Source organism: Cyprinodon tularosa, unplaced genomic scaffold (assembly GCF_016077235.1).
Source record: "Cyprinodon tularosa strain WSP-4 unplaced genomic scaffold, ASM1607723v1 ctg355, whole genome shotgun sequence".
Taxonomy (NCBI): Eukaryota; Metazoa; Chordata; class Actinopteri; order Cyprinodontiformes; family Cyprinodontidae; genus Cyprinodon; species Cyprinodon tularosa.
The window spans coordinates 36,024-107,130 of record NW_024039069.1 but is presented as its reverse complement, the minus strand read 5'-3'; the positions used below and the strand labels follow the sequence as shown (position 1 = coordinate 107,130).

The following is a 71,107-nucleotide window of genomic DNA, read 5'->3' as shown; positions in this document are numbered from 1 at the left end:
TTCAATATTACAAGCTTTCCATCTTCTTCAGCCCCTATCAATATTTGCTGCTAAAATATGTCTAAAAAACATTTCTGTCTGGTTTGAAATTTGCAAATTTGAAATAATTAGCTGTTACTGCACTCTGTAACCTTACAAAACCATACGTAAAAAAAAAAAAAAAAAAAAAAAAAAAAAAAAAAAGCAAACTATGAATGGAAAACATTTAAAAGTCAAATAAAATAAAATTTGGAAATATTAATTTTTTATTTGACAGGGACAATTAGCATTGCTGCAAATGCACCAGAAATAGCTAAGAGGCTATATTTCATCTGTTTTCTTTGAGCAGATATTAAAATTGTCTACCTAAAAACACAACAGCAAGAATTTACAGTGAACAATACAAATATGAAAATAAATAAAACACATATAGCTAGACTCAGCTCTAAAAGAACATTGAGTAGCAACAAACACCCCCATCACTCTCCACTGAATTATTAGTAGTGATGGCAGATCAACTTTCTGGAACATGAAGAAACACCAGAAGACTTAATGGATAATAATGGAATAATGGATCATGCTACTATACCAGTACAAACTTAAACTGACAGGAGATCTCTAGAATAAAGGGAGAGCTCAGATTTAAAGTCTGATTATGAGAACAGACAGAAGGATGACTGAGTTATTAGAGTGGAATGGTGGAAACCAATCATCACATGCTTTCATGATACTGAGCGACGACTGTATTTAGTGCAAATAATCCATTAGCATTGCACAGCTAAAATATATGTTTATGTTAAAGTTATCTAATTGACTGACAATCAATTGTAGCTTAATTGTTTATTGCAATAAAATTTGGCTGCTTGAAAAAGATTTTCTTGAAGTGATGTAATGTTACTACGTTCCTGTTCCGGAGGGAGGCATGCTAAAGCAGAAAAGTGAATCAATCGAGGGTCTGGTCTGGGGTTATCTGCAGTTCATGCAGAATGGACTTTATATTGTTCTCTTAAGTTATCACCTAAATAGCACACATTAGACCGTGCTGCACGACACGGAAGCTTTAACTTCATGCTGTCCTCAAACGGTGGGAATGTTATAAGACAGGGCATTATGCTAAAACAATTGTAACATGATAGAAGGAGACATGCTAGAGTGATTAGGAAGTTTGTGAAGGTTTTTGTTTTTTAATGCACTTCATGGTGTCAAATTTAAACTTTCCTCTGAGCTCAACCAAAACAACCTGTTTAAAAGTGCAAGTAACAGCTCAAATTCTCTCCCAATATTTGCTTGGATTACATTAAAAAGGGAATTACCAGTCACTCCACTAAAGAAAGTAACAAATACTCTGACCCTATGCCAGACAAACATACCCGGAGTTTTAATGATAGTTTTACATCTCTGTAAATTGTAAATCATAAATATTCATATATCTAATTAATCTTTTTTTATTCAGCAATAGGTTCCTTTTTGTTATATTTTATAAATAACTTTAAATCAATATTTAATATAGTTGGCACAACAAATGGGTAAAATATGATGATGTACTAATTTTTCAAAGCTCAGTGTTTTATATAAAAAAAAATTAGCTCTTGATGATATAAAAAGCTTTCCCTCAATACAAGAAAAAAGTGTTTTTACCACCACCATTAGTTATCAGTTAATTGTTTGTCAAACAATAAGATCAACCAACTTTAGATTATTTTATTAATTAAGAGCATCCCTTGCATCCCTAGTCTATGTTCAGTTTTAAGTCATTTGTCATAACAAATATCCAATTGGATGTATGGTCAGTTCACGCTGTTCACTGTTTGGATTTAGAGAACACAATCTGTTTTAAATGCTAAAAGTATATATTTATGTTCACCTGCGCTCATAGCTGCATGAGTCAAGCCCCTGTGTGCTGGAGGTATTCCCAGGTTATTCCCTGTGGTGTTCGTCCTCTCTTCATTTGCTTTCTTTCATGAATAAAATCAGTCAGAGCGGCTCCTGGGAGAAGCTTCTTCCTCTGGTTTGCAGCCAGTTGACTGATATCAGAGGCTGTACTGACCCACACCCTTTCCCCCTGTCAGGACACAAAGCAGCATTATCTTTTAGAGGAAAGAAACTGAGACCTTCACAATGGTGAATTCACATTCTGGTGCTCTCCACATTTTGATTTCACTTTTGCTCTCTAGTCATTGACATCACTATTTTTAGCTTTTTCTTTCTAAAGTATGAATTTCTACTTATTGCTCCTTTCTTGGCCAATGCACAAGCGATCTCCTAACTATGGATGATCTTTACCCTTCGGTAAATTGAAGACTGAAACCCAAGTATTTTAGGCAGTCTGAAGGGTTGATTTGAAAAAAATGTAATGTGTTTGACAAGCCATGTTCAACCAGATGAAATTTCCACTCGCTGCTGAATCTTCTTTCATGGGACGTTCCTCGAGGCCCTTTCTCTATTGACGGCTAAAAGAGACAAAGTTAAATTAATAGATATATTAGGGAATACATAGATATAACTTTACCAAAAGCAAATACATTATTAATTAAATGATGTTGACTTAATTAAGCAAATGTCCAATTGCATGATTACATGTCCCTTTTAAATTATTGAGTTAAAGCTGAAGTCTGTAAGTTTTTAAAAATCAGTTTTTTGTCATATTGGCTAAAACTGTCCCTATGCCCAGACAGCAGTACATGTGATATGTAACCTGTGAAAAAAACTGCTTCAATTGGTCCCGCATACTGCCTGTATTTCAATCTGGAAAGAATAATTTGGGACGAGTCAAAACAACCAATCACAGCCAGAGGAGTGTCTGATGGAGTGTCAATCACAGCTCACACACGTTGAATCAAGCCCCACCCCCACCCCTCTCACCGCTTAACCTGCCGCTGCCGCCCGGCTGCCGCAGTCAGGAGGACGCGCGTGGAAGTCATGGCGGAGCGACAGCCACCAGCGAAAGAGAAACTGCCCTTACTGCCCCTGCCGACAACTGCTTACACGGCAAACTTCGGTATAACCAGCATCTTATATCTAGCTGCTTGGAGGTGAGTGTTATCGCTCTTACCGGTTCACACTCCATGCCGGTTACGCTGCTTGGACACTTCTGGTCCCATGCGGTAGCCGCGCAGATGCTGTGAGAGGGGTGGAGCTTGGAGGTGGGGCATGAGTGAAGAAGAGAGGGTGGGGGAGTGGCGTGAAACCTGTTTTTCCTTAAATTTTCAGTCGAAGTCTGCTCTCTTCTCAATGTTACAGACTGCAGCTTTAAATATTTCAATTTCCTTGACTTTAAAAAACTAATTTAAATATGCATACAATTATTAAAGTCTGTACCTATTTATGTATTTACTTATTTCTATTTGACTATTTGGTTCTGAAAAATCTCTAATAAATGTTAGTCATTAGCCCGACCTAGCATTGCATCTGTCTAAAGTGTGTGGCATGATGGACCACAGTGAGCTTTGTTGTGAGTTTATTAGGAATATTTCAGACCAAACAAGGGATATAAAGAGTTGCTCACAGTGGTAAATTTGTGGTAAATAAGTTGCAACAAGTTATTAAAATGATGTCAGTATTTTACTGCATAAATATTGACCTTGTATCCTGTGTAAAGCAGCTAATCAGATTCTCAGTATAAACTCATCCCAATCCCTCCCAATGAGTTTAATATGTCAATTTCACTGTTTAAATATTGAGCTAAAATTTAATATTTAGAATATTAAAATGAATGTACCACTAAAATACATTTAATTTCTTAATCTACCTATATAAAGGTCAAATCAGTTTTTGCATGGCTAATTTAATTGCCCATATTTAATTACATTTAATTATTTTTGATAACGGGTTATTTGGAAAATAAATAAATGCAACTTTCAATTATTAAATGGAAAATGTATTAATGTTACATTGGCTAAGGGGAATAAAAAACATGTAGACTATAGTATCTAAGGCACCCTTCCAGAATAAAATCTTGTTGATTTTGCAGATTATTTCCTCATCTGTCAGGTGTTATGATTTCTCAGGCGGAGCAAGGTTCCTAAACTTTGGTGTCCTGCCCCTTTAAGATGTGTCTTCACTTCCACTCACCTGAATAAAACGACTGAATTACCTCCTCAGTATGTCGTCAACTTCTTAGGAGTCCTGCTGTTGACTTTAATTGACTCAGGTGTGTTAAAGCAGAGGCATAAAAAGGGGCAGGACACCAGACTTTGGGGGCAGGAATTGAGGAACGCTGCTGCAGACAATCACATCAACATAGCAATGGAAGCCTTGGCTCTTTTGATTGACTTCTTAGGCAGCAGGTTTTTAGAGGTCCTACTGAGAAATTATGATTAACACTCAGTTTAGACAGTCTAGGGCAGGGGTCTGCAACCCGCTGCTCCGGAGCCGCATGCGGCTCATTATGTTTTCCAATGCTGTAAAAATGTCTATAATAAATAAACTTCAACAATAAATGTAAACATTTCATTCAAAGAAAATTTGGGTCATAGGCATAGAGATCAGTGGTCATAGCCTGCAACATACGTTTCAGCGCGGCGCTGTGCTAGGCAAACAAAGCTGGTGAGGGAGGATGTGGAATTTCGTGGTTAGAGAGAACTGCTCTGATGGATGTCAGTTCCTGTTTGGTTCCTCATGACTCAATCTACTTCTCCCAACAGAAACACCTCCACAACAAAATCTAAAGCAGCGCATGGTGACTTTCTCATGACGAAAGCTTTCACTGCTCCTCCCTCATATCATAATACTATATGACATGTGCTCCCGGATAAACATTTAATCATGAATGCTTATTATACATTTAGCCCATATATTACTTTTTTATAGTGGGCTAAAACACTTAGAGCCTGTGATGTACTATGAGGCTTGGATAAGACTTTTACATTTTTGCAGCTCCAGAAAGATATGGCAATATGGCTTCTTGCAAAGTTTGGGTTGCCGACCCCTGGTCTAGGGAAATCAATGGCGTAAATATCTGTAAGCAGAGACTGCAGTTGCTTAGGGGCCCCCGACCTCGTAGGGGCCCCGTCACTGACTCCTGGTAGGCCCTCTACGCAATTGTACACTAGGACATCTCTTTGCAGAAGTAATGGTGCGAATAATTATTCTTAAACCGACCTGATATTGCTTTGACTGACCGGACCGTATTTATACTCCAACACAATCCAGATTTCAACATGATGGTGAGCCGAGACCAATAACAAACCAGACAGTGGTACTTTTCATTACTATGTTAACTGTGTATACAGTAGTTCATTAGACGGTTGTTAAAAAATACACTTGAAACCTCAAAAAACATCTTAAAAGAACAATGTATTTGAGTATTTTATTTTATCCCTACGACTTGGAATTATGGGTAATCCAGAGCGTAGATTAAAACCATAACCTTTATGTACAATGTGTTAATAACGAAGGATACCAAGCGGTCCTTAAGCGGATTCCAGAAAAGAAAAAGGAAAGAAGAGCTGCTGGAAGAGCGGAAAAAACTTCCCAAAATAAACACGTTCTTTCAAAGAACCGAAGAGGGAGAGGTGGACGTTGCTGCTACAATGAGTGATGGGGTGTTGTACTTCGTATGAGGCCCACCCAGATAACGTTGCTTCAGAGCCTATTGTCGTGTCGTTACACCATTGAGGGAAATCATCTTTAAGCTCTGGATAAGGGTGACTCAAGCATTAGAGAAGGAATTCACAAGGAACTGGTGTCAGTTCTCACTGCTGTAGTTCCTCGGAGCGTGATCATTTCAGAGGGAGCTGGCTGACAATTCAGCTTATTTATAGTCATTCAAGCCCCATTAGATATATAAACTAGCTTTAAAGAACTCATCTAGACTATTCCTGGGCATCTAGCAAAAAAAAAGAAAAAATTGCTGGGTTTTCTTATCAAAATTCTGTGGTTTATATTAAAAACTATCCTTTAAATGAATAAAACATTTGTGTAAACAATTTTAAATGACCTCCTTTCTCAGTTTAATCATTGCAAGTTGGTCCAGAGTAAAATTTCCACATTCTGTGACTCACATGCATCTGTTACTCTAAGCTAATGGCTAAAGTTAGATGGAATATCTCCAAGATAACAAACAACAGGTTTCACCAAGCCAACCTACTGGACATACTGAGAAATGCTGCTCAGGGTGAGTCTCAAAGTAGGAAATGGTGCTGATTAAGCCAGTGTTTACTGTACAAATCTGTGGGTCATTTGTCTAGGGCAATGAAGGCAACAGTTCACGTATGAATCAGGCTGAGATTCATTCCCGCTGTCACTAAATCAAGATTCCCTGCCAGTGGAAGCGAATGTTTCCCTTGACTGATTCCCTTACTTGCCTAGTGTGTCACAAATCTGTTCTGTTTAACAGTTTGTTTGTTTTTAGGGTGGCTGGTTGCTTGAGTCCTCCTGCTCTACTGCTATGATAATTAGAGTGAGCAGATGCACCTGCAACTCTCACAACTGCCCCCATTGCTCACAGCTGTTATCATCCCTATTTATACCTGCCTTGTTCTGCCAGTCTTCCAGAATATCTCCTCCTAGCCTGCATGAGAATCATTCCATTGTCAGTGTGTACCGCCAGCTTTGACACGTTCCTCTGCTTGTCCAGCCTCACTCAGCTAGCACTCCAATATAAGGTAAGATCACAGTCTTGAGGAACATTGGAGGGCGGTTAAAGTTCTATGATTATCACACTTAATGTCACTAATGCTATGCTCATTACCTGAGAAGGAACAGAAAAAAAGCAGTTAAGGCTTTGTAAGTAGCACACAAACGTGTCTAAAGCCATGCTTGTTGCCTATTTTAACTGTATAATCAAAATTGAAGTAACATAAACTGATTGACTGCGATGGATTGGCGACCTGTCCAGGGTTTACTCCGCCTCTTGCCCATAGACTGCTGGAGATAGGTACCAGCGCCCCTCACGACCCCAATTGGAACAAGCGTATCAGATAATGGATGGATGGATAAACTGAATGATTCAGTAAATGGCCAATACCCTGCTGCTGCCCTCCCCAGTTTTCCCTTGATTTACAAATTAATGTCACCTTCAGTACCTCAGTGTTTCCAGTCTGCTTGATGATAACATGCCACCTAATATTCTAGTGACAGATCCATTGTCCATCTGAATTCAGCTCCTCCCATATAAAATACATTTACGTTTAACAAAGCAAGATAACATTCTACTTTTTACTGTAAAAGAGAAAAATGATTGTGAGTCAAAGTTCAGACCTGAGCATGGCTAAAATATTGTGTTGAGACATTCAGAAAGCTGAGCAGAATCCTCATAGGGCAGAAAGACCAATGGAAGGGAGCATGGATGAAGATTTCTCCACAAAAAAGTTATTGCTATTAATTACAGAGTTAAAAGCAAACACAGATTAAATTGAACTATTTTCTCCAACCTGCTGCTGTGTTATCCATCAAGCACGCATTTGGGCAATAAACTGTTCAGTTATGTTAGAAACTTCTAATGACTGCAATGATACAGTTAAATCATTCAGGTATGGACGAAAAGCTCCCATTTGACCTCCATTATAGCTAAAAAGGAGAGTAGACCATGGGTCCACCCATCACACACCTATGTTATTGCTTTAGCATACTTGTGTAATCATGTGTGTTGTGCCCTAACAGAGTCTATGCCATCCATCCCCCTGAGCCCCTCCTGGAGCGTACACCCAACATTCTTGTCGCTCACTCCAACAAAGTGTCCTCCCTCAGCGCCCAGCAGTCCATCAGAGAAGAACAGCTCCCAGTCCCAGCTGCTGCCGCTGCCATTATGGCAACTGGAGATGATCTCCTGGGACGGCGATCCAAAAAACACAGGCTCGTTTGTGGTGTTGATGATGCATTTGCCTTTCTGTGTTCAGATCGACGTGCTGCACAAACAGAGCGTTGGCTGCTTTGGTTGGCAGAGATGCGGGTCGGTAATTAGACTTTTCTCGCCAAGCAGTCAGTCCCATGGTAATTAGAGTTGGAGCAGAGGATTGTGGGAGTTAAAAGAATAATAATGAATAATCATCTTCTGCAGATTGAGAGCAGAAAACCGGACAGGTATCTGATACCAAACAGAACAAAGAGATGAGTTCTGTTCAGCAGATGGAAACATGACCTAAAGGTCTCGAAAAATCCTCAAAATAATTCTTAAGAAACCGATAGCTGTTACCTATCAGCTGGGTCTAACTACCAGAAAGATCAAATAATGTGTCAGACATCAGCTTCTAGAGAGGAAGCACAGTAAGATTTTTTTTATTTATTTTTTTTTATAAGGATCTGTAAAAACTCTCAACGTTCTTGGTAAAATACTCAGAGTGGTGGCAGAACAACAGTTTATGATCCGGTTCTGTTGTACAGAACCACCAAACCTGGAACGGTCCTGAGGTTTTCAGGGTATCATGGTCTTTTGGAAATGCTCCAGACACACCTGATGCACAGAGCCCTGATAGCATGGAATGTGAAAACAGTGAGAAACCAACAAATGATTTCCAACAGAGGTTTAGTGTTTCATCCATTAAATTAGGAAATTTTCAGTTTTGGTTAAATAGCTAAAACAGCTGCTAGCAGTTAGCCTTTCCACATGGGAAAAGAGAGGAGAACTTCACTGCAAATTGTTTTATAAAGTTAACTTTAAGTGCTTCATAAAGATCTCATTATTAGCCTCTTGACTCGCATAGCAAAAAAAAAAAAAAGTAAATGAATTACTTAAATTTTTTGACTGCAGGGCAAGTTTGTTTGAAAAAAAAATGTCTGAATCTTCTGAACAGTCATGATGGAACTATTGCACTACTGAAACAGTTGCAGTGGAACAGTGGTACTGGAACGATTTCAGTAGAACAAACACACTTGAGCAGTTACAGTAGAACAGTTGTACTCATACAGTTACAGTGGAACAGTGGTACTGGAACAATTTCAGTGGAACAAACACATTGGAACAGTTACAGTAGAACAGTCGTACTGAAACACTTACAGTAGAAACAAACACAGTGGAACAGTTTCAGTGGAAGAGTAGCATTGGAACGGTCGCAGTTGTAGTACTGTCTACTTAGAAGAGTCAGAGTGTAACTGTCGTAGAGTAAAAATTGTATTCCAACAGCCACAATAGAAAAGTTACAGTGAAACAGTCAGACAATGAACAGCCACATTTGAAGTTGCAGTAGGACAGCTACATTGCTCATTAACCATTATTAATTATGTTTAAAGATTTCTAAGGGCAAGCTTGTTTCTGGGATTATACCTTTAGAACAAGAGAAGTGTTCAGAATGTTAATAAATAAATAAAAAGTAAGGGGAAAAAACACTTAACTGATAACACCAAGAGTTAATAAGTGATTTGATTTGAAAACCAGAGAGGCAAAGCTATATCAATCTGAATTAATTCAGTAAGCCAACAGAGTAGTTGATCCAAAAGTATCCCCTTAATAGCAGGCCTTTCCTCTTTGACAAAGTTTGTAATTAAGAGTGGCTAAGACTATCCTAAGCTGTCTCTATACTGTAGTTAGATAACCTACTGTATATAATAATAATAATCTGAAGTTAAAATAATCTATAGTTAGTTAGAAATGAAGAAGCCTCTTGGATGAGAGATGAAACATCTAAAAAAAAAAACTCCATGTCCAGTTGTCTAAACTGAACTTTTCAAGCTGAACTATGACCTGGATAACTGAGAATTTTCATAGATACAAATCAAATTCATTATTTGTGCTCACAAAATTGGCTATTAAAGATCATTTTATAGTGATTAAAGGTCCTAATTGTCATGTTTGGCTTGACGTGTTTGGCCCACATGCTGAACACACTCGGAAACAGGCAGATCTTTGAGGGTTTTATTGAAAAAACAGAACGAAAGGGGATTCTGCAACCGCAGACCGAAGCTCAGCACAGGGAGCCAGAACCAAGGAACGTCTCAGAGCGGGGAAAGCCGAACCGGGGAGAAGGCGGGTTTGACTCAAAGCTGGCCAGGAGGAGGAGAAGGCGATCGTCCAGGTGACCAGAGAGCTGAAGCCAGAGAGGGTCCGAGCAGCAGCGGGGAGATCCAGGCAACCAGAACAGCGGGGGAAACCTGAAGGAGGTCCGTGAGGGTGGGGGGACCAGTGAGGGGAACCGACACGGAAGGAACCGGGGGAACCACTCAGAGGAGTCCACCATGAGAGGGATCAGAACACGAGGGGGCACCTGGGAGACACAGAGGTAAGACAGGTTACACAAAGCTTGAGAAGGCTAGAGACCGTGGTAGTTTTAGCATACCACTACGGTAACACTCAGGCGTCCTTCCGCTGTCTGAACGCAGTTCTTATAGAGCACCCCGGTGCTGCAGAAACAACCTGCTGGTGTGCGAGCACCAATCAGTCAACCAGGAACACCTGTGGAGAAGGCAGAGGCAGCAGAGTCCTGACACCACCCCCCCCTCAAGGGTCGCCTCCAGGCGACACAAAGGAGGATGTCGAGGGACGGGAGGAGAGGAAAGAGTCAATAAGGGACTGGTCAGGGATGGAGGAACCAGGGAGCCAGGACCGATCCTCGGGACCGCGACCAACCCAATCCACGAGGTATTGGAAACCCCTACCTCGTGGACGGGACGCCACGATACGTTGGATCTGGCATCCATGGTGGTCCAGGGTGGGCGGAGGAGGGTCGGCCGGAGGGCACAAGGGACTGGAGGAGACAGGCTTAATCTGAGACACGTGGAAGGTGGGGTGCACACGGGAGTGAGACGGGAGACGAAGACGGACTGAGGTGGGACTGACAATGGAGATAATTTCATAGGGGCCAGTGAAACGTGGGGACAACTTGCGGGAGGTAGCTCGGGAGGGAAGGTCTCGGGTGGATAACCAGACTCGCTGACCGGGGAGGTAAGTGGGGGCTGGGACCCGCCTCCGGTCAGCAAACCTGCGATTCTGTTCAGCAGTGTCTTGGAGAGCCTGTATGGTCTGGGTCCAAAAGTGTTTGCAACGGTTGATGTGGTCCTGGACGGAAGGCACAGCGATCAGCCTATTGTTGTCGGGTAGAAGTGGGGGCTGATAACCCAGGGAGATCTCGAAGGGGGAGTGACCGGTAGCAGTGGAGACGTGACTGTTATGGGCATACTCAATCCAGGGGAGGTACTTGTTCCAGTCCGTGGGGTTCTTGGAGGTGAGGCAACGGAGGGCGGTCTCCAGCTCCTGGTTCATCCACTCTGTCTGACCGTTGGTCTGCGGGTGGTAGCCGGAGGTTAGAGTGTACCGGGCACCAAGGGCCACAGCAAACTCCTTCCACACCCGCGAGATGAATTGGGGACCACGGTCAGACAGAATCTCTTGTGGGATACCATGGAGGCGGAAAACATGTTTCACCAGGAGCTGGGCCGTGAGGAAAGCAGAGGGGAGTTTCCGGAAGGGAATGAGGTGGCAGGCCTTGGAGAACCGATCGACAACTGTGAGGATTACTGTCATACCTTGTGAGGAAGGGAGACCGGTGATGAAATCCAGGGCTATATGGGACCAGGGACGTTCAGGGATGGGCAGGGGCTGGAGGAGGCCAGATGGTGGTCTGTTGGAGGGTTTATTTTGAGCACAAACAGGACAAGAGAGAACGAACTGTTTGATGTCCTGGGACATAGTGGGCCACCAGAAACTGCGGGCGAGGAGCGTTCGGGTGCGATGGATGCCAGGCAGTGCGGAAAACTTCTCGGCATGAGCCCATTGGATAACATGGGATCTGACTGAGGAGGGCACATAGGTGCGATTTGGAGGACCGGTTCCGGGGTCAGGGTCGGATGGGAGTGCTTGGGTAATGAGGTCCTGTACCTCCCACTGGAGAGCGCCGAGCACACAGGAGGGCGGCAGGATAGCGACCGGTTCCTTCAAGGAGTCGGGGGGAGAGTAGAGATGGGACAAGGCGTCAGGCTTCAGGTTCTTAGAACCAGGGCGGTATGAGATTGTCAGGTTGAACCGGGAGAAGAAGAGGGACCAGCGGGCCTGCCGGGGGTTTAGCCGCTTAGCTGTCTGGATGTAAGCCAAGTTCTTATGGTCGGTCCAAATAAAAACTGGTTGCTCAGACCCCTCTAGCCAGTGACGCCACTCCTCCAAAGCGAGCTTTATGGCTAACAGCTCCCTCCGACGTCATAGTTTCTTTCGGCAGGAGTCAGACGCCTGGAGAAGAAGGCGCACGGATGAAGCTTCTGATCCTGATCCGATACTTGGGACAAAACAGCTCCCACACCAGTGTCTGAGGCATCGATCTCAACAATGAATTGCTTCAGTGGGTCAGGGTAGATCAGGATGGGCGCCTGGGAGAAACGGGACTTGAGATCGGCGAACGCCGAGTCGGCCTTGGAGTTCCAGGAGGGGACCTGGAACTTCGAGGGGACCGATTAAACACTAGAGAACACTGAAATAAGAACCCTCCACAATCTCCAGCCTCACCGGAATATTTCTCAGGAGTTGGGGAGGAGTACTCGGGGACGTCCGGTGACGTCATGACTGACGCGGCCTCGGGGGAGGGGTCAGGGGACGAGGAAGCTGCGGCTGCAGACTAGCATTAAACATGCTAACCAGCTGGCTCATCTGGGCAGCTAAACCCTGTAACTGATCCTGTAAACCAAAAACAGAAGCTTCTAAACCTCGAATCTGATCCTGTTGAGCTGTTACGGCGTTTCCGAGTGTACTCGCTGGGTCTGACTGGCCTGAGTGTTCTTCTGTCATGTTTGGCTTGACGTGTTTGGCCCACATGCTGAACACACTCGGAAACAGGCAGATCTTTGAGGGTTTTATTGGAAAAAACAGAACGAAAGGGGATTCTGCAACCGCAGACTGAAGATCAGCACAGGGAGCCGGAACCAAGGAACGTCTCAGAGCGGGGAAAGCCGAACTGGGGAGAAGGCGGGTTTGACTCAAAGCTGGCCAGGAGGAGGAGAAGGCGATGGTCCAGGTGACCAGAGAGCTGAAGCCAGAGAGGGTCCGAGCAGCACCGGGGAGATCCAGGCAACCAGAACAGCGGGGGAAACCTGAAGGAGGTCCGTGAGAGTGGGGGGACCAGTGAGGGGAACCGACTCGGAAGGAACCGGGGGAACCACTCAGAGGAGTCCACCATGAGAGGGATCGGAACACGAGGGGGCACCTGGGAGACACAGAGGTAAGACAGGTTACACAAAGCTTGAGAAGGCTAGAGACCGTGGTAGTTTTAGCATACCACTACGGTAACACTCAGGCGTCCTTCCGCTGTCTGAACGCAGTTCTTATAGAGCACCCCGGTGCTGCAGAAACAACCTGCTGGTGTGCGAGCACCAATCAGTCAACCAGAAACACCTGTGGAGAAGGCAGAGGCAGCAGAGTCCTGACACTAATATGCTTTTTAAAAAAAAAAGCATATTTGTACTTGTTTTATCAGTTTGCACATTAGGAAACCCCCCTAAAAGTTTCAGCCTGTGCACCTAAAAAAAATTCTAAACCCTTTTAAACTACTCTCAGGATATAAACACAGGGAATAGACCATATTGATCAGATTTTATATACTGCGCAAACCATTCGTAGTGGTAAAACGACTACCGGTATCTATGAAAAGCATGAAGAGTTTTTAAGTTCAGCTGAAAGCAGCAACTGTTTGAGTTGAGTTTAGGGGTAAATCCCTGCATACCCAGGATTTTTTGTTTAAGCAAGCTGAAAGCTTTCCCAAATCAAATTATCCCATGAAACAACTCTGATCTAAAGCGGTTTCCTGATCGGACAGGAAGAGACACAAGATAAGACACAAAAAAAGCATCAGAAATTGCATGTCCTTTACTGCAGGGGCCTTTATCTTTTGAAGAGCAAATGCTCATAATGCTCCACTCCATTAGATGCAGTTTTAATAAAGATTCATACATTTATGAGCATTACCATTTTCACCAGAGTCAATAATTAATCTCAATAAAATTTCAGATATAGATATGACAAGAAATGATAAGTTCTTTGTGCTGTACTTGGTTTTCATGTTAAAGGAAAACTGTCAGAATTTTGGCATTAACTGTTAACACAAAGCTCAAATGCCCATCAGATCTATGACAAGTGTCAGTCTTTCCTTTGGCAGAGAGGAGAGTTTCCCCACCTGACATGTGGGATTTGATACAGGGATTTGACTCCAGACTGGGTTTGATATCTATTCAATAACTGAGCTTTGCAGACAGAAAATATCCAAAAGATTTGTATGTATTGAGCATTGTGGAGTAATTCAATTGTCTACCCCACATACACAAAGAAAAAACAAATCCATCAGTGAAGTCATTGACGGCAACAATTTAGTTGGAATCACATTTTGAGATATCAAGCAATAACTGTTCATATATTTTTGTGTCTGCAAGCATAATTAGAAACAGAGATTGCATCACATTGACTGCTCTTTTACTAAGTGAAAGGGTGTGCCACTTCAACATTCAGTTGAACCAAAGTAGGTTAGGCTATTTTCACAATGCAGTTTTGATGCTCAAATTTTTCCTGAAATCTTTTTTTCTTCATGGTTGTTAAGACCACAACCATCAGCCACCGTCAGACCCTAGCCTCATGTGCCAAAGGACAGTTGAGACGCCACACAGCAAGGCCAGAGTATAACAAATGTTGCGCCCTAAAAACAGATTGGCCAACACAACCAAAAAATTGGTTAGATTTACGAATCTGATTGGTCGTTATGTTTCCAACCAATCTTTTGGTTAGAACAACCAACCTAATTTGGTAGTGTTTTCAATCAATCTATATTGGTAAAAAGGCAACTAATACAAATTGGTCACTTTAACCAAAATACTGAAATACACTGAAATTCAGAGTATGAACCAACAACCCTTGGCTTGCAGGGAAAACTGCAGCATCAAAGCCCACTGTCACCGCTATGATTTCTGGGAATTTAATACTAGTCTTACAATCAAGGTTCACGCCAAGGTTTGCATCCTGTACGTGTACCAAATATGAGAGTGGCACAATTTGGAATTAAAACGTCCGGAATTGGACTGCCATTCTGACTGCCATGAAAATGTTGAACATGTTTCACACATTGGCAAAAATGTCATATTTTGGTCTCATTTGGCTGTAGTGAGAATGTAGCCCAATACTAAAACTGTGTTTCTGGTCCTTTTTGGAATAAACCAGGTTTATTTTCAGTTCAGAACCAGCTGTTTGGGTTTTATTCACCTGGACAAAAACAATATTTTGAGTGGAGTATAGAAGCTGCTCATTTGGCAGCGGACAACGTTTCTGTTTCTCTGCTCGTATTATCGAATTATTGCCTGCAGGTTCTTCCAGCAGATCACACAGAATCTGATGGACTCAGTGATGAATCACGAATTTTGCAGATGTCTATGAAATATTCTTTCTGTCTCAGGTTATTTACCTTTATTCTAATGCCTGTAGTGACCCACAGTTTTCTGTGTTTCATCTCTGCTTGTAAAACCCATCACACAGACCTCCTACTGGGCCCTGAAGGCAGCAGCAGGTCTTTCTTCATCATCACCTTAGAGCTGCAGGTCCATCAGGAGTCAGCGGGCAGATGGCCGAAAGCCCCTGTGGGGAACCGGCTGGTGCGGTTACTCCCCCTTTGAGACTGACGGGTGTTTCCTGCTCTGAGTGCAGAGGTGAGAATGATGCTGAAGTTGAGCCGAGGCTCATCTCTGCATTCGTCAAAGGCTCACCGTTAATGGGAGGAACAGGTGAAGGAGGCAGGGAGGTGAGGTCCAAAGGGGAGGGAGGTGAGAGATGTTAGTGAGGGTGATAAATATGAAAACAACAGGAGGCCCTTTCCTCTGCACCTGAAGGCAGCAGAACACGTCAGTGGTGAAGGTTTTCCACCAGAACTCACTTTCTGCTGTTGGATGAACACCAACTGCACAGTCGAAGCTTTTGGAGAGGGAACAACCCCCAACATTCGTTTCTCAAATTAATACAAATTCCTGACTGACCTCTGTGTCAAAATCCCAGAATCAGAATAACCTCATTTATTTGAAAGTAAATAAATACAGTAGGAATGTTTTCCTAGAATATACTGAATCAGAGAAGTTTTACTTCATCTTTTTGCTTTTGTTGTCCCACTTCTGGGTGGCTAATATAGCACAGACTGGTATCCCTAAACTTCCAGTCCTCCAGTTTCCAAGTAGGTTTTGGAAGGAAAATCTCAAATTTTAGAGCATAAAAAATAGAAAAGCTAAAAGAATGAATACAAGCTCTGAACTCCTCTGGGTTGAGTTTTAAACCTCCAGAAGATCAAAAATTACCTTCACTTCCCTCCAGGAGCTCCTCTCCATCATCACGTCTCCCACCGTGCCTTACCTGATACAACATTACTGATGCATTATGGGATGTGAGAAGAAGGCGAGGGGATGCAGAGCTTCGTCAATATTGGATGAAACATGAGAGGACCAAAGTTGGTCGTCAGGAGAGGAAAAGGTCATCAATATTAGATCAGATCTCCACGCCGCCTAACTTTCTCTCTTTGTTTCAGGGAAATTTAGGAAAGTTTTATTCTCCTGCTGTGTCTGTTCTCAAACTAAGCAACATAAGACTTAGAGTGCATTCCAACGTTTTACACAACAAGCCGCTCATCTTATGTTTATTTACTGTTTTTCTTCAGCCTGACATCCTGAATAGGCTCCTACCTCCAATACCAGAGCTGCACACTTCAGGCACTGTGACTGATCCCTTCTTTTCCAGGGATTTTCATTCATGTCTCACCAGAACATAGACGACAACTGAGACCTGGCTGAGAACGAAGAGAGAGGTCTGCTGGACTGACCTGTCCCTCATAGACACTAGGTCTAGATGTGTTTACAAGGGGCCATCCAGAAACTAGGACTCACCCTGGTTAGGGACATTAAATGCTAGCTTGGCTTTAGATGTTCAAGAGAAAGAATGGGATTATTACAAAGGAGGGAGCGCTCCTCTGAGAGCAGCTGTGATGATTCCTCTCATTAAGAAGTTCGGGGTAACCTTCCAGTCTGCTTTTCTCCAGCTCAGCCCTCAGAGATCCAGTGAGATGATGGTTCCACTCTTTGCACCCCCGTGGGAAGAGGCTGCGGTGGAGAGAGGGCTGTCAGGCGGTGCGTCACGCTGCAAACAGGAGGATGCTAAGCCTGTTTCACAGCAGCTGGGGAGCTTTGTGTGACGAAGACACAGCTTTGATCAGTGGCGTTGATGATGAAGATCAGACACAGTAAATCAGGCTGTTAACATGACCAGGACATGAGGGCATGAAGGACGTCAACCTAAAAGGGTTGGAACATGTTCTACAACAAGGAAGTAGAGAGACCTCTGACCTCTCTGGCAGTAAAGTTCCAAAGGTTTCCTGATTATTCTTGCTGGTTTGGATCTAATGTTTCAGTCAGCTGTGAATCTTCATCACCTAAGATGAAAAGAGAGCTTGTTATGGGAAACTGGTGATGAAACAGGAATGCCACACCTGGCTTTCAATCTGTCTCTTTATCCTTTCAATAGATCTCACAATAACAGAGCCGACAGGCCGACAGGTCGTAAATTCACCTGCCCTTTTCTACTTCAAGGGTCCCAAAACCTCCAGGAGAAAAACAGGCCCACAGCATGACACATCCTCCATGGTTCTCAAAAGCAGGAATAATGTTCTCCTTCAGAGCTTCACCCTTAGTTCCACAGTAGAACACAGTCTCCTGGATTCTTACCAAACAACAAAAAGTATTGATTATCATTTTTATTTAACATGCATGTTGTGGTTCTTTGCAGGACAGCTGGTTTAAACTCTGATCTCCATCATGTTGTGTTCATTTCAGCAACCTTAACTACTACCAGACTCACTCTAGTCTGCGTACATGCAGAATGTGGATAAGAGCTGCATTTAATGTTGTTGATCAAGGCAGGAGATGGAGACAACATCTTATCTTATGGTCCATTTATCTAGTCTCATCTGATCTTCTTCAGCAGATGATGTTCTGAGCAGGTTGGTTCTTCATCTTCATGTTTAGGAGCCACTTTAGCTTTAGTTGTAACAGAAGTCAGAACGAAATTCCTGATAAATTTTTTACTGGATTTAGCTGGATTATGTTGGAGCTAAAGGTGCAGTGATGTGAGCTGCTTTTTCATTTTAATGACTAAACAAACTGCTGCTCAGACAATACATCTGATTTAAACATTAATGCTGCTGCAGATGTCGATCGAGAGGAGGGAAATGGGGCAGAAAGCTGCAGGAGGATTCGTCAGGCTTGGGACGGGAACAGTAAGTGCTGGGATGAACAAAACATACATACATAATGCAGAAGTATTCATTTATCATCTTTGACTGTGAGCATGACAGACAGCCGGGGGGGTGGGGGTGAGTGCTTCATTATTGTCACCCTGAAAGAGGTTGGATGAAGTGGACTGATTTTTTTTAAGGTACCACTGCTGCTGGTACCTCTGGAACCAGCAGCAGTGGATCCTGGAGCATCAAGGGAAGAGCTGTTGATAAGTGCTGCCAATGCTGTTAGATGTGCAGCACATTACCTCAACTGCAGGAGCCTAATTATTCCCTCAGGATTAACTGTTGGACGCCATAAGCTGATCGAAACATCCTTTAATCACTGATGGAGGACTTGCTGAAAATCAGTCACATCTCATACGTTCTCAAACCCTCCAAGATCTTTCCCCTGCGGGTAATAATGAAAGCCGATAATATGAAGGAGGAAAATAACCTCCCACAGAAAGCCAAAGATTCTTATAAAACAGGCTTAATTACAGAGCAATTAAAAGTTAGGTTGAACTGCAGCGGGAGACCCACGGCACGCCTTGTTACCGACAGAATAAAGAGTGAGGATTAATGAAGAATGGGCCAGTAGACAATACTTATTATTCTTAACACTTTGCTTTTCTTTGCGTCAGCTGCAGAGGAAGGGAACTACACAGAGAGAATGCACATCTGCTCACACCTGACATGTAAATCCTCACCTGTTAACAGTATGAAAGGTGCAGACCTGCTGCACCCCAGCTAAGAGATCCAACCTAACAACCCTGACATTCACCTTCTGGCTGTGGGCTTGAACTTGAACATGTTAGAGAAACACACGGTCCACAGACTGGACAGCTGGAAGATGACATTGAACCTGAGTCAAAGAAACGTCAGTCTGTCAACAACTCATGTGTATGCCTTCCATTCATCCATCTGTCGAAATAGACAACAAAATGTGAAGTTAAAAGGACATTATAATAATAGTTAGATGAATAAACATGCCAATATATACTCAATACATTTTTCACACGTCACTAATCAATGGGTCAGAAAACAAGATTTTAAAAGGAGATGGTTATAAAATCTTCATCAGCAGAGCAGAAACTCTTTCCACTCATGCAGGGAGAGGGTATAATTTATAGAAAGCTAAAAGGTTACAATAAATATTAGCCACAGGAGTTAATGGTTGTGTGTTAAGCTACATACATTTTCCTTACTTGGTACACACTCACACATGACATTTCTCACGCAGAAAAATACCAAATATGGGCTGCATGTGATCCGTTAACTGCACTGTTTGATAAAGGCTCAGTCTCAGCTTGGTGAACGGAGCTTCTTTGGCTTTTTTGGCCAAAAGTAATCTGTGCTTTACCATCTCTGAATCCAGTGCACTGTCATCACTATCAGACTGTTGTCCAATGACAAGTAGGATATAATGATGAAAAAGATGCACAATTTTAACATGAAGTTGTGTTTTTCTTGTTACCTTTTTTACTATAATCATATAGAAATCATTATACATGAAAAAAAAAGGCTCTAAGCAGTCACTTAATTTGCTTATGCCTTGGACCGGCCCTGAAACCGATAAATACTGAGCCAGTGAATATTGCTCTTAACTCCTAGTGAATATTTCTCGACTACTCTGAAATATAGATGGTCGAGTGACTTTGACACTCTTCAAGCCGCGGGTACGGCTCAGTTTCTGTGTCTCTGCTCTAATGCACTTAGAAGCTAAGAAGGTCTTCCAGGGACCTGTTGTGTATCTCTGCTTGATGAAATTATAATTATGGTACAACAGCTCTAATAACAAGGGTTTAGAGGCGCCACTGTTTCTAATTTGTTTTAGACTGATGTGACTCAATGTTATTGGCTGTGAATAAAAATAATACCCTGCTTTAAAGCCTAAAATGGTAAAACCAAAAAGTTTCATCCACAAGATTTTGAATTCAAATCAAAATGTCACACAAGCAGAAGCTGATAAATAAAAAAAATAAAAATAAAAAAAAGTATTACAGCATGTATAGAAAGCCAAAGGTACTCGTAGATAGATTTTAGATTTTGAAACACCTAGATGGTGCAGCTTGAACACATCTTCAGTGAAGGACCCAGGGTCATAGGGTGGTTCGGGTCTTTGATTTTCACACACCCTTGCCTGGGCAACCCAACCAGGTTTCAAGTAGTACGCTAATCCATGTGTCTCCCCTTTTGATCCACAGCCACCTTCTGGCAAACCTCTGATGCCTAGGATCCTGAATGGCCGATGCACAGTTCAACTTAGAGAGCCCCTGCAGCCCACTTCCATTGGGCTCCTCAATCCACAGCTTCTGCATGCCTCAATCAGCTGAAGATATTTAGCCTTCTTCCTTTCATGAGCCTCCTCCATCCTGTCCTCCCAGGGGACTGTAAGCTCCAATAGCACAACTTGCTTTGTCGAGTCAGATGTTAAGACTAGATCTGGCCTAAGCGACGTCCTTACAATCTGCTCTGGGAACTTTAACTACCTCCCGTGGTCCACATGCAACAACCAATCACGAGCCATGACTAGCAGTCCAGTTGTGGCCTTACCTCCTCCCCGAGGTTTCTCGCCTGCCCTGACAGAGAAGATATTATGCCTCAATGGTGACTGATTCTTTGACTCCAGGATCTGGTGCAGATGGTGTCTGCTACTGCCTTCAACACCAGATTATGACGCCATATGTACCTCCCCTCTCCTAGCACTTTAGGGCAGAAGCTCAGGATGTGCTCTAGAGAACTCTCAGCCGGGCACAGTGGACATGTGGGAATCTTCTGGGCAGATGCATGGTCTCATTTTGCCCAGGCTCCTTACTTACGCATTGCCAGAGTCCTACTTTGACGTTCCTCCTCCACATCTCTCCCTGCACCATCCGGCGTCGATCTTGTCCTCGAGCTTTATCGTAGCGTGGCTTTGTGTGTCTACCTAAACCAACTCGTCTAACTGCCACAGTGACAACTAAGGCACTATGTTTCAGTCTCGCTTCTGCTTGGTCGACTGCCTGTTGTGCTCGCCATTTCCTCCCAGTTTTGACCGTGATGCCAGAAGAACAGACTCTCACATCAGCAGACTTTCTGTAAAGCAACACTTCCCTGGCTCCGGTTACTTTGAACTCCTCCATCGCACCAATCAAAGGAAGCTGCAGCTTGTTGGTGCTCCCATAAAGAGCAAAGCTGCTCAGGCTCTTGGGATGACCCATTCATCTTCGCAGATATTGGATCATGTTGCATTCAAAGCCCTCAACAATAGTTACTGGGACTTCATAAATCAGTAGCAGGATGTCTTGGCAGGATGCCATGCTGGTGTATCCATGCCTTGAACTTCCCGCAAGACTTGACTTGTCCACTGCTGATAGCCATGCCTTCACCTTTACATGGGCTGCCTCGACTGCAGCCTCGTCCTACAGGTGCTATCGAAGATCTTCCCTAAGCGCTTCACGGGTCTCTCTGACACCGTTGGAATGGGGACTCCACCCACATAGAAACTGTGTTTTTCCTCCACTCTCCCCTTTTCGCAGGACAAGGGATCTTAATTAATTAATTAAGTAATAAATTAAAAGGTGACATGATTTCTATTTTGAAAAGAAGAAAAAAATTTAAACATAACTCGTGATTCATGTGTCAAATAAATAACTACCTTAATCCAAAATAAAAATAAAAAGTTAATTCTTCTTTGTCCTAATTATTGGTCGTTTTTATATTTGAGCCATGGGGTTCCATCAGAATGAATTTGATTTTAATATCTTCAGCATAAGTCAGTCTCGCTATAAAAAATAATAATTTATAAGGTGATCAGCAGCTGATTTTCATTATGTGCTTTAGCAGAGGAAGCAAAAAAAGAAATAACAATGCCACGACTAGGGACTCGTATTCATATCCAGTATCTTGTCCAGGCTGTCAGCTAATTACAGAGCTTTTCATTACACTTGACAGCTTTAATAATATATAGCTAACGTTATAAAATAAAAATTTTAAATACTCAATATATATATTTCGCAAACAATGACAAAAAATAGTGCCGCCAGGGCCTGCTATGTTTTACTACAGATGAAAACAGAAGTGCAAAGTATTAAAAAAAAAAAAATTATTAACAAGAAAAGACAGAGAGAGAAATTTTAACTGGATGATTAAAATAAGAATTCTGTAACGTACTGCATGCAGTGGCAACAAGGGTTCTTCCAAATTTAAGGGATTTACTGAAAATCAATAAGGAGGGAAAGATAATCACTAATAATTAGCTTGTTTACTTTTATGTCTTTTTTACCTACATTTTTTATATATTTTTTTGCTTTTAATGGGCTGAGAAAACTGGTTAGGTAATAAAAAAAAGGCAATATTTATAAAAAGATTAAATAGGATGACCTCAGTTTCTCATTTAAAAATAATTATCATCTAAGAGCATTTTTAACAAAAATCTTTTTTTTTTCCATTTAAGATTTTCCGTCTGATTTTAGTCAATGTTCTGATGTGTTTTTCTGGAAATTATGATTATAATATGTCAGTTTTAAAATATATGTTATTACTGATAGAAGATATAAAAGGCAGAAGAAAGAAAGAGAATCAGAGTAAAAACAATCAAAAGACTGATAGAAAAGTACGGCAAAACGGAAGGAAAAAGCAGAAGTGCTTTGGAAAGGCAGGGGAAAAGGTAAGCAAGACTGGGTGCTGTTGCTGTTAATGTTGATTTCTAATGCTTAAACATGAGTCATTTTACTGTATAAAATAAATGAAACTGTAACCATGCCATCTTTATGGAAATGTTGCTAGGTTTGAAAAAAAATAATAACAATAAAAAAAAAAAACAAATAGGAAGAGCAGTTATGCTAGTGAAAAAAAAAATCTACAACCCCCAAGCTGAAACAATCAGGGAGGAGATGGTTAAATATGTAACATATGGTTGTAATATATAATCCGTTAGGTGTGAATGCCTGGGAGCTCTTCTCCACTGGTAAAAAGGTATTTAGTAATTATTGTTGTTTAAACAGTAAAAAGCAATTTAATTTCATTTAAGAATTAAAAAAACAATTGCAGTGTTGCTTCACAACTAGACTAACATCAATCAGAGTGATGGTTTAAATGAGAACAAAATTACTTTAATGGGGAAAGTAGTTTTGTTCTTTGCCAGTAAAAAAAAAAAAAAACAACATTCTTGATAGGCTGAAATCAATTTTAGTTGGATTGGCATAAAAATTACTAAGCATTACTACCGAACCGTCTATATGCAGAAAATGCATCACAGAAATGATGCTTCCATTTTTTGATCAGTTGCAGCATAATTTGATTAAATTCCTCAGGAAATTCAGAATGAAACTTCTGATAAAATCAAAGGAGCGAGTTGGAAGTAGAACATGATAAGGTAAAATCAAATGAGATACACACAGTTAGTGCATCACTTATACTCAGAGACAGTTATTGTCCTATGATAACCCATTAACTGGATTTAAAATGTGGCCATATGTGGTAAAAGCTTAAATCACATTTCATGATTTTACTAATAGTTTGTAAAACTTATGTAAAAAATTATGTGTTTGTACTAAAAAAAAATTCCCCAAACCAGTCGTGAAAGAATTGTGTGAATTATTTGCCATTCATCTAAATCCATCATTCTATTTTCAGCTGACACATTTTTTATGTGTTTGATAAGCAGGAATCCAGAAGGTGTAAAATGTAGGATCGATATGCATCAGTAGGAAGCTGTAATGTATCAGATGTGCTATTAACATTTCAGGGTGAACAAATAATTATATTACAAAACTAAATTAGAGCAGATATGTTTGAAATTCTCATATTGATTAACATATGGTGATATAATAAAATATAATACAAAAAAATATTTTTGTCAACCTTTGCTGCATTTAATTAATTTATTAATTCTGTTGTATAAAGAAAAAAAGAAAAGATCAAAGTAATGATTATTCTAAATAAATTACCAATAGTTCTACAATTTTACTAAATATGTTTTTGTTTTCATACAGTAGTAATGTTGATTACTCTCCTCAGATTGACCCGTGGTTTTCATAACTACAGACATCCCATTTAAAAAAGGTTGCTTAAAATGTTCTATATTTTACATTAAAAGCTCTACTTCTGCTGTGATGATGTTCATGTGTTTTAACTAATTATTAAACCTCACAACTTGTGAAACAATCAGTGATTTAATAATTGTTTAAAGAAAGTGTTAAATTGGGATTATTAACAGAAGGACGTTTCCAAGTGACCTGTAGCGCCATCTGCTGTTTAACTACCTGTACTACCTCAGCACTTGTTAACAGCAGGATTTAAATCTATATAGCTGAATGGCAGATATGATTTAATTGGGTTTTTTTTTTAATTTAAATATGGAGGTGGTTGTTGCAACTCAATTTCAATTCAACTTTAATACAGACTTGCAGTAAAGTCAGTAAAATCACAAAAAAATAAAAAGGCCAATAGCTACATAACAAGAAATCACAAAAACATTTATATACAGAGAAGACAACTATATCAGTGCCTCCACTACAAGGACTGAAAAATGCAAAGAATGCTGTTAAAAAAAAGATAGAAAAAGTAAGAAACACACTCTGAGGGCTCAGACCACCACCAAGCAGCAACTTTTTTCCCATATTGTAACTTACACCCACAGCTAAAACGGGCACATTACCAGATTGCAATGAATTGTTCCTCTGTATGAGGTGCGCCTTTGTTTATAATTTCTTTAAAATCCTTTAATAAGTTTATAAATAAAGCACAGTCTGCAGCCTCTGGTGTTTGTTCTGCTCTCACCTTCTTCATTCATTCTGCTTTCTTCTTTGATCAGCAGATCAAGACATCAAGCAAGACATGGCTCACCTTACCTGTATTTTTGTCTTCAGTGTAATACTTATGGACAGCTGTCAATAATCACTGTTGCCACTCTCAGGTTTAAGGCGCAACTGCTTGTCTGGTCAAATAATGCTAAAGAATCCTTTAAAAACAAATCATGCATCCATATTATGATGTGGATCATCACCAAATTTTAACTGATTGTTCCTTGGACTGAGGTGAAACAATGTTGTTTAAATCCATTCATAACTTTTCAAGTTTTCCCGTTCACAGACAGACAAACAACCACATACAAACTCCACTAAAAACAACTCCTTGAGGGAGGAAATAACATTTTAGAATAATGATCAAACTAAACACAGTAGAATCTGAAATATACAATAATTGAAACAGCTGATTGTACATTGTGTTTTTCTTTTATCACTGTTATTTGTTTGTTGTTTTATCTATAATTCTACCTCCAAACTTCAAACATTAGAAGTTTTTGGTTTGTTTGTTTTTTTAATTCAGGTCTTGTTATCTATATAGATCTGAAAGGCATCCTTCTTAAGGTATCTTATTACTGGATAAATGCTTATTTGACATTAGTGGTGTCTCGATGGGTAATTTCTAACAGTTATTTGCTTATTCTTTTTAAAAAAAACAATTGTATCTTTAAATATCCATCTTCAATATTTCAGGGTTTATTGTAAATGGCATCAGACGTTCTAATATAAATCGATCTTCATTGGTCATTAAGTTGTAGCAGGAGATAGTAGACTACAGTTCAATAGAAAAGGAAATCCAGAAATGGTCACAGACGGTTGAACAGCGCCATCTGCTGGTTAATAATAATGTATGATCGATCAGAACCATCTCAGAATATCTTCAACTCCCAGAACAAAGCTATTATTTTATATATTTATATATTATCTTTGTTATTTCGAAATCTTATCATTTTCATATTCCTGATTTTCGGATCCAGAGACGTTAAAGTAAAAGTAGAGAAATATTATTGAGGGGTTGACGGGGTATTAAACACATTTCATATACAATACAGTAATAAAGCTTTTTTATAACATTTACATAAACTAGAATAATGGGCATATTAAAACATCCCAGTAGTGAATGAACAGAGTGTAAAGGACACTGTTAGGATTATTTTTATTGATGATGTGTGAGTCTGTTAAACCCTAATATTACCTGCCTGTTATGAGTCAAAACTATTGTTTTTCCAAGGAGTTTATCTAATTAGGACAATCATAAATATAAAGTGGTTACCAGTAAATGGAGGCTAAGTAGATTTAAAGTTACCGGGCGATTGCTCAAAAAGCAAAGTGGCAGAACTAAAAATTTTAATGCAACAAACTCCTGCATCTTCTTGAGTTCAGGACTTCAGATTAACCATTCAAGTTTTCCTTTTGACTTTGCCAAACTTTGAATTATATATTATTGTAACTTGGATTCCTCTTTTTTTTTTTTTTTTTTTTTTTTTTTTACTGTAAAAGTAGCTGTAACTTGAAAATTCCTCCATCCGTCTTCTCGCACTCAATCCTTACAGGTCTCCAGCAGTCTATGGGCAACATTTGGAGTTCACCCAGGACAGGTCGCCGGTCTGCCACAGGGCAACACAGAGACATCCAACCCTGTACACACACACACATATAAACACAAACACACACCTAAGGACAATTTAGAGATGCCTATCAACCTGTGAGCCATGTTTTTGTGCTGTGGGAGGAAGTCAGAGTACCCAGAAAGAACCCACATATGGTGTTATAGTCATTGTAAATAAAGTATGACGTTGTTGTCATTTGGCAGCATCCCTTTTGCAACTATTTCTAGTTTTAAAATTAAACATTAAAAGAACACTAAGCTTCTAGCTCTAAAATCCATTTCAAAAAATTGTTTTTCTCATATTTCAATAAAAAAGAACATGAAAGTGAGCAGAAAATGTATCCATTAAAATAACCGACAACTTAAAGCTATAAGTATTGATAAATTCAATAATATTAAAGAAGATTGTAGCGGCTAAAATCCTATGTTTTAGGCTACTGGTGGTTTCTGTTGGAAGGCATTGGTTTTACGTGCGCTCAATTAAGATTTAGAATGCCGATCTTCCGTTTGACATAAAACAAAGTCATTTATTTTCAGCCAAGTCCATTATCTTGCTGTTTTCCTTCAAGATCCACATAAATACAACATAAATCCAACCAAGCACAATAGAAAACTGTTTGCCTCAGCCTATTAACCACACCTGAACAGAATTGATGGTTGACCTTAAATAACCCATCCCCTCATCAGACACTCAGAGCTCAAAAATTACATACGCCCCCTCGTGGCGACAAACACCAAAGCATAATTGGCTCCTACACGCCAGCCCCTAATTGCGTGTGGCAATTATTAAACTTAAATAAAAAAAAGGAGCCACAAATAAAGACATATCAGGATAGAGATATACATAAGAAGCAAATCAGGTTTATGCATTCAACATTATTCTATCAGTTTTCAGTTTGAAGCTTCACATAATAGACAGATTTTTGTTACAGGTCTTTCAATAATGTTTGTTTTCGTTTGAAGTTGAACCACTCGTACCAGACCCTTTTTATCTGGAAAAGTTTTAATAACTTTCCCTAATATCCATGAACCTCGAGGTGTTGTGGAGTCCATAACCACCACCACATCTCCAGGAATGAAACATCTCCTTTTCTTTATCCATTTTTGTCTTTCCTGTAACAACGGTAGATATTCTCGAATCCAACGCTTCCAAAAGAGATCCGAAATATATTGGATTTGTTTCCACCTTCTTTTAGCGTAAAGATCATTCTTGTCAAAGAGTCCTGGTGGGAGAGCTGGTTTTCCCTTCATGAGTAACAAGTAGTTGGGTGTTAAAGCCTCAAGGTCGTTGGGGTCCTCCGATAACTTTGTGATGGGACGATCATTAAGTATTGCCTCTGCTTCACAAAGTACAGTGTGGAATCCTTCATCGTCCAATGTTTGTTGACGGAGCACTGAGTGCAGAACCTTTCTGATCATTCGGATGAGGCGCTCCCAAACGCCACCACAATGTGATCCAGATGGTGGGTTAAAACTCCATTTAATCCCTTTCTGTGCCATGACCTTCTCAATTTTTCCATTATTCAGAGAAGCTAGAGCTTCTCGTAGCTCTCTTTCTGCTCCTATGAAATTGGTGCCGTTATCTGACCTCATGTGTGAGACTTGTCCTCTTCGAGAGATGAATCGCCGCAGTGCATTGATACATGAGTCGGTGTCTAAAGAGTAAGCCACTTCAAGGTGCACAGCCCTGCTCGTCATGCATGTGAAAACTACTCCATAGCGTTTTACAACACTGCGTCCTCTTTTCACATCAATAGGCCCAAAATAATCTACACCAACATTTGTGAATGGTGGTAGATCAGGGACCACTCTTTCCTCTGGCAAGTCTGCCATTTGTTGTTGACCGGCTTGTCCTTCATACATCCTGCAAAAAGAACATGTCGCTATGACCCTTTTCACAGCTGAAACTCCATTTGTTATCCAAAATTTTCTTCTTACGACTGAGAGGACATGATTTCTACCTCGGAGACCTAGCTGCAAGTGAAAATGTCGGAGGATAAGGTAGGAGATGTGCTGGTCCTTTGCTAGAATGAGAGGATGTTTAACATTCTCAGGAATGGCTGCTTTACTCAGCCGACCTCCAACACGTAGAAGCCCATCTTGCAGCATAGGGTCCAGTTTGTAAATTGGGCTGCTTCTGGGTATTTCTGAGTTGCGAGCTGTTAATGCAGCGAACTCATCAGGGAATCTTTCCTTTTGGCAAAATGAAATTATGGCTGTCTCAGCTTGTGTGAGATCTTCTAGAGACACACTTTGGTTTCCCAGTGAGCTTTTGAGAGTTTGCATTTCCTTTGTCAACTCCAGTGTTGATGTTTCAGTGATGACTGAACTGGTCAGTTGCAATTCCTTTCTTTTATTGCTCAGTTTCAGCAGAACTCTTTTTAGCTTGATGAACCAAGCAACTGCAAATTTAAATTTTTGCCAGTCTGAGAAGAATGATATTAGCTGAGATGTTGCATTTGAATTAATGACTGTAACATTGATCAAGGGAGTCCTTTTTAGTTCTGGGTCATCAGTAGTCATACTGAAATCCATTGAAGACTTGGGCCATTTATCTTCAGGTTCCCACAAAAATGTAGGACTTTCTATCCATTTTTGGTTCAAGAGGCTGTCAACTTTAAATCCACGGGAAGCATCATCAGCAGGGTTTAAAGATGAAGGCACATGTCTCCACTGCTCAATGTCTGTGTTGTCTCTAATGGTTGTTACTCTGTTGGCAACAAAAGTTTGAAACCTTCTGTCTTCATTTTTTATATATTTTAGAACTGATGTGCTGTCAGTCCAGAAGCAAGCCTTCTCCAATGGCAGCTGAAGCTCTGACTGAAGCATGTTATTCAGTCTAACGGCCATAACAGCAGCTGTGAGTTCTAAACGAGGAATAGTCACAGGTTTGAGTGGAGCTACTCTGGCTTTGCCAAACAAGAATGCTACATGAACTCTCCTTTTGCTGTTCTGCATTCTGACGTATGTAGCTGTACCATACCCACTCTCACTAGCGTCAGAGAAGTGGTGTAACTGGGCATCAACGACTTCTCCAAACCCTTCAGGTTTGATACATCTGCTGACTTGGAAGTCAGCCAATTTTTCCAAGTCAGTCAACCACCGGTTCCACTGTTTTTGGAAGGTTAGAGGTATAGGATCATCCCAGCCCCATTTCATCCTGCATAACTCTTGTAATAGCAGTTTGGCAGGAAGAATGAGAGGTGCTAGGAATCCTAGCGGATCATAAATGGAGCTGATGGTTGACAACATACCTCTTTTAGTGGGAGGCTTTTCTTTGAGCTTCAGCTTGAACTTAAAACTGTCTGTCTCTGTGCACCATAGTAAACCTAGTGCTCTGTCTAGCGGTAGCTCATCGCTGTCCAGATTCAATTCAGAGAGTCTGGGACCTGAGCTCTCCTGGGATACATTGGAGCACTTCTCGGCTGTTGCTAATCCATTGGGTTAACGTAAACCCTCCTCTGCTGCAAATAGTTATAAGATCTTCGGCCATGGAAACTGCACTTTGCTCTGATGGCAGACTTTTTAAGAGGTCATCCATGTAAAAGTTTTTGTTGACTGTTTGTACAACATCTGCTGAGAAATTGGACTGATTGTCCTCAGCAGTCTTTCTGAGAGCATAGCAAGCACAGCTTGGTGAGGAGACTGCACCAAATAAGTGGACGGTCATGCGGTATTCCTCAAGGTCTTCATCCAGATTACCTTGAGGCCACCACATGAAACGCAGAAAGTCCACATGCTCATCAGCCACCTTAACCTGGTGGAACATGGATTTTATATCTGCCATTAATGCCACATGTTCCTGCCGAAACCTCACTAGAACCCCGACCAATGAGCTAGTTAGGTTTGGGCCCTGTAAAAGCTGACTGTTAAGAGAGACCCCTTTATACTCTGCTCCACAATCAAACACTACACGCAGCTTATGTTTTTGTGGATGGTATACACCATGATGGGGTATATACCACACCTTGCCCTTTGATGTAGTCAGCTGATGCTGTGGAACCCTTTCTGCATGTCCACTATTAATGGCATTGGTCATAAAGTTTGTGTACTCTTTATGGAAACCTTTGTTCTTCTTGAATTTTCTTTTCAAACCATGTATGCGCTGCAGGGCAACAGAACTGTTGTTTGGCATAAAGAGTTCTTCTCTTTTGAAAGGCAGTTTCAGTTTGTAATGTCCATTCTCTAGCTGTGCAGAGCGATCCATTATGTCTAAAAATTTTTGTTCCTCTCTGGACATTTCCTCTTTTTCCGTAAAGGACTTTTCAATAAAGTCATAGTTGTATTGACTGATCAGAAGCTCTTCAATTTTATCAACTGTAGTTCTGTTGACATGAACTGAAGGGTAGTCATTTTCAGAATTATTGTAATCTTCTGCTGAAGCATTTACAACCCATACTAGGAGGCTTCTGATTGCATAGGGCCCTTTACCCTGACTATTTATCACCTCCCAAGGTTCCATTAGTTTGGATGCATTGGTTCCCACTAGTAGGTCCACACCAGCATGTATGCGAGGAAAGTTGATGTCCTTTAAGTACGACCATTTAAACAGTTCCTCCTCACTGATGATGTTGTCGGTGGAGACAGGCATTTCCTTTTGTGTAAACACAATGGGAAGCTGATAGAAATGGCTTCCATTTATTTCTGAAATCTCCAGCCCTTTAATGATAGAGGTTGCCACTGTTTTACTCTGACCCATTGTCCGGAGATGAATCTGCGTCTTTTGACCTTGTAAGTTGAGTTCATTAAGAAGTCTTTCAGAGCAGAAGGTATCTGTGCTCCCTGGATCCAGAAAAGCATACGTTTTAATGACTTTAGTTCCCTTTGAACTTTTCACTTTGACAGGCAGGATGGGAAGAATCCCTCTATGGTGGCCAGCCCCAGTATGACCACAAGTAGAAGAGGTTTTGCAGCCCTTTGCTGCTTGATCCAACTCCTTCTGCTGAATTTTTTCCTTCTGTTCAATGTGCAAAATCCTAGGATGCTTTTGGTTACAGTGTTTGCAAGTGATGCGCTTAACACAGTTCTTGCTTAAATGTCCTGTATTCAAGCAACCAAAACACAAACCTTTGTCTTTTAGGAAGTCTAGTTTTTCCCTGTGTGGCCTCTTTCCTAATTGTCGACATTGTTCCAATACATGACCATCCTGTGTACAATACAGACAGGATAAATAATGTGGTTTGTCAACAACAGCTACTTCATTTTTGAGAGAAGGCATGTTACTGTCATCTTTAGCACAAACATGGGTTACAAAGCTGTTTCTTTTGAACTGTGACTTTATTTGAGGTTTGTTAGGTCTTATGATCCCTCTGAGAGGTTGAGAGTCCTGTATATCTCCAAAAACTGGATCTGAGATTATTCTAATCTGGTGTTCAATAAAAGCAACAATATCTCTGAAACATGCTCTTTGACTCGTTGTCTCAAAAATTTCATTTGCTTTTGTTCTCCATTTTTCTCTTAGTTTAAAGGGCAACTTTTGAACCAAGGTTTTCATGTTAGCTGGCAGGCTTAACTCATCCAAATACTGCAGTTCCTCCATTGCATTGCAGCATTCACGAAGGAACAGTCCAAACGCCTTTAATGCTTTAGCATCTTCACCTTTAATGTTGGGCCAACCAGTGACCTTTTCCATGTAGGCTGCAGTGATATTAAATTCATTGCCGAAATGTTCTTTGAGGAGCTGCTTGGCCACAGCATATCCTCTTTCTGCAGTCATGTGAAGGCAGCTGCGTACGAGGTATCTTGGTTGCCCCCTCGTGTACTGTTCGAGGAAGTACAAACAATCTCCTTTAGAGCTGGTCTTTGCTTCCACACAACGTTCAAAGGCTTTCATAAATGAGTTGAACTGCAAAGGATCTCCATCATAGATGGGAATTACTCGATGTGGCAGTAACTGGCTTGATTGCATTTGAACCAGAAGAGCTGTTATGTCATTCTGCTGTTTCAACAAATTGTATAGATCTCCAGCAGGTTGATTTTGATTTGATGGAAGCAAACTGTTTTGAGTGGTAACATTGGGATCAGAAAAAATAGAAGCTTTAGAAGTTTGAACAACAGGAGGAGCTGTTTTCGACACCAAAGTATTGAAAACAGTGTCATCCACCTGAGGTGGAACATGTTTTTCACAGGCTGTGTTTAGACCCGACTCAACCTCTTTATTCAACAGCAGTCCAGCATCGTCTTGAAGCTTCTTTGCAGGTTTGGTAACCAACTGTGAAGCTTGTGGAAGGAGTAAAGCGGGCCTGATCTTGGGTTTAGCACCTTTTGTAACATATGAATTCATCCCATCAGAAAGTTTGGACGCAATGCTGCCTTTAGTGCTACCCTCTAGTACCATTAGCTTGGCATTAGCAGCAGCAATTTTAGTGTCCATCTCAAGTTGTTCTTTTCTTTTCTTTAACAGGTATTCCTGTTCCTCCAATGCGTGCTTCTCTTTTAAAGCAGCTGCACATGCCAGGAGTGCAGCTCTCTCTGCTTCTGCCGTTATTTGTTCAGAAAGCGTTGACGATATGCTGGTTGTTACAGAAGAACCCCTTTGACTCCCAGTTTTTCTAAAAGACCTTACAGAAACATTTGAAATGCTGTCATGAGGTTCAATCTGCAGCTCCATTTCCATCATGCCACCACTGGCAGTGTTTGGTTCAGCTTCCTTATTTTCACTCTCATTTTCTTTCATATCAGGCACACCAGTTGAGCAACCTTGTGCCTCAGTCAACCATTTATGAGTAGCAGCAACAAAATCATGAACATTCAACATTTGAGCTTTAAACCATACATCATGCTTCTGTGCTTCATCCACAGGCAATAAACCCAACAAAACGTGGTGTACCTTTTGTGTTTCTTCAGACAAACCCAAAAACCTTTTAAATTCTCCCTTAATATCATTCACACACCCTTTTTCATTTTTCAACACTGTAATAGTTTGTCTTAACTTTGTGAGCTTATTTAACTTTGTTTTTCTTTCACTTTCTAAGTTATGAATTTTCACAAACAAAGCCTTGGCTGTTAATTTCACCTGTCTTTTTTCAGTCTCCCATTGAGGATTTTCCTCTTGACCCACAATGTTAATTTGACCCTCCTGATCCAGGTCAATGTTTTCCTCTTCTGCCATAATGGCCGACAGTTTATAAGCTTATTTATTTATTCGCAAATTGTAGATTGTTTGTTTATAGAGAGCTCTCTTTGCTTTAAGTGGTCTTCAGTCTGTTACCAATGCATTGGATTTAAGTTTGAACCTTTGTGTGCACACATAATAATAATAATGGCCATTCATAAATATCAGCGCTGACTCACATACCCCAATGATGCGTTGGCCGGCATTGATGATCTGCGCTCCGATTTCGGCTGCTACGAATCTCAGTAGCTCCAATAGCTCGATCCATGCAGCTCTGTTCTCAAGCGTGCGGTGTCGATCGTTCCTGTGCGGCTCCGATTCTGGTTCCGACGTCAGATGTCCCGATCGCTCCTCTGCAGGTCCAGTTCCGACGTCAGGTGTCCGGTACCGACGTCAGGTTTCCTGATCGCTCCTCTGCGGGTCCGGTTCCGACGTCAGGTGTCCGGTACCGACGTCAGGTTTCCTGATCGCTCCTCTGCGGGTCCGGTTCCGACGTCAGTTGTCCGGTACCGACGTCGGGTGTACAGATCGCTCCTCTGCGGTCCGGTTCTGGCGTCAGGTGTCCCGACCGCTCCTCTGCGGTCCGGTTCCGGCGTCAGGTGTACTGTCCGGCGGCTCCAATAGCCTGGTTCTGTGCGGCTTTACTTTGTCTGCCACAAGAATCCCAATACAGCAGGATCGGTGGATCTTCCGAACGAGGCAGTTTTCTACCTAAATGTAGCGGCTAAAATCCTATGTTTTAGGCTACTGGTGGTTTCTGTTGGAAGGCATTGGTTTTACGTGCGCTCAATTAAGATTTAGAATGCCGATCTTCCGTTTGACATAAAACAAAGTCATTTATTTTCAGCCAAGTCTTATTATCTTGCTGTTTTCCTTCAAGATCCACATAAATACAACATAAATCCAACCAAGCACAATAGAAAACTGTTTGCCTCAGCCTATTAACCACACCTGAACAGAATTGATGGTTGACCTTAAATAACCCATCCCCTCATCAGACACTCAGAACTCAAAAATTACATACGCCCCCTCGTGGCGACAAACACCAAAGCATAATTGGCTCCTACAAAGATGATTACTTAGTTTTTTCCGAACTTACTTAGATTATTGTCCCTAAATTTAACATGAAGTCTTTCAGTCCAATTAAATTAGTCCTCCATGAGTTCTTCCTAACATAGGGTCAGAGTCTGCTGTTCTTTAGAGTGATGCTTATGAGAGGAAACTGTTGCAGAGTCTGTTGGTTTTGGAATGCAGAGCTCTGTAGCAGCTACCGAGGGTGGGGCTTGGAACAGGTCATGATGGGGTGTGAGGTGGGTCTGCAGTGCTATTTTTCTGCCTGTTTCCTAAATGTTTTCTAAAGGATAGGTTGACCCTGATGATTTATTTCTTATATTCTGACTGATGTAGTCTCTTCTTTTCCTTTTGGTGTCAGACCCAAACCTGACAGGGAGAAAAATGACAGGTGGAGATTAGGGTTGTCACGATACTAAACTTTTCAACTCGATACCGATACTAAGTAAAATATTCGATACTCGATATCATTTGATACCACAAGAATAAAAACAAAACTAAAATTCAACAGAAATATTTTCATTACTAAAAAATACAAGAAATAAATAAAAAAAAACAATAACAATAATATTTAGAGGTTGTATGCTGTGCACAATATTAAGCAAGCTTGATAAAAAAAACTTACAAAATTAAAATTAAGTGTTCCTTCCTTGGCTATGTTTTGCAGACATAACAATGACACTAGCTAAACCAGTTAAACAAAAATAATTCTCAGCAGCTGCACCTGTTACAAAAAAAGTCTAAAACTGAAAAATGCACAGAATTATTTAATCACACAGTGTTCTGAAAGTGCATTTTCCACTATTCTGCACTTTAGATGGCTATATCGATACTTTTGAAAATGAGTATTGTATCCGGATAGATCGTTTCAGTATCGATACTTTTTTGAGTATCGATACTTTTGACAACCCTAGTGGAGATGAGGGCCAGTTGGTCTGATCAGATTTTAAAGCCAGGGTCCGTCCTTATCCTCTGCCTCTGAAAGAGTTGGCCAGGTATTAATTCAAAATTTAGGAAATTATTTGAATCCAATTCTCAATATGTGGAGCTGATTCTTTTTATTCAATTCTAAGCGGATCCAATCTCAAATTTACTTGCTCTCTTAAAAACTTTTTTTAACCTGCATTACACGACTGTTTAGTTATGCAATATATTTATATTGGAATTACAGCAGCAAAAGTAAGTAATGCATTTTTGAAAAAAAGATTTTTCGATTAAACAAATGCATTTTTAGGAATTAATATAAGAAAAATTTTTGAATTGGGAAATTTAACCCCACCCTGTTCAAGATACTCAACCCATTGAAACAGTTTTACATATTATTTAGTTTTTCTGTCTCTTTTAACTTATTTTTTTTATTGTCAAATTGTCTTACGATTTTGCAAAATAAGATTTGTTTGTATAGTCATTGGGATTTTTGGCTGGTCATATGAAAGTATAGGTCTTAAATCTTGAATATGCATACTGATTGTTTTTTTGCATTGTTTTATTTCCTCAAAATTCCATTAAAAAATTAATTAAAAAATGCTGTTGGAATGAATATGACCTGGATAACTGAGAACCTTCGACAGCATATTTCCTCCAAAGTTTTTATATCAATGCAATATGCCTTTGCGCTGTTGCATGTAAAACTAAACACATTTCTTTTACTTTTATTTGCTGTTGGTGATTTTATGTTCAGTTTGCCTTATAGTTCCTGGATAACAACAGTAAAACATCAACCATAATACATTTTTGTATTATTTGTTATTGACGGAGTGTTTGCACCACTGTACTGTTTTTTTTGTTTGTTTGTTTTTTGTTTTTTTAGCCTTATTACCATTACACTATCACAACAACAGAGCAATAAAATTCAGTCTCTGCACTTAACCCATCCCACTGGGGAGCAGTGGGTTGCCATGGTGCAGCATCCTGGCAGCAGTATGGGGTTAAGGGTCTTGCTCAGGGACCCAGAGTGGCAGTCTGTGGGAGTGGGGCTGGAAATCAGAACCTCAGGATACCAAGCCCTAAAATCCTTACAAAATCCTTGTCCATCCTAGTGATGTATGGTTGGATTATAATTAAGTTGTTTTAAGGTCATTCATTGCAATATGCATGTGTGTTTGTCCTGTGATAGACCACCTCCAAACAGCTGAAAGCGCTTCTTGTTATGAGGATGTCGTACAGCAGGTGGCGGTATTGTAGCTCAACAGCTTTAAATCCCGAATTAAAACCAGTAGAAGAAGAAGAAGAAATCAGTCCCCGGTGCAGCAAAGAGTCCTTATCGGCTTGTTTTCCTTGGGATTTTTCTGCCAATAAACAATATTTTTTACATTGAAGTGAGGGTTTTAATAAAGAGTTTGGTGCTCCGTGTGAAAGTGACTTCAGTTTATCTGAGGTGAGTGCCAGTTATTCCTGTTAGCTATGAAAGCTAGCTATTGTGCTAGGAGCTAACCTGCTAACAGTCAAAGATAGAAACTAAAAGAAATCTGATTATTTAGTCTAAAAAAAAAAAAAAGCTCTGTTCTGTGTCACTATTAATTCCATTTCTTTCCATTAGTCGTGAGAATTAGCATTCTCACAGGTAAGTTATATCTGCTGTAGCTGCTTTGGTTTCATTTATTATCAAAGATCCTGAAATAAAACGCTTCCTGTTCTGTTTGCTGCATCTGAATCAGTCTGATCTGATAAACCCTGATCTATTTGAAAATCTGTTTGCTGGATAATTACCTGTAAAATATTATATTATCCCCCCTTCCACATCCATGCGCTGATATAGTAATGCTTTGAGTAAATGTTACTGATCTGAACGTAGTTGCGATTTTAATTTTAATTGGAAAAATGTCGTTTTTGATTCAAAATGTTATTGATTTTTCACATATCGATGATGGTGTTTTCTAATGGAATACTAGAGAGGCTAAACTAATGTCAATTTCATTCAATTCTTGGTCAAATATACATCCTCAAATTTCATAATCATTAAACTGCATTAAATATACGCTTAAAATAGGACTGAAACAATTAATCGGATTACTTGATTATTGAAATAATCTGCAACTAATTTAGTAATCGATTAATAGTTAACTGGAGTATAGAGACTTAAACATGCCTTTAGCTGACAGAGCAACCCACTTAGAGCAGTAATTGTGAACAAATATATATTTTTCATTCAAGATTTAAAATATGTTTTCATCTGTCTATATGCTCTATCCAGATTTCCTCAAGTGGAAAAAGTTCTAGTTTCACCTGGCTTAAATAAATCTAAAAATAAAAAAACCTTAAAGAACCTTTGGCTTTCAGATTATTAATAGATCAATCAAGAAAATAATCAACAGATTGATCGATTTGTAAAATAATGGTTAGTTGCAGTCCGAGCTGAAATGCATCCGATTTCATGAGTATGTTGCACATTAATCTGCTGTTGATCTTGTCTCGGACATGATCTCCCCTCTGCTCTGGAGCAGCAGGACGCTGCCGGTCAGTCTCTGCTGAATAAAGTATGATAGAACAAGTTAAAGCCTAAACGTGAATTATCCATTTAGAATGAAGTAAGAAGCTTTACCAAAATAGTATGAAAATTGTTGGACAGTTAAATATAAACAATGGGGATGGGAAACACAGGGATGGAGTGGACATCATGCTCTCCAGGACTCTGCACTGGAAAAACGATCTACCCTCAATTTGAGTAGGTAAATGAGACAGTTTGCCATTGGAATTTGTGTTTTTACTCTTAAAATAAGATAATTAGATAATATGCACTTAAAATAAGACAATGCAATTGTGTTGTCTTATTTTAAGTGTAAATTGTCTTGTTCCATTGGCAAAATGTCTCTTTTACCTCCTTAATCCAAAAACAAATGCACTTATTTTAAGAAAAAATGACTCTTGAAATAATCTGTCTGAATGCTGACAAACCCTCAGAGAGATTGTTGCTTATGCACCACACCGTTATGTGTATTTTTATTCATCTACAACAGATTGAAATTCTTTTTTTTATGTTATAACATGTACAGAAATAAGTTTTTCTATTTAGGGTATTGATATGATAGTTTAAATTAATGCAACATTTCATTTTATTTTCGTGGATTCTATTTTTGTAAAAATATAAATGATTAGTTTGTATTTTTGATCCTGGGATTAACTTGATCTCTGAAAGTGCTGTTGTTTAACAAACATTGGTTTAAAACGTTCTTTGACTATTTATGGTTACAGTAGCTCTTTGTGTTAATAAATGCTCCGTAGGTTTAACTCCAATCAAAGGTTTGGTTCCAGCATCAGATGATGGCTTCCACCTGACTGTAATGCTTTTCTTATGGTAGTAACATATTGTTCTTTCTGTGGTTGGAAAGAAAAACTGGACTCTGTTTGGGATGCACTGATGTGGATATGAAAAGAACCAACCCGGAATGCAGCTTTTCCCACTTTGCAATGGTCCGCTTCCTTCTCCCAGTGAATAAAAACCTTCAGGCCATCTCCATCCAGGAGGACTTCCTGTCTTATTCTTTTGGAAACATACCCAACAGTCTTTGTGGGGGACTGGTCAGTCCAGCAGATCTCCCTCTTCCTTCTCAGCCAGATCTCAGGGATGAGTCGTCTTCTCTGTCCTGGTGAGAAATGAATGAACATCCCTGGAAAGAAGGGGTCAATCAGTGCCTGCAGTGTGGAGCTCTGTTACTGGAGGTAAGAGTCAGTTTGGGAGGTCAGGCTGAAGGAAAGCAGTAAATAAAATTCAGATGAGCAGCTGGTTGTGTAAAATGTTGGAATCCACTCTAATTTTTCAGGTCTTTTATGTTATTTTGAATCAAAAAGAAAGCTATGTGATATGGAGCTCTAATCTGATACTGATGACCTCTCATGATTCATCCTATACTGGTGAAACTATGCATCCCCTCGCCTTCCTCTTTCTCGTCCCACAGTGGATCAGTAATGTTGTATCAGGTGAGGCACAGTGGGAGTCGGGATGATGGCGAGGAGCTACTGGAGGGGTTGGAGGGAATTTATAATGGCCTGGATTATTTAAACACGGCCATGAGGAGTTCAGAGCTTATCTTCTCCCCTTTAGCTTCAGGCTGACTTTCTGCTTTCAGGCTTCAGCTTGTCCTTCTAACAATGTCCACCAGAGGGAGCAGCTCCTATCAGCATAAACAGAAGTGTCCTGACCCAAACTGTTCAGTCATTTAGGAACATCTTGAACATTTCTAAATGATTCCTTCCCATCTTGATGTTTTTCATGCTTGGATGATCCTTCCTCAACAAACATCTGGATAGCCGATCCACGATAGTCCATCCCAGGAGCCTCTGAGCCCAGAGAAGCTTACTCCTCCCTTAAGGAGAACATCAGGCTTCTTCTCAGTCCAGTAAAGACTAGAAATGTAACTCCGGATTGTAGAGCTGGACAAAGGGTCTCCAAAGTGATCTCTGCTCCACGAGGTTCTACTAGCTGTCTGGCTGAAGCTGCTTCATGAAGCTTCCTTAAAGTCTTCATGAACTTCTGCTCTGCAGAGGAAGAATTGTGCAGAGAGCTTCTGATCTCTGTTTGTGTTCAGATGAAATGTTTTAGTTTCACTCTGCTGGTGAATCTTAGTTTGAAATGTTTGTTCAATGAAGGTCTGCAGAGCTTGAGGTCTTCAGATGTTCTGACACCTCTTTCTTCCAGCTGGTGGTTTTGTCTTCATTCAGTCACAGTTTGATATTTTCTCACATGTGTTTGCAGGAAACGCTCCAAGCGTTTCTCCACAGCCTCCCAGCATGTCCAACAACTACCCGTACCGGCAGCCGCCGCCTGATTCTGACCTGCGACCTGAACCCCGGCGCTATGGTCCTGGAGCTGACAGAGACTTTTACCGTCAGCCTCAGGAGTCGTTTTCCTCCTCCTACCTGCCCTCCTCCTCTTCCTCCTCATTCTCCAGGAGCTCAGCAGCGCTCCCCTCGGCTCATGGCTCCCAGGAGTCCGTTTTGAGCCTCCTGAACAGCTGCGGCTTGGAGCCTGAAGATCTGTCTATGCTGGCGAAGCTTCCTGAAGACGTCCTTACAGTTGAGACTCTTCCTCAAATCCTGCAGCAGATCAAGGGGAGAAAGGGCCCGGTCCAACCGTTTCCACTAAGAAGTCCTCCTGAAGAGATGAACTCTTTCCAGCAGTCCACATCAAAGATGGGAACCATTAGACCTTCCAGAGCTCCTTCTCCCCCACCACCCTCTTCATTTATGCCCTCAAGCTCCGGCCATTGGCCCTCTGGCAACCCCGTCTCCAGAGAGCGGGAGCAGCTCAGCAGGCAACCCATCCAGTACCCTCTTCCAATGTTCTCTACGACGACTGCGCCCCCTGATCCAGCACTGGACCGCTGGACGGGTCATACGACCGCCAGCTCTTTCAGGTCCCCACCATCATCATCCTCTTTACCATTCAGACACACCACTGACCAAGACCACAGGCCACGCCCCCCTCGTTATGGTAAGGAAGGTTCTTTCAGCACGGCGGGATCAGTGGGTAGAACACGTCCTTCTCGTTTCTCTACCGGACCAGCTGATTACAGATCAGCTCCTCCTCCTCTTGACGATCGACGCCAAGACTTCAAGTCAGCACACAGCAGCCGGGCCGCCGCCCCCGACCCCATGCCCTCCAAGAAACAAGCTCTGGACTTCCACGGAACATCACCGACGGAGTTCCCGTACTCATGCTCTCTGTGTGACATCACAGTCCTGTCAGAGAAGGTAAGTTCATCCGTCGTCCTTCAATAGGTGGGTCTGCAGGTGAGTGGGTGGGGCCACTGAAGGGAAATAGGAGGTGAGGGGGAGTGGGAGCATGGCAGTGGCAACAGTCCCACTTCCTGTCTGTGTTTCAGGCTTGGATCCAGCATGTTAACACCACGGGTCATGCAGACGGACAGCTCAACTTGCTGCAGCAGTAAGTAACATATGGAGACCCACGGACGCCTGGATGTTCTGGTTCCTAAACTCTTGTCTCCTTTGCAGGTTTCCAAAGTGGGACTGTCGCCTGGACCAAGTCGCAAGGTCAGTGACCTTCACCACCTTAATCAGGATTGTTCTGTGTCAGACTTTCCCGTGCGTCTCTACAGCCTTCAGCTGATTATTAGTGTAGGGATTCTGGGCCTGGAAGCAGAACTTTGAAACCAACAGAACTAGTCAGTTCAGATAGAAGATTTATCTGTAAGACATGTTCAGTCTTTGTAATCAGTGGCAGGATCAGACTCTTTAATCAGAAATAATGTTTAGAACCAGGATCTTCGTGTCCGGTCAGCGGGAACCTTGCTCAAGTCATCAGACCAGTTGGGTCCCCATAAACTTAGACTCAACTTTATTTATCCGACTCATCAAACTGTCAACACCAAACCAAAACTTTCTCCAACACTGTTTACATTTGATCACTGATGCACTTTAAGGAATGGAAATGTCCGTCCAACAGTCCAAAAACACTACTGTTAAGTTAATTGGCTTCTCTAAATTCTCCTTAGGTGTGAGTGTGTGCATGAATGGTTGTTTGTCCTGTTTGTCTCTGTGTTGCCCTGCGATGGACTGGACCTGTCCAGGGTGTACCCCGCCTCTCGCCTGTAGACAGCTGGAGATAGGCACCAGCACCCCTCGCGATCCCACTTGAGATAAGAGTGATGGAAAATGGATGGATGAATGAAGAGTATATATAGAACAAAAAGCATAAAAAGAAAAATAGTTATGTTCTGGAATATGTTTCCCTTAGATATAAAAATATCAGCACCTGCTCATCAGCTTAAAACCTTTTTTGTTGTTAAAGGGATGATAGCAGATCAAACCAGCAGAAAGATGCACCGAGGCGTAGCCCACCCACTCCCAAACCCAGTCAGAACCGAGGTAAGGTCTCCATAGTGTGACTATATAGTTCTGGTCCATAATGAGGGTCTAAATGTTTGCTTTTGTTCAGCAGATCCCCAGAAGCAGCAGAAGGTAAGAACTGAATTATGTTTTCTAGATCAGTGTGGGTTAATAGACTGGAATATGGTTTGGTTACAGAAATGAATGGAAGTCAATGGAAGTTCTTGTAAAGATAGGTAAACACTGAGACGTGTTTGTGTGAATTCAGGCGTCGGATAAAGGGAAGGTGGTGTGTGCCAAGTTTGCCCCTCAGGCTGTAGATGAGGCTCATCTGAGGAAACTAATCGAGCCGTTTGGAAAAGTTGAGAAGATCCTCATGTTTCCGTCTTTGGTGAGTCGTCCTGCTTCATGTCCCACCCACTCCACTCTGCCACAGTGGGTGGGTGTGTAACATGGAAGTGTAAAGTAACAAAGTACAAATACTTTGTTAACTTCATTAACTACAACTTTTGGCTATATACTTTACTGGAGTTATTATTTTTAGATAACTTTTTAATTTTACTGCTCACATTTTTTTGCAATCATCTCTTAAATTTTAACAAATGGCTTGTTTCTTTAAGATAATGTTTGTGATGTCCTGTTGGTATATAAAAAAAAAAATTATTATTATTTTTAGTTTCATCCAGACAATTTCTTTGTGGTTGGATTCAGTGCTGCACCAACTTGTTTTTTCTCAAATAGCAAAATAAATTGTTTTTCAAGATGATGCAAAGTGAAATTTGACACTGCTGCTATTAATTATGAAACTAAGAAACTGAAGTATAAGGAAGTTATAATCCACAATTGTAGAAAAAAACTTAATTCATTAAAGCATCTCCCCTTACTTCTACTTTTATACGTTAAGTAGTGTAAGAAACTGTCCTTTTACACTTTTACTTGAGTAAAAAGCCAAACTTGATACTCGAACTTCTATATGTGTTTTTAACCAGTAGGATTTATACTTCTACTTTAGTAATAAACCTTAATATATATTTGACACCTCTGGTGTAACTTCCACCCTGCCCACCGCAGGCGTTTGTGGAGATGGGCTCTTGTGATCAGGCAAAGGACCTGGTGAAGTACTACGGCAGCTCTGAGAAGGCCGCTGGGAAGGAGAAGATCGAGTTCAGCATCTCCAGCACATTTAGCTTCCTGCAGGTAGGACACCAGAGAACAGGTCAGCTGTGGCTCCTGACCTGAAAAATGCCAGATTCTGGCTCTGAGCAGCTGACATGGGTTACCTTGACCTGAATCCCATTTCGCTGTGTGACCCGTCTCTGTGTCTGTTTCCTCAGAGCTCCCAGGTGGTGAGCTTCACTCCGGCGCCGACCGGCAAGGACGGACGCTCCGATCTTATCTGCATCGCCAAACGCTTCGGAGAGCCGCTCTACACACTGTTTCTGCCATCCAAGGTGAGCGTACCGGCTCAAATCGTATATTTTAGGCTACTGGTTGCTTTCCCTCCTGGTAGGCTTTGGATGCATTCTCAAGGCCATTTATTTTCCTTTGTCCATTTCCATTTAGAACAAAATAAAGCAACATAATCTCTATCTAAGCACAGTAGAGACCAGTTTGCTTATTCTCATTTAGCAACACCTGAACAGAATGACACTTGACCTTAAATAACCCCGTCCGCTCCTACAGTGAGCCTGAAACGAAAGGTTTGTTCCCAGAACCTGAGATCATTTGTAGTGGTTCTGATCCATGGTTCTCCAGTTTTAAAGAACCTTTTTCTGTATGAATGATTCATGGCAGCTGTACAGACTTTAAAACGATGATTCCGACCGTGTTTATGGAACAGATCCTGGTTCTGCAGTGATTCTGATGGGTCTCTGCTGTGTTCTGATCCAGGCCTTCGTGGAGATGAAAGTTTCTGCTGAGGCTCAGAAGCTGGTCAACTATTATACCTCCAATACTCTTCGGATCAACGATGACATCATCCATGTAGCCTTCTCATTAGAGTACAGGACTCTTATGTGAGTTGGGAGCCGGTCAAGATCCCGTTCTGGTGCATTTATGTCTTATTCGTGTTATTAACGCTCTTCTGTGATGGTCCACAGGCGGGTTCCATCAGCCCAGAAGTACGAGGAGGAACCAGTCAAGTCTAAGGAGTCCAACAGGGAGCAGAGGACCAGGTCCAGAGACAGGACCAGGTCCAGAGACAGGACCAGGTCCAGAGACAGGACCAGGTCCAGAGACAGGACCAGGTCACGGTCCAGAGGACGGAGAAGGAAAAGAAGCAGTTCTAGAGATGGAAAGAGAAAAGAGACTAGAACCAGGTCCAGAGATAAATCCAGCCTGAAAAGGAGGTCCAAATCCAGAGAGCGGTCCAGCAGTGGGCCTCCTGGGAAGAGCAAGTCTGAAGAACCCAAGAACTCTGGTGAGGAACCAGAACCACACTGATTCGTTTAAACTACAAAATATCAGACTCAGTAAAGATGTACTTTAGATCATAATGGGTCAGCGGCCCACGCTACATCATGGTTACCATAGCAACCTGTAACCAGACAGGGCAAGGTCCAGGTCTCTCACATCCGGGAGGGAACAGAACGGTTTTGGTTGACGTTCAAGGAGGTTCTTCAGGTGTCTTTCCTCTATGTGAGGCTCAGTGTCTCCCTCTCTGCTCAGAGCCCAGATCTGCAGAAGAACCTCAGAAGAAAGAAGGTGTCTCCACCAACACAGAAGCTGCTGCTAAGGAGAAGGAGAAACCGACGGCTGACGTAGAACGGTGAGTTCAGGCTTAAAACCTAAACTGTGATAGAACAGCAAACATCTGCTGACCGAAGACGTCCCTGCCTTCAGCTACACCACAGACGAGAGCGACATCGAGGGCATGGAGGTGATCGCAGAGGATGGAGAAGATGTGAGGGACGAGGACGACCTGGAGAGTCAGGATGAGGACCACCAAGAGAAACCCAAGTGTCCTGAAGCAGGTAGAGGCAAAACAAAGACGTCAGAACTTCAAGAAAATCCTTTAGATTGCATAAAAACTGATTTCTGGTGAAACTTGTTTTCAAGGTGGACCAAAGCTGGAGGTCATTGAGGCTGAAGCAGAGAAGCCGGAGCTCCAGGTGGAGGAGCCTGCTGACACAGAGGAGGATATGGTAAGGAACCTGGATCAGAAGGTTGCTCTCTTTGCTCCCAGCGGGCTGGTTTATGCAGATCCATAACCTGATCCAGGTCGATCTGAACACTTGTTCTGATCATGTTAATGAATTCGGTCAAACAGATCTCACCAAGCAGAGGACGGGAAGCAGAACAAAACTGGAAAGGACATTAGTTTCTTTCTCTCATCCTGTAGATGTAGCAGCAGGTCCATTCTGGACGCTCAGAACCAACTCGGTCCAAGATTGAGGCTTTGATGTTTTTTGGTCTTTGGACCCATTATCTGAAACTCACTGTCTTCCTGAACAGGAAGCAGAATTCCCAGTGGACCTGGAGAACTGCATCACTCTGGATGAGTTGAAGAGCGACGATGAAGGTAAACAGGATCAAGCCCAGTTGAGTTTGAGTTAAACCAGTAAACCCATGGTGGTTCTGTTTGGTTTTGAATTTTCTCTTGCTCTTTCCCAGATATTCTTCCTGGTGGAGACCCTAAGGTTCGTCTCCACGACTCCTCCAGAACCTTTGAAACGTATGTATCCTCCCAGATTTAATAACAGGACCTTTCTGTCTGCAGGAGGCCTTGGAGTCCAGCAGGGTTCTGTTCTTTAGCGCCATGCCTCTGCAGTACACAGACATGGAGTTCATCACCCTAATGAGAGGCTTTGGGACGGTGGTCTGCTACCTTCTGATCCAGAACAGACAACAGGTCAGAACAGATGTGCTACGGTTTGTGTTTGCCCTGCTGTTTCTCGTTCTTTTAGTTGACCCAGTTTTTTTCACCTCTGAAGATCAGAGTCAGAACCATGTGGTTTAAGGTCTGATCCTGCTATTGTTTTATATTGAAGGATCTTATTTATGGAGATGATTGACCCTCATCATTCTGGGATATGTCAAAAACTTGGGAAGAGTTTTAAATATGAAGCCCTTTATGTTCTGATTGGCTGCAGTCCCTCCTGGACCCGCCTCTCACTCGGGTCCAGATCTACACTCTGAGTTGCGCAAGTTTCTCTCATCAATTTGTCACCTATTTGTGTTTTTTAGGGTTTCATCGAGATGTCGACCTCTTCTGAAGCTCTCAAAGCTGCTGAAGAGCTGCAGTCCAAACCTGCCTACCTCAACGGAACCAGACTGATCGGCACCTTGTCTGAGAAGTTCTCTACTCTCACCAACGGGTCAGAAATCGTCTCTTTAAGGGTCCCCAGGTCCTCAATCTGCTGTTACTGAGCCTTCATCCTTTTACAGGTGGCCCGTTCCCGAGGAGGAGAGCGAAGAAAGGAGGTGCGCCAGTGAACACAGCAAAGACAACTCGGAAACGGATGAGAAGACAAGGTCCAAAATAACCCCACTGGAGAAAACCTCTGAAATAGATCAGGAGATAGAGAGGTCTGGTAATGTTCCACAGATGGAAACTCCTGAGATAATCACAAAAACCAAAAAGAAAACAGAAACACCAGATCTGATGACTTCAGATGGAAAGACTCAAGAGCAGGAACCACCCAGAAGTATTGCTGAACCAGAGATGGAGACATCAGAGAAGTCAAAATCCCCAAAAGCTACAGAAACATCTGAAAAATCTCCAGAGAAAATATTACCTGCTACGTCCTCTGTGAGAAAAACAAGATCCACAAATAGTCTGCAGAAGGAAACAGTTGAAATAAATCCAGAGGCTTCTGAGGAATCACCAGAAAAACAGGCTTCTGAAAACAGTTCTGAGGAGGATTCCACACAAGGACAGAACAGAACCAGGAGCTCCACCTACAGAGACATTCCAGACACTAATGCGGAGAAAAGAAAAGGGCCCCTTGACGACAACGTAGTGCCTCCAAAAATTCGCAGGACTGAGGAAGCTGCAGAAGAGACTGAGAGGACAACTGAACCAAAGGCCACAGAGGAAAGAACTCTAGAAACGAAGACAGAAGAGAATAAAACCAACTATCCAGAAGATCCACAGTCCTCTGAACAGGTAGGATCCTGGGTACCAGCAGTGAACTATGGGCTCCTGGTTTAGGCTCACTTTACCAAGATTTTTCTTCTAGTTCTAGGCAGTTAGGAGATTTTGTCTAAACACCTTAGGGAGATTTATTACAGCCGCCCAACAGCTTAATGAGTTACACCATTCATTGTTCAAAGAAGCCAACTGAAAATTTTAAGCAAATTAAAGCGATAAAAAAAGACCCAACCTCTCCACTTAAAAAAAAAAAACATGCACAAACATGCACATGCCCATTTCTCCTCGTGCACGCTCTGTTTAAAAGTTACTATTTCCATTTCTCACACAAGCTTACTTTCCAAAAGATTTGCAATTTTTCCACAATGTCAGACTCACCGCTGGTAAGTGAAAATGGGGACAAGCACGTCGGACTTCCTTACTTAAACATCACAACAATGATTGACAATTAGGACGGCTTATTTTGATGATCCGCTTGGAAAAAGTTTGGTGGTGCAGTTGTTGCTTCGACCAGTCAATTCAAAGGGTTCTGCTGAACATCCCTCCTTTCCCTGAACAGATTTAATGGCAGTAGTTCCAGAGTGATGTGTGGAAATAGACCTCGTGCTACACAATATCAGTCTGGTTTGCCCTCTTCATAATGGAAATGATTCCTGTTCAAAGTAAATTAGACGTTTGCAGTTTGTGCTTTCATAGCAATTATGGTCATACCTCTGAATTAGGAAATCGGCTCCTTGATCAAATTTAAGTTTCGAGGGAATCAAGTAATCTTTCAATTAGCTTTTCCTAAATAATAAAATAAAATAGTTGCACTGAAGAGTATTTGGAACTTGAACACAAGAATGGAGAGACAGATTAATGAAGCCCTCTAGCAGTGAAGTCTGCTCTCCTTCCACAATTACGCACTTCTTTGTGTAGCTTTTTAATGGATGTGATTTATTGTCCACCTGACAAATCATTGTGCCCCACAAGTTAGGAATTAATATACCAATCCACCGCATTTTTTGTGAGTGAGAATCCCTTTGTGCTCCTCAGTGCACAGGCCAAAGTACATTTCATGACCTGAACAGGAATGTTTACACTTTACACCAGACTGACGGACGTTTTCCAGGCGTCTTATGGTGATGAAAGTTCAAACTCAAACAAGATATGGACCTGATGCTCATTTTAAATTCAACAGCCTGTTCATTCATTTCATTTTATACTTTTTAGCTTGTGAATTGAAAGTTGGCATGGCTCACTGCAAAAATGATCTAGAAATAAGTAAAAATGTCTTAAATTAAGTGTATTCACCCTTGATTTGAATAGGTAAATCTGATAATTTGCCAATGGAATTAGTATTTTTACCCTTAAAATAAGATAATTAGATAATATGCACTTAGAATAAGACAATGCAATTGTGTTTTCATATTTTAAATCTAAATTGTCTTGTTCCATTGGCAAAATATCTCTTTAATCTCCTCAATTTAAGAAGAAATGCACTTATTTTAAGAAAAAATGACTTATCTAGATTTTGATTTTCTCCAGTGCGCTACTAATTATCACAGGTCACAACTTTGTGGGGATTGCCACACTTTAATCTAGCAAACTTTTAGCAGGTTTTTGCACTTTAGACATGAGTCCTGAAACCAGACCTGTTGAATCTGTCCAGAGCTCACAGATTCTGTTTTAAGTCTTCTAAAGGAGAAACCATCTTTAACCAATCCGGTTAAACAGAGGCCAGAATAGCCTCTAACCAGTTGCGGGATGACAGTAGGGGTTATTAAACCAGGAGGTGACAATTTGAGATTGCAGCTCACCATGGAAAGCGTGTTCTGTTTAATATATGCCAGAACATGAGAACTCATGGGGTTGTTTGTTTTCAGGAGTCTGGGTTGAAAGAAGATGCAGCACCAGCAGAGAAACCTGCTAAACCTGTTGGTAAGAATTACAGAAAAAAAAAAAAAAACCCAAGCACATGTTCTTTGAATTTTAATCGGTTACCACAGCTGAACAATTTTCTATATGAAGTCTAAATGATTTAAGCCTCTCATCAGAGGCCAGCTCAGCCATGGTATGTTCACTGACCCTCTGGTATTTTCTCCTTCAGGAGCAGAGTTTGTCCGACCAGTTGTTGGTTATTTCTGTAATCTGTGTCAGATGATCTTCAGTGATGAAGATGAAGCCAAACTCCAGCACTGCAGCACACCGGCCCATTACAAGAAGTACCAGGTTACTATGGAAACCAGTAATCCAGCTAGGTGTTGGTGGTTTGGTTGGCAACTTTTTAACTTGCTGTTTTTGTTTCAGGAGAAAACGGGTAAAGATCCATGGATGAGCTGAGTGGAGTCAACAGTTATGGATCAGAAACAAGGGGGATTTTTTTTGTGTGTGTTTTTCAGCTGAAAATATTTATTCAGCAGAACCAGTTTGTTTTAACTACAAGTTTCAAATAAACCAACTTTGAATCTGAGTAAGTTTCAGAATATTTTGTAAAAAGTCCAACACTAAAATGTTCTGAACACAAGATCTGCATCCTTACACACTGTACCAGCTGGGAACACTGGAACGGTTCTGATTGGTCAGTGGTGTCACCATAAACTAAACTACACAAAGTATAAAAATGAAACCATAAAACTGTGCTTCAGGAGTCTTCATGCCATTGTCGTCTTCATCTTCTGTGCTTTGGCTTGTTGCTTCTCCAGATGTTTCTGGTTCAAACACAAACATTGGATCAGTAATGTCAGGTCACATGTTTACAGTACAGAAACCTTCCTAAAATGATGTGCAGGATTTGAAGCTTTATAATTTATTCCCACAAACGGCTAAAAGAGAAGTGGCTTTTCCCCATTTAAAACTTTAAACCTGAATTTGAATTATTTTTCTGGATCAGAGAGATTTCTAAATAAACTCTTAATAAGTCCGTGGGATTATAACTTGTTTGTTCAAATTTTTTCAACAACTGTTCAAGCCCAACTCTGCCTCAAAGCTAAATAATAAGAAAACTAAAAATGTTTGAGTAGATAGCATGGACAGTAAATCTGTCAGCCAGGTGTTAAAGATTTAAGCAACTTATATGGCCTTAAAGAGCTGAAATTGGCATTGTAGGGGTATATATTCTTTTTCCAACTGAACAAAATGGTGCACAAGTTCAAATGTTTGGGTAATCTCCCCCAAAAAGAAAGGGGTGTGAATAAGCCCCAATTTTTTTCCCTTCTAAAAATAAACCCGAAGTTTAAGACTATTTCAAAATGATTTAAGTAAAATGCTCTTAATAAACAGAAGGTTACTGGCACAACTAGAATATAAAAATAAAAAGGGTAGTTGGGTTCACAATTTCAAGAAACAAATACTGATATTCGGCACTCTGAGGTTTTTGCAAGTTATAAAATATATTTAGAAATTACAGGTGTTATATTTTCCAAAAGTGGGCATTTTTCAGATACAGTCTGTTTATTATAAAGCCAATATTATTTTTGCAATTAAAGATCAGGAAACAAATTTAATACAGTGAAGTATTTGTTTGAAATGGTTCCATTTCCCTTATTGGATTTTTGAAATAAATGTATTACATATAACCGTTTAGCATTCTAGGGCTCCTGGCAACCCAAGTTACCAAAACATTCATTTTTGCCTCAGTTAAGTCGTAGGGAAGCGGCGTTCCAACGGTTGCAGTTCTGAATTCTCCCAAGTGGTGTCCGACTTTAAACGAGAGAATTAGAGTGAATGTGATTGGTCGTTTATCAAGAGGGCGGGATTGTTGTGGTGGAAGGTTCGCAAGCAGGTTGGATTGTGGCCGGTGTCTCGGAAGCATCTTGCTAACCAGTTAGCAACTTTTTGCTAGTAGGTTCCCAAAGGAAAATTACATTGGGACCAAGTAGCGCTAAATTGGTTACTTAGAAATGACTCTGTCAAGGAACGCTATGGACAGAGAAAACATGCAAGAGGAGGAGAGTTTTGCGTCGTTGGATAAGTCTCCTCTGTCATACGTTTTTTATTTAGAGGAGGAAAGTGGGGACGAAGATGTTTCGAAGAAGACGCAAGGGCGGCAGAAGCTCCATTTGGTGTAGAAGGCTTACAGCTGTACATGTTTGAGCCCTTGCCTCGCAGCGCTGCCAGTTCTGTTAGCTCTACGCCTGCTGAAGACACAGACGTCCATCCCCGTGAACACTGGGACGTAAAATGAATAGTAGAGTAACTTATTCTTATTTCGTATTTTAATGGTAGCATATATTAGCTGCAACATATGAATCAAGATGCTATGACCGAAAAATTTGATTGACAGATGACCGTTGACAATATCATCTGATAAAGAGTACGTTTATATATATGTTTAAGCCAGAATCATTTGACATTTAAATATGATTCCCTACGACTTTAAACTCTTTTATTCTTGGTTGTCATTTTTAACCATGATAATCTGGCTCATTTAAATACACAATCACATTCAAACCGGTGCTTTGCATGGCCATTTATAGTTGGATGTGTGCCAAGGTGAGGTGGATGAAGCTGTTACTATGAAACCTGCATGCAGGTCTGAAATCTTTCTGGCATAAACTATTTTGTATGGATCTCCTTTGATCAACGAGACCCCAGCTCTCTATGAGGAAACCTGTTTAAGGAAGCTGGTCTCACCTGCAGCTTGTCATAGTGCGCCTGGCTGCTACAGTGGACCTTCTTGGCCTTGTCCTCGTTGGAGTAGAACAGGAAGCAGATGCGACAGTAGTAACCCATCTTCACATGCTCCACCCCTAAACAACCAATCAGAGGTCAGCGTTTGTTCGGCAACCATGGCAGCAGCTGGGCCAGGTTTCCTTACCTATTGGGGTGTCAGGGTCATATGGTGGGAGGGTTGCCACGCTGGACCCAGCCACACTGGGCGCTTCGCCGGCAGGGGGAGGAGCCTCTGTCTGCCCATTCTGATTGGTCGATGTGTCCATCTCCTCATCCTTCTCCTGAAAAACAAGAGATCAACCTCAGGCTCAGACTGCAGTCCTTTAAAGCAGAGAACAGCTTAAATCAGGACATAAATAATCTAGTTGGATACAACAGAGTTTCAGAACCGCGGGTCCAGTTTAAAACCCTGATCTAAGAATGTAGAAATACCAAAAAGAAGAAGGGAAGTACTTTACATCAAACTTCTGAATGGGTTCTGGAGATCGACATAAATATGTAGTAATGTTTTATTCTTTAGAATTTTATCTTCTAAAAGCAGAGCAAAGGAAAAGGTCTGGAAACGTTAAGGTTGTTTGCACCCAGATCCATTCAGAAGACTTTTCCCAGATCAGTTATTCTTAATGTCAGAATCACCTCTTTACTGAGGCTCATCTCCTCAGAATCTTCTGGAAGCTTCTCAGCTGGTTGCTTCTCCATCTTCTCATCTTCAGTGATGTCACAGCTGTCTTTTGCTGTTGCCTCGTCTTCCTTTTGTTCCACCTCCCCCTCATCTTCCTCCTCCTCGGCTTTCACCTCATCTTCTTCAGACTCTGCCTCCGGTTTCTGTTTCTTTGCAGGCGGTTCTTCAGCTGTCTTGCTGGGTCTCTCTGGAGATCTGCTTGCCTCCCTCTTAATGGTGATGGGATATCGATGGCTGGAAAAAGAGGCAAGCATGACCAAAGGTCACTGATATGATGACCCATTTTTAGTCACCCAGCTCTGCGACTCACCCATGTTTGAGTTGTTTGTACTTCCGGCTCACATAGATGGTCAGACGTTTCCCGAGAAACTTCAGCTGCTTCCCCTTACAGGCTTCAGCCATCTTCTCTGCAGATTCAGCCTTTTCCATCTCAATGAAACACTGCAGATACAGAAACCAGGTTGGTTAAGAGTTGCTGGAGTTCCAGATCAACCAACCTGAGCCCAGCCCCCATACCTCTCTCCTGAGCCGATGCAAGAAGTACTTCTGGATTTTCCCATATGGCTCTGCCAGCTTCAGGATGTCCTGGTCTGAGTAGTTAACGTTGGGAATCTGACCGATATAGATGACCCGGCTGGAGCCACACTGAACACACAAGCAAAGGAACACCACCATCAGTTCCTCAACCACACGGAGCAGCTCAATGCAAGCATATAAGTCAGACTAACCCCAGCTGGCCCACTTCATTACAAAACATTTAGAAAAGGTTGAGATTTTTATTCCAATTTTATACCACTTTTTGCCCTTTGATGTATAACCATAGCAACAAAAGCATTATTAACTGGCAGGAGCAGCTGAACGACATGTTTTAAGTTTAAAGAGTCTGAGCAAGAAGCCCAGACAATTTGAAGAGGAGACGATGCGAGTGGAGACCAGTGGACTGAGGGGAAGTTTTCAGATTAAAGCTTGTGAAGAAGAGACGGCCGTTTTATCTATGCTAGAATATCCTCACTCAAGAGATTCTCCCCGTTTTTCTTCTAAACATCCAGTGTTTCGTAAGAAAATCAAATGTGTTTTCTGCAAATTAAAAGCTCTTCTTCACTACCAACAACTTGGTAGTGAAGACTATACTCTAGACCAAAGGTCTTCAACATGAGTGTCCCACAAATAGCCCCTTAGGCCAGACTTGAAAATCAAAAGATTAACTGTTTTACCACAAATCAGGCACCTGCAATTTTGCTCATATTAAAATAAAATATTTTTGTTTACTTTACACATGAACCAAAGGTTTGCATATGTCATTCTAGATAAACATCTCGTTATACATTTTTAGACAGATACTAGCAACAAAAGCTGGTAGCGTTAAGGAACCTGAGGGATTGAACATTTAGTCCTTCTCGTGGTGCTAGAAACCACAGAAGGAATGGACGACCTACCTGGATGGTGGGGTAGCTCAGGGAATGGGTGACCCTCACTGCCCGGCCGCACACCATCGGCGTCACATTACCGTTATAAAACTTGGCCATGGCAATGGCTTCATCCTCTTTCTCAAACTGGATGTATGCCTGAGGAGAAAGAAGAGTTAGTGCAGCAGGGGTCAGAGAGGGAACTGGGTGAGTTTCCACTTGTTTCTGATACAAGATTCCAGAAGATCTAATAGATTAAGCCTCCATGGAAAAATTAAGAAGTTTAAACAGTTTTTTCCTGAATTCAGAGACTGGTTCTAATTTGGTCCCAAGTTGACAAGTTTTTGTTCTTTGCTCAATACAGAGGAACCGAGCCTGGACGTTTAGAACATAACCTGAGCATCTATAGTCAAGGTCAGTTTATAGGAACCACAATGGCTGATGGGTGCTAAAACGAATCAAGCTACCATCAGGTTTCACTGGATATGACCTGGTGCACCTACCTCAGGCCTCAGGTCCAGAACCAGGTGTTTGACCACCTTTCCAAAAGGTTTGGCGAGCGCCAGAATGTCGTTGAGAAAGTTGTAGCCCCTCCTGAAACCAAGGATGTTGATGACCCTCATACCCTGAAGTCAAACACATGTAAGATCTTTAGTGCAGAGCTAAGGTGTCTCAAAGATGGAGGCGGCTTTTTGGGACTAAAGGGGGAGGAATGAATCCTGATGGGAAACCAAGACATACCCCTCTCCGTGTGTTGTCTGCGGAAAAGAAGATGAAGAAAGTTTAGCCCGATTTCATAAAAACCTGCAGCCAAGATCTGATTGGTTCCTGATCCTCCTCAGTATGCTGATTACCAACCGATGCCGCTGGAGTCTATGGAGGCGTCGCCTTCATCGTCTTCCAGCTCATCCAGCGTCACAAAGTCCTCCATGTTCTCCAAGAAGCTCTGGTCAAACTGAAACACAGACATTTGTCAAAAAAGAGAAAACTCAAACCTCTGGGCTCTATTCAGAACAACCATCTTACCTCTTCCTCAGGCTCGTCTCCTTCTGCCGCCTCATTGCTCTCGTCTGCGTCAACGTTCTCCTTCTTTTCTGACTCATCTGTAGGACCACCAGGCCCGGTCTTATCCTCTGACTCTGCCTCCTTTGTAGCCCCGTCCTCTGCTGCGTCATCGTCACCAGAGTCCTGTTGTTCAAACAAGAACCTTCAACTGATGAAGTGAAAGTGCCTTCTTGTGGTGAGACCTGCTTTGGAGCTTCCTTATTTCATTAGAGCTGCAGGAGCCCTGATCTCCTGATGAAGGTCTTATTAACCCGATTCTTTCTCCCTTCACTCCTTTTACTAATATGTCTTTAAAATCTAGATCAGGTCTGGATTAGAAGACGGTCTTACTTTATTTACTTTTACTAAATGGTACCTAAATCCTCATCAATACTCAGATATTGTGTCCTAGCATTTTTGCACCGTTAAGCACTCCTCCATTAGAGCCATGAAAGGTGTCATGTAAATTTTTATTTTTTGTGCAGCTTTAGTAGATTTTCTTAGAAACAAAGGAATATGTTTTAAAGCAGCATCAGCTGCTGCTGCTGCATTTCCATGGAGTTCCTTTAAATCAATCTTGTTTTTGGATTGCCTGAACTCTGATCCTTTCTTTACCGGCTGTCAAAGCTGCGTCATTCCTCACCTCCTCCTTGTTTTTCTCTTCCCGCTGGTCGTCATCCTCCTCCTTCGCAGACTCAGATCTCTCAGGCTGCTCTTCATCTTCACTGTCTTCACTCGTTAACCCCTCCCTCTGTCCCCCCTGCTTTTCTTCAGGTTCTTCTTCTTTGTCCTCCCCCTCTCCTGCAGGTTTTTCTTTGTCATCATTGTCATCCCTCTTCTTCCTCTCCTCTCTCCCCTTGGATGAAGACTTGGACGTCCTGGAGGTTTCTGACCTGCTGCTCCTACGGCTCTGAGTGTCTTTCTCCCCCTGCCTGTGGCTCACACTGGGGGAAAAAAACAAACAAAAAAAATCAGGAACCTAGCCTTTTCCGAGTCAGACAAACCAAAGGTGCCTGCAGCTGCCTTCAATACAGTAAGCAGGGGTGGTTTCTGATTTAACTCACTTGAGGGTTTTGTATTTGGTGCAGATGTTGAGGCGGATCAGCCTTCCTTTGATGATGAGCGGGTTCATGCTGTAATACTTCACCAGCATCTCTGCATCCTCCACAGTTCCCAGTTGGACAAACGCCTGGAAGGTCATGATAAGCACAATGAAGCACTATCAGTAGTAACCCAACTGTCCTTAATATTGCCTCAGCAGACCCAGTACCAAAATATTACTGTACTGGTATCTGCGCAGTGACTTTCAGTGATCATGATCATAAGAAGGGAATTTTCGTATCCATGTTGAATATGAGCTCGTAAGCTCATATTCAACATGACTGTTCAACTTGATTGTGGAACATCTAAGCAAGGACACCTATTCTCTACATTTTGTCTGATACATGTATTAGGCTTTTCCTAAGCAGGATGGAACCAATCATACCACGACTTCCATCATCGTAAAAGTACAAAAAACGCTTACAGCACAAATGTGCCGCAAATGTCTAGGAAATCTTGCCTAGTATGCGTATTAAAATTAATTTTGGGGTTGTCTTTTTTTTCCCTTTTTTTATTGTCCTGAAGTTGCTTGGAGATTTTAAGAATGTAAAGACACTATTTCTGGCTTTTTCCAGGTTAATGCACTATATCATAAGGGACTATTAAGAGGCTAAAATATCTGTTGGCGAGCAGAAAATTTGCCATTAATAGAAGCAACCTCTTTATTGCAGCGTGGTTGTTGTGCTTGTTTGGCTTCTTTTGGGCTCATTTTCTTAGAGTGCTTTCTCTCGTGAGCTCTGACAACACGTGTTTTGTTTATGTTAGTTTAAAGCAGTGTGTGCGGTTTGTGTGCTTAAGGTGAGATGGAGTGTATCTGACTACAGTGGGTTACTACTTAAGGGTTTAAAGAAAAAAAAGCTGTTTTTCAGTATGTTTTTTTATATAATGAGCCATATGCAGGCTCAAACTTAGGTTGAATGTGATTTGCAGACATTGCTGCAATTTTCCACACATCATTTATAGAATGCAGAGCGACTGACGACACACGCTGTGATGGGAAGGTGTTTCTACACTCTCCGTTGGTGCAGTTCAAATGTAATTTCCGGCCTTCAAGTTCAGGTAATTAGCTCCAGGATTGCTTATCAAACTTTGAGGACGTCAACAGGTTATTACATAACATGTCAGTTATGAATGCTCAAATGTTATGAAGCGTTTTACATGGAAATGCTCCCATCCAACAGACCTTAGTGATATTTGGAAGTTAAACCTTCTCTGGTTCTGCTTTCAAGCCGGGTCGACATCATGCATGTGCTCAGGTTTAAAACCAAAGCTGTCTAAATTCAGGACCAACACAAGTTCAAATAATATCTCATGTGTTATATGACTTGAAATGTAAACAACCCTTAACATGTTAGATTGTTTGGTCAGTTTAGAGTAAAATAAAACTACGGTCTGTCTCTAAGACTTCTGTTTTTATTACATCTTTCACTTCCAACAACCTGCGGTTGCCACCAGGCGGTCATCAGTCAACAGCTCAGATCCTCGCTTCACCCTAATGTTTGAACAATCAGGATATTCCTCAGATGGCTAAATCCTAAGTGAGGCTGCAGAAGGTGGTTCTGTTTGGTTTTACCTGGTCAGTCAGAAAGAGGTGCTTGTCCACGGTACCAAAGCGTCTGGAGATGGTCAGGAGCTCCTTCTTCTTCTCGTCATCTTTGGGCAGGTTGGCAAAGAACACCACCTTGCTGCCTTGGCCGGTGACGTCCCTGTTGGGCTTCTCCATCGGCAGATCAGACGACCGGTGGGATTTCTTGAAAACAACGACGATGCGTTGGGTCAATTTGTCACATTTCTCCCATCAACCCCAGCACCATGTCACAGTTACCTCAATGGCCATCAGCCTCTTGGACAGGTAGAAGGTGACTGGTTTTCCATACAGCTTGGTTGGATGCTGCTGGTAGTAGTTGACCATGCTCAGAGCTGCTTCATGAGTATCCATCTCCAGGAAGGCCTGAGGAACAACAAGAGGTAGAAAGTGACCCAGCTGCCGCAGGTTGGAGTGCTTGGTGCATCCCAACCTTCTGGGTTTTAAAGAGTTTAATAATTACCAGAACCAGCTAATCATTCCTGTGATTTAATTCAGAACCTGCCTCTCTTCCACCTTCAACCCTGGAATGAATTTATCAGTTTAAACTCCATCTCATTCACTATATGAGGGCATATACGGGCTCCCCCTACTTGTCTGTCTGTTGATCCCTGAAAGAGTTTCAGGTGTTCAGATGTCAAGAACCAGCTTGTTCCTCTGAAAGTTCAAGTATGACAAGAAAAATGGCTAGAAAGAAAAAGTTCAACCTTAGATGAAACTTCCCTGGTGAAAACCTGCAGCTGATTCATTTGTGATCCAGTAAAAATGAATAAACAATAAAACCCAAACAGGAGCCTCTGATGTCTGGAACAGGTCTGACAGACCGAACCCAGATTTTTTTTCCTTTTACCAGAACAGGCAGAGGATCCTGCCTTGACAGAACCAAACAGAGACCCAGAGGAGGGCTGGTCTACCTTGTTGTTGAGGATCAGGTGCTCTCTGAGTCGCCCGAAGGTCTCGGTGAAGGCAAACAGCGTCTTGTTGCTTAGGGGCTTCCTTTCGTACTTCACCACCACCACTCTGCTACGAGACTGAGGAAACATTCATCAGGACCAGCGTAAGCAGAAATATCTGGGCCGAAGCATGACATCAGCAGGTAATTCAACTCACCACGTTGGGTCCCATCATGTTTTCAGAGCGACCGCGGCCTCCTGCAGACAAATACATTCAATAAGAAAACAAACTTCAGAGCTGCACCCAATATGGGAGGTGCTGGACTTCATAGATGGACGGTGTCGTCTCACCCCAGCTGGAGGACATCCCTCCTATGGGTCCGGTGGACATGGGGGCTGGGCCCAGAAGACCTGCAGAAAGGTTGGGGGTCTCCCTGTGGCCCCAGCCAGTTAACAACAGTTGGATGAAAATGTTCTCCAATGTGAACCAACAGAGTTAATGACACTGATTATTAGGACTGAAACAATTATAACTAATTTGTTCATTGAATCTTTAACTAGATTAACAGTACACAGACTCTAAAACATGGTATTTGCTAAAAGAATAACCTATTAACAGCAGTAATAAGACAAATCTCTACAAATAAAAACTAGAAAAATGAACAAACATTAAACTGTTTAGATAGATTGATATCCATTTACTTAAGGCATCTTTTTTGGATTAATAAAAAAAAAAAGATAAAATACTAAAATAATCAATAGGAAAAAGATTTAAAAAAAATAACTTTTTTTTTTTAATTAGGTGTCAAATGTATTTCAGGTTTGATTTAAATGTTTCCAATCAAATCATTTCACACCATCAAGGAAAGGCAAAAATAAATTCCTAATGGTGGTATGGTGGAAGACACCAATCCAAGAAGTGTCCCTTATTTAATTTTCATAGTTGGTAACCCTACATCCTTTCCGTCCAGCTCTTCCAGGACTTACTCTAGTCCAACGCTCCAATTTCCCAATGGTTCATCACTTCTTTCTCAGTAGTAGTTAGGGTTGAGAATTGATAAGATTTTCATGATTCCGATTCCCTTATCGATTCTATGAAACGATTTGATTCCTTATCGATTCTCTTATTGATTCTGTTAACAATGAACTTGGTAAGTGCACGGTGACATTAATCTACCTTCGCCTGGGACATTCTATTTCTGCCTAACTCTGCGACAACAGAAGGCAGTGAACGGGAGCTGCCAGCCTCTGAGCCAGCCAGGCTACCCGTCTCCTCCCAGCCATCTAAATCTAATGGAGAAGGCATCCATTTAATGAAAAAGCACTGAGATGAGTAGGACTGATTAAAGCCAGTATCAGTACTCCAAAAGCAGTTATGGAAATCATATTTGTAATACACACTTGCTGTTCAAAATCACATTAAAAATGTGAAGTTGATTTGACTGTGGTTACTGCTTGGTTATGGGGCGCCATCACTTATTACTGCACATTTTATCGACTAGTAAGTTAGTGGACGTATTGTGGAGCACCACTCCAAGTTAGTATCAGGTAGTGTTAATTTATATTTACACCACTTACCTTCTACCAGGTTCCCAGTCTGGATACCTGAAACAACAGGAAATCTGTTTATCAAAGGCTTCCCCATCTCTGCAGAGCTTCTGGTTCATTTCTGTACCGTATGAACAGGTTTCTACACGCATTATATAGGAAGTCATTTCTACAATCCTTTACTTCAACTATAACTTTATTGCCTGGTTCCAGTCTGTGCCACAAATATGATGATCTAACCTTCAGCTCTGCTTGCTTTTTAATTTGTTTGTTTAATTCTGGCTCTGACTTACATGTCCAGAAGCCTTCGCCTGTTCTCAGCATGTCGGAGGCCATTAAGGTGCTGGTCCCACTCCTGCCAGAAGAACAAAACACAGATCAGTCAGTCAACATCCTCAATACGGATACAGTAGCTTAAAGGCTTATCATCCAGAGAAGCCGAGAACAGTAGGATGGGTCTGGTGAATATTACTAAGGCTTTTCTCTGTTGTTTAGCTCTTAATGTTGTGAACACTGATTCCATGTTGATAAAAAGCCAAATCAAAGGTTCTGTCTCTCTGAGATAAAATGGTATGGCTGCACGGTGTTCTGGAAAGAAAAGGCCAATAGAGGTGCTGTCTGTTTGCCTGTTGGAAAATACATAAACTTTGCTGCTGCAGCTCAAGCTGAGCATCTTTAGAAAACCTGACTAAACAGGGAGGATCTCAGCAGAACAAGAGGCTGAGATGAAGCTGCGGCATTAAATGCTTCATGAAACCAACATGGAGGTGGACTGCCTAAGAACCTGGACCCACTGCATCTCTCTGGGATCTGTTACAGCACTTCAGCTCAGAAGGTAAGGAAACCAAAGACAGGCTCATCATGCTGAAGAGAGTGAAATGAGAGGATTTAACCAAGTAAACTGGGGCTTCAGTCTCTTGAAACATGAGGTGATAACCAGCTCTCATGGCTGACAGAAAGCTCAAACATTTACAGTTAGTCCCAAAAGAAAAGAAGAAGCAGGCTGGACGTACTCACCATGGTGGAATGAACATCAAAGTCACAAAGAGAGCACACGTGAGGGAACATGGGGGGTATGACTCCCAGGAAGTCCTGGATCTTCCCGCTTGAAGGTGTGCCCATCCTCCTTGACATAAACATGGGGTCTGATGATGGCCCCATGCTGTACCCGGAGCTGTAGCTGTCCCGCATGGAGCTGAAGCCAAAGTCTCCAGAAGAATGGACCCTGGAAAGGCCCTGACCCAGAGACGGGTCCCAGCTATCCCGCCCGCCTCGAAAAGCTGCTTCAGAGGAAGAGGACGCAGCTCCTCGATCCCCTCCGCCAACTTTACGGCTCTTCAGCTGCATCAGGATGCGGGGCAGCGTTTCCATGCTGATGTCCTCGTCAGGGAGTTCAGCCAGAGCGTCCAGGTCAGAGGGCGACAGGCCCAAACTGGAAAACAGCTTCATGTGACGGCCAAGATGACCACCTCCATCTGGGCTCTCCATCCCGCCCATCCCAAGGCCCGAGGACCCACCCCCCATTGAGCGACTGGGACCCTGTTCGTTCATGTTAAAGTTCAGCCCCCGACTCACAGAGAACGCTGTCTGAGAACCATCGGACTGAGACTGCTGAGCCATTACTTCACCAGGTGGAGGCAAGACAGAGAGAAGCAGGCAGCAAAGAGTCTATGAAAGGTTCCTCTTCTTCTCTGAAGAATGTCTGGGTTCTGCTGAGACACAATGAAGCAGAGAAAACCTTCAACCAAAGAGTCCAGAGGGAAGGCAGAAGCTGGTGGAGCCGCCTGAGCCGGCGAGATAACTGTAGAGGGAAGATCACAGCAGGAGACAGAAAAGGCTGCACCTCTACATGATGTGGAGCAGAGTGATGGAGAAGCTTAAAGAGGCACGGCATCATTATAAAACTTACAAAGCAAAACCAATGCCTGCAGGCTGAGAAAGTCTGTTAAAAACCTGATTCTACAGAAGGAAGCCTGGAGAAGGACACCTATACCATTTCTACTGCTTTCAAACCAGGACCAAAGAGTTAACTGAAACATACCATTTTTTTTTTAACTATGAAACTGGATTTTACTGGAGATGAGATTTGGAAGAGAACTGCAGGTTCGGTTATCTAGGCATCAGACAAATTGAAAGGTCCACAATTCAAGAAAAGAAAGAAATGCAAGTTTCAATGCAAGTATCAAAGTTTGTATTTTGTTCAAGTCATAGATTAAAACTCACTTTCATTAATAGTTTTAGTTTATGAACCAAAGCAGGAGGACCTTTTCATTCAGACCTTCTGCCTCTGAAAATCAATGTTTAATTTACCAGAATACATCTTCAACACTGCGACTGGATGACGTAAAACAATAATATCGTTATTGCCAAGTTTACATGGACACAAAAATTGCACTGAAAGCCTGATCAGATCAAAAATGTGTCATGCAAACATGTAAACATGAAAAGTGTAATTCAATTTGGTCTGATCAGAAAGAAATTTCATTCCGATAAAGATGTTTTTTTTCCCCGATCGCCATTCTGATTGCTGTCCATGTACACACCGAATTTGATCTTCGGAGTAAAATCAACTCTTCTGTGCAACATCAACGTGACATTTTTCTTTTACGGGACAAGAGGAAAAAAATGGGGACAAAAACAATGATCAAGTCCTTGAAAGTCTGAAATAAGGGACTACTATGGCTTTAGAAGAGAATGCAGCACAGGATGAGTACTGTACAAGTCATGTCAAAAAATTATCCTTATGTGATAAATCTGCAGTCCTACGAAGCACAACGACAAGACACTAAATTAACTATTCAAGTGAAATACTCTCAAAATTCCAGAGGCAAAAGAAAGTTATTAATAGCCAAATTCATGAGTAACTATAAAGTGTCACTCCTTACTTTAAAACTTTAATGCACCACAAAGCTATTACCACAGCTTTTGCACATTATGTGGCCTAATACATCAAATAGCTTAGTATGAGAAAAGATGCATCTATTAATGTTACAAAACAAATAGACTGAAGGGAAAAAAGTGCCATCTTATAAGAGTTTTACTGTTAATTTTCTCAACAAAGGTTTCAAACTAACAACACAGTGGCTGGGAGGTGCATATTTCCCAAAAATCACACACAGGTTAAAATATAACCAGCTCTGAGGGATGTCTGAGCAAATGAGTGGCTATTTCAAAAGACAACAGCACCAAAGTATATAGTAAAAGCTACAGATTTTAACTTGAAAGTTGGGATACAGTGCTTTAGCCAGCACCTGCAGCGAGTATTTTTTCATACAATATATTTTTGAATCAAGCATTCCCAATTTTAACAGAATATTTCTTATATATAAACATTATATTGCCTTCAGCCTTTAACATATATAACTCATTGTAAAACAACAGATAAGTTACGTTTCATTTCATAACTTTAGAACTATATAGGTGTTTATTCTAGCTTATAAAAAAGGTCAAAAGTGTCCAGACAAATTTTATTATAGGTTTTTTATCGCAAAGATTCTTGATTTTTGATAAATGGAAAAGATAAAGCAAAATATGTTAGGAAATCTTGAATAAATAAATCTAGATGTGAATCATCTTCTGATAACTTTGTATTCCAGACTATTTTCAACAGGTCTGAGTTGAAACCTGTTGGCTCTGTGGAAATTTACTCCTGATCAAAGCTACATAATTCCTACCGTTTTCATATATTTTCTGAAGTCCTGACACCACAGTTCTTCGCAGAAGAGCAAATAGAAAATTCATTCTTCAATAATCAGTAGGCTAAACGGTATTGCTCCCCTCTATTGAAAGTCCAAATGAACAAAACATCAAGTAGACAGACGTCTCCAAATCCTACAAAGGCACTGAATTGCCCCTAAGGCGAAAACCATTTAAAACTATCAGATCATAGTGCAGCTAATCAACCCTTTAAATGTAATCTATCGAAAAATAAAAAGAACAGTAACAAAACCTTCGTTACCCCTGCAGTATAATCCCATTTAGCCAACATATGCAATCCGAATCAGTTCATATAAACCGTTAGATTTCTAATTCAGCAGAGGCTGAATATAAATATTAGTAGACAGCTTATGAATTAGTGTTGTAAAATTGGTTAAACGCAGTTTAAATCAAAATTGTTCCCACAGATCAGCAGCAGATTTAAGGTTAACGTTAGCTTCCAGCTAACCGTCCAAATATTAACCAGAATAAAATAAAAAAAAAATCAGGTTTCAATTAAGTAACACGAACGTTTTTTTTGTTTGTTTGTTTGTTTTTTTTTTGTGGAGAAAGGTAAAATATAAAATATTGAGATGCTGGTTTTCAATTCAGCTTGAGGGCCTAGCTTGAACCAAACCTCCGTTGGGAAGCTAACGTTAGCTTAACATGCTAACATGAGGGGCTATTTCTTGTGTGTTGCCTAAAGAAAAAAAACAAGCAAGCACCTTAAGATAGCCGCTGCTCGACGTTAAAGTTCACTTACTTAGAGCACAGAGTGCATTTGTGAGATTTTAATTTATTTTTTTATTTATTTTTTTTTACTTACCGCAGACGCACACTGTTGCAGTCGCTACTTCTTCTTCTTATGTTTTTTATTTGCGGATGGCAACCAACTTAAGATGCATATACCGCCACCTAGCAGACTGGAGTGTGGTTATCAGTAATGTCAGAGGGAAGTTATTAATTCAGGTAATGCACCTACTGTATAAGTTGTTTGCCAAACGCCATTAAAAAAAAAAAGAAAAAGAAGAAGTTATTAATTCACCTCAATGGTATGAACGAAACTGCATATTATCTATGAATCAATATCTTTACAAACTTACATATAAATGAATATGTAGTCACTACTTCTTCTTTTTGTAGTGTTTTTTTTTTTTATCTTCTTTTTTATGGCGGTTGGCAAACTAGTTAAAGTGTAGTACCGCCTCTAACTGATAAGGAGGTAAAAACAATTAAAAAGGTAACAAGACTCACCCCAGAAAAAATTATATATATATAGATATATATATATATATATATATATATATATATATATATATATATATATATATATATATATATATATATATATATATATATATATATATATATATATATATATATATATATATATATATATATATATAATAACAAATAATCAAATTTGTCCTTATAATTTCTAATTCATCTTTAAGTTATCGTCAGTTTCGAATGGTCCTACTCGTTTTCCCATCATACTTTCAACCGTTTCACTGTTTAAATCTATCAGGGTACTTTTCTGCAGCTTACCCTATTATTTTAGATTTTTTTCTTTGTATTATTTGTATTTCATTTTTTACTGCCTTTACTGAACTCCTGTGTTTGGACCAGGTGATGGTGGCTGTGAGACTGTTGTCTTGTCTTTCATTGTAAAATGTTTGCTTTGTTTGCGTTTAGAGATTTTGGTGTTTTGTTTTCATATTATTTAGAGTTAAACTGGTTTAACTCCATGTGGTGCTGTGTAGTTTAACATTTTTTTCTCCCTAAAAAAAATGTTTGCACATCTTTCTTCTATTATAGAAGCCAATTTCTGCACTGTTAAAAAAAAACAAAAAAACTTGTATCTTATAGTTATGAGATAGTAGGACATTACTCTGATATTGCTGTCACATTATTAGACAGTATCTTATAATGAGATAATGTCTCATAATTATGGCTTAGTGTCTAAGATAGCTAATTCATATTATGAAATAATAGTATCCTCTGGGGCCTCAAGGAGCTCAGGGTTTCACCCAAAAGTCAGGATGTTTTGTGGGAAAATATGTTGATTAGAATAGCAACAAACCTTACCTAAAAACACAGAATTCTGGATCCATTCATCTGTTCTCTAGATCTTATCATCAGTAGTTGAGGAGCATGACATGCACATAAACTATCAGAGGGTCTTTTCCATCCTCACTAGGAATAAAATGTTAGATATATTTTCTTAGTAGTCAGGTGTTGCTTTAGCTTAACTAGTGGCACATTGGCTCTAAAAAAGAACATAACCATAGATAAAGTCTGAAACTGTGTGTGGTAAGTATATTCTTCTAAAATGCTTCCTTTTACCAACTTGCTTTGCCGCTGACACCCCTGCATATCCCTAATGAAGGACAACGAGGGTATTTTATTCTATATTTTATTACAGTTTAAAATAAATGTCTCAATACTCTGGAAAAAAAATCCAGCATATACATAAATAAATAAACACACCATGCAGCCTTCTCTTATACATGCAGATTTGAGGTGAATGAGATAAATTTTAATACAATACAAGGAATGAAACCATGAAGTCAAATTCAGATAATCATTCAAAAGATAAGAGGTTTATATATATGGAAAATAAAGACAAGGTCCAGAAGGTTTTTCTGGTTTGTTTGAAATTGATCTTCATTTATTAAAACTTTTGATAGTCATTGGTAGACATTCCAAAGACAGATTAGACCGCAGCGAACTGCTGACAGGCTCCTAATCTGACCAACAGTTAGAACTGAATCTTCTTATAAACTCTGATCTATGCGCTACCCTCTGCATGCACTGATGTTTAGTCGCCCAGCTGATCTCTAGTGTCTAAGGGACAAGAAGTGGGATATGAGGATGTTGGTTCATGGTTCTGTCTGAATTTACTGAACATTTGGTGGAACTGAACAGGAAAATACAAGGGCAGTGTTAATCAGAGCATCATACACAGTTAAAAAAGTAAACTCCAGTTATTTTTTCTTTGGTTTCTTTTGGTTACATGAGTCTCCAAGGCTGAAATCCAGAGATTATTGTGTTATTTTTTGTTTATTTGTTGTCTCTGCTGCAAATGGATTACCACTTGGAATCCTGAGGTTCTGAGTTCAATCATCTCTTAGCAAGATCCTTAACCCCCGATTGCTCCCTATGCACTGCACAATGGCAACCCACTGCTCCCATTAGGGGATGGGTTAAATGCAGGTAAATTTCTCCAATATGAGATCAATTAATTGCAATTATTATTCATTTATTTGAATTAGGCTTGGAGCATGTAAAACTCAGCTCAGGTCTGGTTTCTGAAGACTTCCTCCAAATATGTCTAATGTGGCTGTAGAGTTTAGCCATTAACTGATGAGACACTGGATTAGAGGTCCATGATGTTCTCCACCTGGTTCTGGGTGGTTATGTTCTGATGGAAGAAATTAGAAACTGTGGATTTCGAAATAGAATAGCTAATGACCTTGGCATGATTACTTATCGTCTTTTATTGACAGAATGCTCTTCAGGGTGAGCGGGGTGTTTCTGCAGATCAAGAGGTTGAAAATGTTTTGCACAGCGATCAACCCGCCGTACCTCTTGCCTCTCCGGAGGTGAAATGGTGCGCAGCTGCTGTGTTGACCTATTTTTGCTATGCGACATTCACTGAAGCCAGTTGCGTGGTGGGACCAGAGTTAGGAGAAGATTCTTAACCAGATATCCATTCTCAGATTGAACGGAAATAAGCACGGATACATTTGAACATTGATGCTAGGTTTTAAAAATAGTCCTTAAGTATCAAATATGTATTCTGTTACATATTATACTGTTCGTTATAAACTTGAATTTCATATTTCCACATTTTTGCTTTCACCGTGAAGGCCACATCTTTTTTAAGCCAATCAGCTTTCAGCCTCACTGACGCTGCAGATGTAAACAAACAGAAGCGGAGCGGCCATTTCTGTGTCGGAGGAGTTTTTCTTCACTTCGAGCATTTGGAAGTTTTGCCGTCGAATAAATCAACGCGCAGGTTGTTTAAAGGTAAGAAAATGGACCACTGCGTGTTCTGACCCGGTTCTGGGTCTCTCTTTGTGGATTCACTGCCGTGTCTGGCTCTCAGTGAGTCAGCGGCCCTCACAGCCAGTCTGACTGCTCAGACCTGTTGGCTAACGGTCAAATCTCTCACAGAGACATGAAGGACACGACCATCGGAACCACATCCACCTCTACCGGTAATGGAGAGGTGGTCCTCAGCAGCCAGTTCGGCTCAGAGGAGGACCCGTTTGCAGAGTACATGTGGATGGAGAATGAGGAGGAGTTCAACAGACAGGTGAGGAGCTGAGGACTAATCATGACAGGGGCGGAGCTAGATGGGGGGCCAAGGGTGGCCATGGCCACCCTTAGCCAATCATTGGCCACCCCTACTATTTTATTCCCTCAAATACAGATGGTGGCAGCAGTAATACTCTCAAGTGGAATATTCCAAACATTTAAATGTTTTGTGGTTAATTATACAAATCAAAGTAGATAAATAGAGAATTCATGCTCTTTTCAGAACTAAATTTTGTTTTATATGGGGTAAAGAGAAAATGTGTCTCTGCAAGTCATCTGGGAGTCTTCAGTGAAATCATAGATAAATAACAATTTTTAAGAAAAACTTCAAATAATCAATTTATTAAGATATCAGTGCTTGTAAATATCAATTTTATGCAGAATGTTTATTGATACAAGTGGGTAAGTAATGATGATGGAAAAGATTTACGCCCCAGATCTCAAAACTGAAAGAATTTTATCCACTATACCTTTTATTTAAAAAGCACGGATGTTTGCAACGGTTGCCTGTTTTACGGAGGGGGGGAAAGTGTGGCTTCCATTGACAAACAGAGGGGTATGGGATATGGCACGTGGCTTTATAATAATGAGAGAATAAACAATACCAACCAATACTAAATGAAAATTACAATTCTATTCGATGAATGGATATTCCTAAATTATTGCAATTCATTTCTTACTAAACATGACATAACATTTTAATACAGGCTTCAATGCAGCCAATTGTCTTTAATGGGTATCAGCAGTTTCCAGCTGCCACAACCAGTTATCACATAGCTTCAACGTCTCCATTATTAAAGTCTCTCTAACCCTTTATCCAACGAGGCCAAAAATAGTGATTTGGAGATATTTTGCTATCATGGCTGTAAGAATGCCCCAAATCCGAGAGCTTTGCTTCTTTTTCCCAGCAGGACTTGAACACAGCTTTTTAACATCTGGTTGATGGCTGCTGCAGTTTTAACGAATTGTGCACAGTTTAAAAGAAGAACAAGAATAGATTGAATTTTCAAAGTTTTAAAGAAAATAAATCTGATTGTCAATTAAATTTGATTCGATATTTCATATATGAAACAATACATGTACTGAATAACGATAGCCTATCACTGAATACTATATACAGGGCAAAAATAATAGCTGAAAATATTATTGAAAATAGGACAAACAGCAGTACAAAGATTTAGAATTAATCACATATTGATTGCACACATAAATGATGGGAAATTTAAAATGTAAGTCTTTATGTTTGCAGAAAAAACTTTGTAAGAAATAACTTCAAATATTTTTGAGCATTCGGCCAGATAACAGTGCTAGAAGTAATATAAATATTCCCAAGACAGTTCTGGATAGTGGTCATGAACTTTTGACAGTTCATCCTGATATATTTGATACATAAAGATCATGTATTGTGCTTTTTATAATAATATTGCTCTGGAAAACTTCAGGAGATTTTGTTGCTGTTTAGTCTCAAAACTTGACAGAATCTATTTTTTTTCTTATAACCCTTATATCAAGCTGTTCCCCTGTGCTGCTCGGGTGCAGCCCTGTTCTGATGATCAGATGTCCATCTGAACGCTCAACCTGGTCAGATACATGGCTGAACCCCAGTCCTGGTTGGAGGATCACTGCCTTAAAGAAAGTGTGGAAAAACTAGTCAGTACGTGTCGATCCCAGCTGAGGCCAGAAGGTGTTGTTCTGAGATTAACTTTAAAAAGACGTTTCAACAAGAAGCGCCTGTCAGTCACCTCCTCATTTGTTGGGATGTGTTGATTATAGAGATCTCATGTGCTACAGGAAGCCAACTCTCTACCTGAAGAGCCCAGAGGATGTCTGGGTCACTTCTCCCAGAGATACCGGCCCCTGGTTGAAGATGAATTAAACTCGATACATCTTTTTTGTAGCATCTCTTAGTAAAAATGGGGTAAAAAAAAATCCTCCTTTAAAGGAGGGACTACAGGAAATGCTTGTTTTTAACAAGTTCACAAACTGATGCCTGACTTTTGAAACTTGGTTCTGCATCAGAACAATTGGATAAAAAAGGAAAAGTCCAACAGTGTAGGTCAATCGGATCTGATGGTCTGCTTTCCTTTGCTTCAGCTTTAGCTGGTTTTTCTATGTTCCTGCAGGTGGAGGAGGAGCTTTGGGAGGAGGAGTTCATCGATCTCTGCTTCCAGGAGATGCTGGATGAGGAGGAACAGTGGGAGTGGTTCATCCCATCCAGAGACCTCCCACCTGGAGGTGTAGCTCAGTTGCAGGAGCAGCTCAGCCTCCTTGTTCTGGACCAAGACCTTCATACTGATGCCTCAGACCTGGAAGTGGTGGTAAGTTGACCCAATCAGGAGTCAGGATAACCGTGTCTGCTTCAGGGTCAGCTTCCTGTCCCTGACTGCTGCTTCTCCTCTTCGTCCTGCAGGTGAGGAGCAGCCTGAACCCAAATGCCAAGGAGTTCACTCCAGGTATCCAGAAGCACAGCCTGTGACCCCCCACCTAGCTCTGCCCCCTCCTCTCCAGTCTGTCTGTGGCATCATCTAGAGGATGTCTGCTGTCCCTTCAGCTCCACGTGGTGCCAAAGTTCTGCTGTCGCCTCGCATTTGTTTT

The 71,107-nt window shown here is 41.1% G+C and overlaps 3 protein-coding genes across 7 annotated transcripts in view; 2 read left to right on the top strand and 1 right to left on the bottom strand.

The window, feature by feature from the left end:
* The first annotated feature begins 36,910 nt into the window (after nt 1-36,910).
* matr3l1.1 (matrin 3-like 1.1) lies at nt 36,911-50,033 on the top strand. 4 transcript variants are annotated; one of them, XM_038295414.1, is made up of 22 exons: nt 36,911-37,081; nt 40,397-41,394; nt 41,526-41,587; nt 41,656-41,694; nt 42,452-42,528; nt 42,599-42,621; nt 42,758-42,880; nt 43,561-43,686; nt 43,824-43,940; nt 44,380-44,504; nt 44,589-44,663; nt 44,700-44,908; nt 45,157-45,256; nt 45,331-45,461; nt 45,547-45,632; nt 45,943-46,009; nt 46,102-46,127; nt 46,208-46,339; nt 46,675-46,805; nt 46,876-47,596; nt 49,447-49,501; nt 49,671-50,033. In XM_038295414.1, the coding sequence occupies exons 2-22, from the start codon at nt 40,432-40,434 to the stop codon at nt 49,901-49,903; spliced, it is 3,621 nt and encodes a 1,206-aa protein (XP_038151342.1). In that variant the 5' UTR covers nt 36,911-37,081; nt 40,397-40,431; the 3' UTR covers nt 49,904-50,033. The 4 variants fall into 4 exon arrangements, with proteins under 4 accessions (XP_038151342.1, XP_038151343.1, XP_038151344.1 ...); XM_038295415.1 differs by having other exon boundaries at nt 44,589-44,699; nt 44,736-44,908; XM_038295416.1 differs by having other exon boundaries at nt 44,589-44,908; nt 49,671-49,792; nt 49,871-50,033.
* On the bottom strand, nt 49,538-65,099 carry matr3l1.2 (matrin 3-like 1.2). 2 transcript variants are annotated; one of them, XM_038295417.1, is made up of 22 exons: nt 65,016-65,099; nt 61,511-62,202; nt 60,787-60,848; nt 60,524-60,550; nt 59,297-59,379; nt 59,163-59,203; nt 58,967-59,083; nt 58,293-58,418; nt 58,041-58,217; nt 56,431-56,555; nt 56,010-56,310; nt 55,349-55,510; nt 55,181-55,277; nt 55,064-55,080; nt 54,826-54,948; nt 54,353-54,481; nt 53,433-53,561; nt 53,227-53,357; nt 52,871-53,150; nt 52,380-52,515; nt 52,196-52,311; nt 49,538-50,271 (listed from the first exon to the last, which is right to left on the bottom strand). In XM_038295417.1, exons 2-22 carry the CDS (start codon nt 62,111-62,113, stop codon nt 50,215-50,217), a joined length of 3,039 nt encoding a protein of 1,012 aa, XP_038151345.1. In that variant the 5' UTR covers nt 62,114-62,202; nt 65,016-65,099; the 3' UTR covers nt 49,538-50,214. The 2 variants fall into 2 exon arrangements, with proteins under 2 accessions (XP_038151345.1, XP_038151346.1); XM_038295418.1 differs by having other exon boundaries at nt 61,511-62,205; nt 65,016-65,071.
* Nucleotides 65,100-68,064: 2,965 nt separating this feature from the next.
* LOC119790085 (polyadenylate-binding protein-interacting protein 2-like) overlaps nt 68,065-71,107 on the top strand; it is a 3,572-nt gene continuing 529 nt past the window's right edge. The window contains exons 1-4 of the mRNA XM_038295423.1: nt 68,065-68,221; nt 68,369-68,510; nt 70,636-70,830; nt 70,923-71,107. The exon at nt 70,923-71,107 is cut by the window's right edge and continues 529 nt beyond it. Coding sequence (XP_038151351.1) covers nt 68,373-68,510; nt 70,636-70,830; nt 70,923-70,988 — 399 coding nt within the window. The 5' untranslated portion in view covers nt 68,065-68,221; nt 68,369-68,372 and the 3' untranslated portion in view covers nt 70,989-71,107. The remainder of the gene's footprint in view (nt 68,222-68,368; nt 68,511-70,635; nt 70,831-70,922) is intronic.

Excerpts from the sequence above, each read along its gene's own strand:
- matr3l1.1 (XM_038295413.1), top strand. The coding sequence starts at position 40,432 with ATGTCCAACAACTACCCGTACCGGCAGCCGCCGCCTGATTCTGACCTG. Across the intron at positions 41,588-41,655 it reads CAGCTCAACTTGCTGCAGCA|GTTTCCAAAGTGGGACTGTC; the intron begins GTAAGTAACATA and ends TCTCCTTTGCAG. Across the intron at positions 46,340-46,674 it reads TGATCCAGAACAGACAACAG|GGTTTCATCGAGATGTCGAC; the intron begins GTCAGAACAGAT and ends TGTGTTTTTTAG.
- matr3l1.2 (XM_038295417.1), bottom strand. The coding sequence starts at position 62,113 with ATGGCTCAGCAGTCTCAGTCCGATGGTTCTCAGACAGCGTTCTCTGTG. Across the intron at positions 60,849-61,510 it reads TTGATGTTCATTCCACCATG|GAGTGGGACCAGCACCTTAA; the intron begins GTGAGTACGTCC and ends TTCTTCTGGCAG. Across the intron at positions 52,312-52,379 it reads TGACCCTGACACCCCAATAG|GGGTGGAGCATGTGAAGATG; the intron begins GTAAGGAAACCT and ends TTGGTTGTTTAG.